This window comes from Stegostoma tigrinum, chromosome 30, assembly GCF_030684315.1.
Source record: "Stegostoma tigrinum isolate sSteTig4 chromosome 30, sSteTig4.hap1, whole genome shotgun sequence".
Lineage (NCBI taxonomy): Eukaryota > Metazoa > Chordata > Chondrichthyes > Orectolobiformes > Stegostomatidae > Stegostoma > Stegostoma tigrinum.
Genome location: NC_081383.1, coordinates 36,844,485 through 36,899,342, shown reverse-complemented (window position 1 = coordinate 36,899,342; position 54,858 = coordinate 36,844,485). Strand labels below are relative to the sequence as shown.

The 54,858-nt window shown below is 41.8% G+C and overlaps 2 protein-coding genes across 2 annotated transcripts; both read left to right on the top strand.

Annotated features, from left to right (window-relative positions):
• Window positions 1-2,289: 2,289 nt before the first annotated feature.
• LOC125465739 (procathepsin L-like) lies at window positions 2,290-19,440 on the top strand. Its single transcript, XM_048559517.2, has 7 exons — window positions 2,290-2,385; window positions 4,120-4,242; window positions 8,272-8,424; window positions 12,958-13,179; window positions 16,955-17,120; window positions 17,843-17,948; window positions 19,341-19,440. The coding sequence occupies exons 1-7, from the start codon at window positions 2,317-2,319 to the stop codon at window positions 19,438-19,440; spliced, it is 939 nt and encodes a 312-aa protein (XP_048415474.2). The 5' UTR covers window positions 2,290-2,316.
• A 10,517-nt stretch (window positions 19,441-29,957) lies between these two features.
• On the top strand, window positions 29,958-51,337 carry LOC125465835 (procathepsin L-like). The gene is made up of 7 exons (XM_048559731.1): window positions 29,958-30,047; window positions 35,644-35,766; window positions 41,511-41,663; window positions 42,293-42,514; window positions 42,717-42,882; window positions 46,679-46,784; window positions 51,238-51,337. Exons 2-7 carry the CDS (start codon window positions 35,683-35,685, stop codon window positions 51,335-51,337), a joined length of 831 nt encoding a protein of 276 aa, XP_048415688.1. The 5' UTR covers window positions 29,958-30,047; window positions 35,644-35,682.
• The last annotated feature ends 3,521 nt before the right edge of the window (window positions 51,338-54,858 follow it).

Sequence of the window (54,858 nt, the reverse complement as noted above, 5' to 3'; positions counted from 1 at the left end):
GTAGGAATGTTAAAAAGATCACAAATGGCAACATTTCCAAAAGAACAAGCACTGAGATCTTCACCATATGTTCAGGGATGTGATTTGTTTTATATTATTTCGAAGGTTCACTTTGGCAATGGCAGACTGAGCATCATAAACAAGGAAAGCCAAGTGTTAGATCTGTACCTCATTAGAAAAGTACTTTCGCTACATGGCATGGGATGCTCAGAGAGTGGCTAAAGCCAAGAGAAGGAGGGTTCCTATGAATAGTTAATGTTTTGAAAACAGCTTCTGCGAAGTTTGGCTTCCTGCTCGATATCAATCAGTTCTTTTCATGTCAATAACTCTTAGCTAAAGCCTATACTGCCATGGTATGGTACTTATTGGCATTTGCCACATAACCCACTAGCTGGATAGGTGCTCCAAATATCCGTGTCCTTTCTCAGGCCAATATTGCCAGCATCGAGAAACTGGTTACAGTCAATCAGCTGCAAAGGCTTGGTCACATCGCCTACCTGCCTGTGCTATCGAAATAAACTTCATCGCAGCTGAAAGGCAGCGGAAATGATTTATGAGCATCCTCAAAGCCTACCTGAAAAAAAACGTAATGCCCCTACCAGCTCACGGGTATCTCTTGCCCATGATTGTCTAAGCTGGAGAAGAAATATCTACGAAGGTGCCAATATTTCCAGTGACCCCAGCAGGTGGAAGTCAAGTACAAATAGTGGAAGGAGCTTTTGTAAAGTTGAACGTCCCACCCATGCACACATCCCATCAAAAATCCTCTCTGTCTATCCCCCACAAAATGGACTGATTTGCTTCCTCAGGACCCACAAAGTCAGGATGGAGGAAACCTCGACAAATCTTGCAGCATTTACAATGGGAGTAAGCTGGAAGTGTTGTTGTTAGTCATTGATCAGTAGGTTTTATAGATGAGATTCTGTGCTTCTGACACCTTTTGACCATGATTGAATTTCAGCATGTGGGATGAAAGAATATCCTTTTGTTTCCTTTTCAACTGGTTTGCAGCGCTGAGGTTGAGAGAGAAGGACAATGTCTTTACCTGTAACACAGGGTTAACCAGGGGATGTTTCACCAAATGTGACCATCACAGCACACCAATGTTGAAGCCCGGGCTGGCACATGTGACAGCCTACAGTGTCACCAGTCTACTCCAGTAGAGTTGAAATTGGATTTTAAGCCCTGTTCCTATGTATTCTTCACAAGGAAAATCACAACGTGAGCAATCTGCAGTTTGGAGCATGATCTTTATGTTGGAAAGAGTTTGTCGATAATTACAAGAGACCACACAGCAGCATGTTTGGACCTGCCTTTTCTCTCCATTTGAAAGGCTGTTGCTTGTAAATTTTATTTGCATTGTAGATGTGAAATCAACTTAATTTAAAGCCATAGTCACTTTTGACTGTACCAGCCATCCTTTTAAAAAAATCAAACTTTGGAAGTAGATGTTAAAAATGTCCAAGGTACTTTGCAGTTTTAACCTATGGTCATAATAATTAATGAACCTAACCTAGACAATTGTTATTTTTGGAAGCAAGAGTTTTAAAAACATTCAATACCAGCAAGTAGGGAGCACGGGGAGAGGAATTTCACCCAAAGGGTAACAAATGTATGTAATAAGTCATGACGGGATTTAAAAGACAAGTGCATGGCTTCCAAAGTGAAAGGATATCGTGCACATGCAGGAAACTGGCACTCATCTCAATTCAAAATGGGTCAAACAATCTTTTCTTGGTTTGCCTAATTTTCTGTGATTCTCAAATGTGACCCGAAGCAGCAAAATTACTTAAACAAGAACAGAAATTGGTGGAAAAACTCAACGGGTCTGGAAGCATTTGTGAAGAGAAATCAGAATTAATGTTTTGGGTCCAGTGACCCTTCTTCAGAATCAATAACAAGTGCAGTTACAGGTACGTCCGAGACATCTATGAGAAAATGGAACAGGAGGAATAATAGAATAATTAAATAGAAATAGTAGATAATTATAATAGAATGTACACAAGGATTAAGAAGGATTTCTTTGATTTGTAAGTATCAAACCATTGGAAACGAAGTAGGGAGAGTTTATCTGTCACATCATTCCAGCAAAACCTAAGACACATTGTGATCGAAGGTCATTATTCCCCAATGGTGAATAAATATTTTGGTGAATTAAGGTAACATTTATTTCAACATTATTCCATTGTAATCTGTGAGTTGTGTTTCCTGTGCAAATTAGACCATTAACTTTGTTCTAACAGACTGTCCATCATGGAGTTCCCTTTGTTTGTGGGCTGTGGTATAATCTCCATTGCAGCACTAGCCACAAGCTTCATGATTGACCCAACACTGGATGAAGCTTGGCTGAGCTGGAAATCATTTCACAGGAAGCAGTACAATGAGGTAAGGGTAAATGCTGGCCTCTCGCTTACTGAGGAGTCTTTGTCATAACCTATTGAACTTCACTTCATGGGAGGGTGCAATAAATGAATCGCAAGATGAAAAATGTGTGGATGATGGTTTTGGCAGTAGAGGGGTTGAGGAAGGCTGGAGTTGCTGGGGTTTGGAGCTGGACAATCATTGGAATCAGAAATCTGCTTTACAGAGGCAGAAACCAACACAATGAAGGACTTAGCAAAAGCCACTTCCATGTACAAGGTCTGACAATTGATTAATTCAGTGCTAGTTTGGGGGGCACTAAATTGTGCAAGAGACTCAATGGTAGGAATTAGGGATGGGAAACAAATATTGGCTTTCCCAGCAATGGCCACACCTTATTAATGAATACAACAATTGGTGGCTAATCTCGGATGTTCTTCCCAGCTGGGTCATCATTGAACCTGTCAGGCCCTGAACTGAAAATGGTCCTAAGGCCTGAAAATGCCATCAGTGCCGTGCAACCTAGTGATGCTGTGTAATTTCAGCAGCATTGGTGTAAGTGACAAGAAAATTATATTTAGAGCATTGTTTGAGCGATCATTGTTGACCAGGACACTAACTGGACTCTCCAGCTCCTCATTGAAAAGATGTAATGAGAACTTTTTATACCAATGGGAGAGGGAAGACTATTCAGCTTAACATATTATTCTAAGGATGGGCCCTCCCACAGTGATAGATGCAGCTATATTTGTAACATTTAAGAGACATTTGGACAATTACATGAATAAGAAATGTTTAGAAGGACATGAGCCAGGTGCAGGCAGATGGAATTAATTTAATTTGGGAAAATTGTTTGGCACAGGGTGAGTTGGATCGAAGGGTCTACTTTTGTGCTGTATGACCGTTTGATGTTTTGATTCTAAAAGATCTATTTGAATTCAACTCATGTCTGTTCTTGGGCAATATTTTGAGAAAGGTTATTTTACTACTCATTGATGCAAGTCTGGAAATAAAGCTGTGGTTTAAATAAACTATTTTAATTTCAGCCTAAAGTACAGGAACGAGTCATTTGGTCTAATTAGGTCAGAGTCAGTATTTATGATGCAAACAAATCTACATTCTTCTTCCTTTAACTCCTGAGCACACCCTTCTATTCGTTTCTCTCTCACATGCTTATGTAGATGCCTCTGAAATGCATCTGTGCTACTAACCTCACCATTCACTGTTAGAGTAAACACGTTCTTATCACTCTTTAAGAGAGAATATTTCTCCAATGATGAGTAGGAGCGAATCACATAACAAAGTGTGAGGCTGGATGAACACAGCAGGCCAAGCAGCATCTCAGGAGCACAAAAGCTGATGTTTCAGGCCAAGACCCTTCATCAGAGAGGGGGATGGGGAGAGGATTCTGAAATAAGTAGGGAGAGAGAGGGAGGTGGACTGAAGATGGATAGAGGAGAAGATAGGTGGAGAGGAGAGTATAGGTGGGGAGGGTATAGGTCAGTCCAGGGAGGACAGACAGGTCAAGGAGGCGGGATGAGGTTAGTAGGTAGGAAATGGAGGTGCGGCTTGAGGTGGGAGGAGGGGATAGGTCAGAGGGAGAACAGGTTAGGGAGGCGGGGACGAGCTGGGCTGGTTTTGGGATGCAGTGGGGGAGGGGGAGAATTTTTTAAAATATCTGGGGCCTATTTTTAAAATATTTTCAATGTTTCTGATGTGAAAATGATTTGAATTTGACTTTGTTGTATGATTTTTCAGAGGAATGCAAATTACAGAAGAATGGTCTGGGAGGACAACATGAAATACATTGCAAACCATAACCTGGAGCACTCATTGGGAAAGCACACCTTTACTGTTGGGATGAATCAGTTTGGAGATCTGGTAGGTACAGAATTGTTTTGGGGAGGAGATGGTCTGATGGTGTTAGCACTAGACTGTTAATCCAGAGACCTAGGTCATGTTCTGTGCACCTAGATACGAATCCTGCGATGGTTGGATTTGAATTCAATAAAAACCTGGAACTGAGAGTCTATTGATAAACATGAAACTGTTGTCAATTATTGGGAAAATACCCATCTGGTTCACTAATGTCCTTTAGGGAAGGAAACTGCCATCCTTACCTAGTCTGGCCTACATGTGACTCCAGACCCACAACAATGCGGCCAACTCTTTATGGCACTTGGCAATTAGGGATGGGGGCAATAAATGCTGTCCAGCCTTGAACAAATAAAAACAAAAGTTATATTAAGTAATATTACATAGAATTGACAGCTCAGAATCCAGTCAGCCTAATTTACGCTTCACATGAGTCTCCTCCCATCCTGCTTCATCTAACCTTAGCAATTTCTCTGTCAATTTCTTTCTTTATCATGTATAAATCTAGCTCTCACTTCAAGGCACCTAAACAATTTGCCTCAGCTACTCCATAGGATAATGATTTCACATTGCAAGCAGCTATTGATGAATTTATTCTATTCAGGACCCCTTTGTTTTGAGTACCTTACAAGTCAAAATATTCTCTTTGTGTCATAATTGTAGGTCATTCCTAAACTTTTTTTCTTTCTAAAGAAAGGAACCACAGCCTATTCAGAGATGGTAAGAACTGCCGGTGCTGAAGTTAGAGATAACACAGTGTGGAGCTGGAGGAACACAGCAGGCCTGGCACCATCGCAGGAGCAGGAATGTTGACGTTTCGGGTTGGGACCCTTCTTCAGAAATTTTCTGAAGAAGGGTCGCAACCTGAAACACCATCTTTCCTGTTCCCTTGATGCTGCCTGGTCTGCTGTGTTGCTCCAGCCCCGCGCTGTGTTATCTCAGCCTATTCAGTCTTTCTTAATAGCTATACGCTTTCAGGTTCTGGTCTGAAAGGTGTCATAGAGCCACAGAGTAATACTACATGGAAGCAGGCCCTTCGGCCCAACCCGGTCCATGCTGACCATGGAGCCCGCTCAGCTAGTTCCAATTACCCACATTTGGTCCCTATCCCTCTAAACACTTCTCATCCATGTACCTACTTAAATGTCTTTTAAATGTTGTTAATGTCCCTGCCTTAACCACTTTCTCTGGCAGCCCATTCCATATGGCAATAAGAATGATGGCTTTTGAAAGTCCTTTCAACAAATCAGGTGTAAACATGTATTATGAAACTAGTCTGGAGCACTCCGACAAAGAGCAGTTAGTCTGTGATTGCATGTGTGTTTCCCTGTAAGAGTCAATCATTTCCCCTCTGTTTAAATTCCTGTGATTAGTCTAACCAATATCCTACACCAGGAGTATGGAAACAGGTTAGTTCCATCAGTTAGTGCCCTGTGTGGCTTTGCCACTGCAACATCCTCCCTGACTGGCAGCAATGCCAACATCATTTCAAAGATCCAACATATTATGGAAGTGAATGATATTGTGAAAGTAAAGTCATCACAGTCCTACCAGGCCATAGCTTTTTTGTTAGAGAGAAAAGATTGACAGTGATTTAACCTGAGGCTCGCCATGTCTCAGGTGAGGGTCAAGGCTGAGAAAGAGAGTCCTTCATGGTAACCTCGGGCAGTGCAGGAATTGAACCCACTGTGTTGCTGTTCACCTCTGCATTGGAGGCAACCATCCAGCTAAATGAGCCCCATGCAGTGACACTGTACCTTCCTCTGGGCCAGAAAGTCTGGTTTTGAATTCAACCTGCGACAGAGGTGAGAAGTAGCATTTCAGAACAGGTTAACATAAAGGCAATGTATTTTGAATGTTCCCTATAAGCGCATATTGCAAAGCATTGAGCAATTGTTGATGCCCAGATTATAATTTTTCTTAAACATTTATCGACCCAAGCTATGAAGTTTAAAACACACCTCCTTTCCTTCATAACAAGGTGTGGAGCTGGATGAACACAGCAGGCCAAGCAGCATCAGAGGAGAAGGAAGGCTGACGTTTCAGGCCTAGACCCTTTGGTTTATTCACAGGATCCAGCCTTATGCCCTCTGCTCTCTCTTATTTTTAAGTAAGCTATTTGGACATATTTTGTCATATCTCCAGGGCAGGCGGTGTTTGAACCTGGTCCTTCAATTTTAAACGTCAGGTCACTGCCACTGCAACACAATTTGTCTTCTCCTTGATTCTTTTATACGTGACCTCCAATCTTTTATCAAATAATGCCCATCATGCTAACAACATTAACAATAAGAGCTTGGTATCTTTATCTCTGTCCTCTTCAACAGAGCTAGAAGTTGAGTTGATCTTCTCGCTAGCTCTCCCTTGGTCTCCCGTGCCACCTTCACCGCATTGTGCTCACTCGTGCTGGGTAATTCCCCCAATCTTTAGAACTCATTACCAAAGCACGCTGGTCATGCTTTCTGTGCCGAAATGTTGCATCCTTATCAAGGCTTTTGTCTTGAATATGGTCCCAAGATTCCGACAGACCGGGAAAGAGTTGAGTGGGATAAGGGGTGAGGAAGTCAAATTTTGATGGCAAGCAGTTTCCACGTCGTAAGCATCAAAATACCATGCCAAGCCAGGCTATGTTAAGGAGAGGATCAAATATTGAAAGTTAGATTTAAAAGAGATGTTGAGAAGGTGTCAAAGAACTCTTTGATAATCAAGCCTTCAATGTTGCTGTCCTTGATGCTGAGCACTCTGTCTTCTCCCATTACAGTGTAGGGACCAGGAATGATAGAACATATGCTGGTTGCCATGGCGAGGTTACTAGCTGCATGTTGACTCTCGCAGACAGAGAAGCTAGTTAGTTTCAGCCAAATGCCATAAGACAACTTTACTGGTACCATTCAAACAGGAATTGTCGGGACATATCAGCGCGAGTGAAAAAATATGTTGGTGGAGCAATTTAAGGCAATGTCAATGCATCATTCAGGCATTTCTACAGGGAAGCTGCAAATCTCAGCTGGAAAATTTTCAATATATTAATGTGCTGAAACAAAACTAAATTCACAAGATACTTCGAAACATCATCCTGATACCACCAAATGTCAGGCGTATAATTGCCTCATGAATGCCAAGGAAGAGCTGTGCTCAGTATTAATTGGCCATTTAATGAGCTGGGAAAATCTTTGGCATTGCATGCACTGGCCTGCAGTCACACCCAGGTCACCTGTCCTGAAGTCAGAACCAGTGCCCCTCTGGGTTTGGTAGAGTGCTATAAGTCTGACCTCTGCTCCCCACATTAAATGGAAAGGGGAATTGATAATGATGACTGTTGTGAAAAAGTGACTCCTGTCACTTTAACATCAGGCCATCCGGAATATATGAGCAGTAAATCAGTGAGGCACTGCTGAATATGTAATACTACAAGCAAGCTCCACTAGCCTTTAGAAATTTGACACTTGGAAAATTCAAATCTCATGATAGATTTTGGTCCCTGGCTGGAACCAGTAGAGGAAAACCAAATTTTGTGAGTCACTAACACTAGCATTCCTGATGTTATTCAGTGCTAATAATTGTTATTCGGTTAATTAGCATTAACAATTAGTGATTAGCTAAAATCCCAATTGTCCCCAAGAAAACATGTTTTAGAGTGCATCATGATACCCACCTGATGCAACTCACTGATTCACCTGGCTTCCTGAAAATACTCAATCATATTTTGAAAATGAAACCAGGATTTATTGAAATGCAGAGACAGTAAGAAATGCCGATGTTGGAGCCGGAGATAATACAGTGCGGAGTTGGAGGAACATGGCAGGCCAGGCAGCATCAGAGGGGTAGGAAAGTTGACACTTCGGTTCGGGACCTTTCTTCAGGTCCCAACCCAAAACATCAACTTTCCTGCTCCTCTGATGCTGCCTGGCCTGCCGTGTTCCTCCAACTCACACTGCATTATTTCTTTATTGAAATGCATATAGATTACCGTGTATTGCATTGAACCCCATTAAACATCATGATAAATAAATCTCTGGTTTCTTGATTTTGCAGACTGCTGAAGAATTTAAGCAGTATTTGAATAAATTCAGCAAAAAGGAATCTGGGAACTTTACATCCAAACTGTTTACAGCACAGCAGAACATCCAGCTGCCTCTGGCTGTTGACTGGCGTCCCAAAGGTTATGTTACTCCAGTGAAGGACCAGGTAAAGATTACTGCTGCCAGGGATTCCTAATGTATGAAATTTTGGGGAACTGTCTGATCTTTCGGTGCTTAGTACTTGGTTCTTAGAGGCTTATCGAGCAGTAGGATATTCATGTCCCATTACATTAGCTTTTACAGAGTGCCCTTGACAGAGTAAAAGATCCCAAGGAGCTTCAACTGGTGTGATATCATACATAATTTGACACTGAATCACAGAAGGAGATTTAAGGTCAACTGACTAAAAATGTAATCAAAGCAGTCGGGTTTTTTTAAAGATCAACATAAAGATAGAGAGGGAAGTAAAGAGATTAATACATATATATGAATGTCTGAATCAGAAGCTAGAGGAGGTCATTCAGCTCTATGGGCTGGTACCATCTTTGAGTAAGATCATAGTTGCCCAGATTGAAACCTTAAATCCATAGCCTCACTTACCACTATTAACTTTCCAACTGTTTGCCTAATAAGAATCTGCCTTAAAATTATTCAATGACTCACCACCTTTCTGGGCCAGAGCTCCGAAGATTCATGACCCTTCGATAGAAGAAATTTCACCTTGTCTCTGTAATAAATGGGCAACCGCTGAATTTAAACAGTAATCCCTTGTTCTAGATTGTTCCACAAGAGGAAACATCCTTTCCACACCTACCCTGTTAAGCCCAATCCGGATGTCATATGTTTCATTTACCCCTGCCCTACTCTTTGAAGCTCCAGCAGATACAAGCTGAGTCCCTCACACATTTCATAAGAACATAAAAGCAGGAGAAGGCCATTCAGCCCACAAGCCTACCCAGCTATTCTATAAGATCATGGCTGATCTGCTCTAGGGCTCAACTCCTCTTTCAAGCCAGCTACTCATAGCTCTCAACTCCTCAATATTTAAAAAATTCGACCTACTTACTCCTTCAATGATTTATTCAGGCCTCCATATTTCTCAGGGATAGAGAATTCCAGACAATTACTACCCTGTGGGGGAAGAAATTTCTTTACACCTCAGTTTTAAGACTTTTTAATAGCCTTTTTATGTTTCTTACCAAAATAGACAATTTCAATTTTCCTAAATTATACATCATGTGCCAGTAAAGTGCTCAATCAGTTAACCCATCTATATCTTTTTGTAATTTCCTTGTGCTATTTTCACAACTTACACACAAACAAGAAACAGAGTGGGCTGTTCGGCCCTTTGAGCCTGATCTGCTATCTCTCACAGCCGATCCGATTTTAACTGCAACGCTATGTCACTGCCTATCCCCAATAATTTTTCAGCTGAATTAGCTTTCTATTTATCTTTGTGTTATCAGCAAATTTGGCAATTATATCCTCTGGCCCATCAACAAAGTCATCATATAATTTGTAAACACGCAAAGGCCTAGTATTAATCCCTGTGGTACACCACTCATTACGTCTTTCCAGCATGAAAAAGACCCATTTTCATCAACTTTCTACCGCCTGTTATCCACATAATTTACTATCCATGCCACCCTCCAGCATAAACTTTTATTTTTAGCAATAACCTTTAATGGGGCATCTTATCAAATGTCTTCTGGGGATCTAAGTATAGTCTATCTATTAGTTCCCCTTTATCCACAGCCAGTGTTACCTCCTCCAATAGATTGGTCAAACATGGTTTCCCTTTCACAAAACCATGTTGACTCTCCCTAATTACCTTGAATTTATTCAAGTGTCTTGTTTATTTTTAATAGTGAATTCTAACATTTTCTTATGACAAGATGTCAAGCTGCTGTTTCCTGCCTTTTTGAATTCATTATCATCCAATCTAAAGGGAGTATCCCTGAATCGAGGGATGGTTGGAAAATTAAAATCAGCACATCAACATCTCACTAACTACTTCCTTAAGACCTCAGGATAAAATTCATCAGATCCTGGGCACTTGTCATGCTCCAATAATTTACTCAGTATCACTTCAGTACTCCTGCAACTTCTCTGAGTTCCCCACCCATTCCACGTCCTATGTTGCATTCTTTCTGGGATGCTTCTACAGTAAAGATTGATACAATGTATCTTATGAGAACCAATGTAAAATGTAAATTAATTCTTTGTTTCATAGAAAACATATTGTGCAGATACAATCCATTTAACCCATCAAGTCCAAACCAACCCTCTGAAGAGCATCCCACGCAATCCCCATAACTCATCATTTCATATGGCCAATCCACCTAGCCTGCACACCTTTGGATTGTGGAAGGAAACTGGAACACCCAGAGGAAACACACATAGATGCGGGGAGAATGTGCAAACTCGACACAAAAGTTGCTTGAGGTTGGAATTGAACCTGGGTCCCTGGTGCTGTGATGCAGCAGTGCTAATCACTGAGTTACCATGCCATCTTCCTTTAAATATTATAGAAACTCTTACAATCTATCTCTATATCTTTAGCAGCTTTCTCTCATGCTCTTTTTTCCTTCTTTGTTAGGTTAGCCATTCGTTGTTTTTGAAAAATTCTGTTGAAATCTCTTACGAGTCATTGCCCAACTATATGATTGCTTCTCAAGTTAGATACTATCTTTACAATTTGTACCTTTGTTAGATGGTGGGTTTGTCCTTTGGAATTTTTCTTCCTTGTTGGAATGTATCTCTTCGGTAGCTTGTGAAATAGCCCCTTAAATGACTGCCACTACACTCTATTGAATTACCCTCTAGCCTAATTTGCCAATTCACTTTAGCCAGTTCTGCTTTCACGCCTTTATAATTGCTCATATTTATTATTTTTTAAAAAGTCTCAGATCAAATCATCTCTCCTTGAAACCGAATATAAATGCAATCATGTTGTTGTTTCTACTATCTAGGGGCACCTTCACTATGAGTTAATTAACTAATCTTAGCTCAATGCAGAATACTAGATCTTCTATAACCCATTCTTTGGATGTTTCCAGGATACACTTCTGAGAAACTGTCCTGGACACATTTTATAGATTCCTCATCTAGGCAACCTTTACCCATCCAACTTCTCCAGTCAATATGTAGATTAAAATCTCTTATGTGTATCATTGTGGCTTTCTGTCATGGTCTTGTTGTTTTTTCCTTTATGCCGTACCTTACTATTCATTATTTTTAGGCCTTAACACCATTCCAACAAATGACTTCTTCCCCTATTCTTTTCTTGTTAAATTCCTATATCAATTTCCTGAACTTAGGCTATCTCACTCTATTGTGCTGATACTGAAATTAATTATCCTCCAACTTTGCATACTTTTCTGTCATTCCTATACTCTTCAAGATTGTGGTTCCAATCCATATCATCCAGCAGCCATGTCTCTGGCCTCCAGATCATACTGAGAGCAGTAATCCCAAAGATATGGGCTTGGAAGCTAAAGGCACAGCCACTAAGTATCAGCAATAAAATTGGAGCTCTTTTAGGCAGCAGAACTGTTGGCATCATAGTGATGTTGTTGGGGCAGCAATCCTGGTTAATAATCTTAGGGATTTACCGGGATGTTGCCAGGTATGGAAGGTTTGCGTTATAAAGAAAGGCTGGATAGGCAGGGACTTTTTTTTACCGGAGCATAGGAGGCTGAGAGATGATCTTATAGAGGTTAATAAAATCATGAGGGATATAGATAGGGTTAATGGTAAGCGTTTGTTCCTTAGGGCAGGGGATTTCAAGACTGGGGAAGCATTTTTAAGGTGAGAGGAGAGAGATTTGAAAACGACAGGAGCGGCAATTTTTTAACACAGAGGGTGGTTCACACGTGGAATGAACTTCCGGACGAAGTGGTGGATTTGTGTACAATTACAATGTTTAAAAGGCATTTGGATAAGTACATGAATAGGAAAGGTTCGGAGGGATAAGGGCCAGGAACAGGCAGGCGGGACTAGTTCAGTTTGGGATTACATTTGACATGAACTGGTTGGACCGAAGGGTCTGTTTCTGTGCTGTATGATTCTATAACTGTGACAATGACAGGTAGTGGATTTAAATCTAATTAATGAATCTGAAATTTAAAATATATTCTTTGTAATGGTAGCCATGACCATCATCTCTTGTAAGAATCCATCTGGTTGAATAATATTCTTTAGGGAAGGAAATCTATTGTCCTGACCAAGCATGGCTTACATGTGATTCCAGACCTCTTGTAACACTTAATCGCCCTCTAAAATGGACAAGCAAACTGTTCACGTTAGGGAAGGATAACACATGCTGGCTTTGATACCCACATCTGAAAGAATAAAAATAAACAGGTAGGAGGGCTGAGGATCTGGCGGAGCTTATAGAGCGGAGAAAGGAAGGGGTCCTTGAAGGAAAAGGAAAGCATATTTTAAAATTGATGTAGCTCAGTGAGTGCAGGGGTGAGGCACGAAAGAATTTCCACCAAGCATTCAAGTTTTAAAGTTCAGAAGCCTCAGCCTAAATGTATGTGAGGTAGACAATCATTATGAATGAAAGAAAAAATGGATAACTGACAGCTGACCTGACTTTAGACGAAGTGAAAATATGGCTATTGACTTTTAAGTGAGTTTTCTCAGTGCAATAAACTATCACAAATGCTGCTCCCTGTGATTCTTTTTATGTTAGGGGCAGTGTGGGTCGTGCTGGGCTTTCAGTACCACTGGAGTACTTGAAGGGCAAGTTTTCAATAAAACAGGAAAGCTCATTTCCCTGAGTGAGCAGTACCTGATGGATTGTACCCGAACTGTGGGAAACAGAGGATGCAATGGTGGATATAAAGTGCAGGCCCTCCTATTTATTAAAGAAAATGGTATTAATTCAGAAGAATCTTACCCCTACACAGCAAAGGTAACTTCCTTTTTTTTGTTTAATGCTTTTGGAAGTTTTGTATTTGTTAAATGAGAAAGTATTTATATCCATTTTTGGGTCTGTTTATTTAAATTCTTCTCTGATAGATTGGCTAGTTCCTGGTAGAGGTGCACTATAGATCTAGCACAAAGGAATATGACTGCAATTGTTAGAAATCTCAGGCCCAGAGTACCAATGCAAGAGCTCCTTATGATCTCCTAGGCCCAAACATCATCAACTGCTTCATTGCTGACCGACTGTCTATCATCATAAGTCGGGATGTTCACTGATTGCAAAATAATGAGCAACATTTGTGACTCCTTCAATACTGAAGCAGTCCATGTCCAAATGTAGCAAGATATGGACAACATTCAGACAGGGCTGAGAAATGGCAAACACCATTTGCTCCACACAACACAACAAGCAATGACCATACACAAAAGAGAGGCTAACCATTGTCCCCTGGTATTCAACGACATTGCCATCACTGAATCCCCCACGACCAACATCCTGGGAATTACCATTGAGCAGAAACTGAGCAGGACCACCTGTATACATGTTGTGTCTACAAGAACACATCAGATGTACAAATTCTGTGCCCAAAAATTCACCTTGTCCTCCCACAAATCCTGTCCACCATCTACCAGGTTCAATTAAGTCAACAGTGTGATGGGAAATTTGCCTGGATGGGTTCGGCTCCAACAACACTCAAGAAATTTGACACCATCCAGGACAAAGTGATCTGTTTGATTGGCAATCTATTAACCACATTTAACCTTTGACCCTGATACACAGTGCAGCAATATGTATGACAGATGGCAGTAACTCAACAAAACTCACTCAGGCACCTTCCCAAACTGTGAACTCTATAATTTAGAAGGAAAGTGACATGGGATCACCCAGCTTGTCGCCAACTCACATACCATCCAGACTTGGAAATTTATCACTATTTCTTCACTGTCACTCCGTAAAACTCTGGAACTCTCCCTAACAGCACTCGGGTGTTCCTATACCCACGGAGTTACAGCGGTTCATGAAGGCAGCTCACCATCACCTTTTCCAGGGCAGTTGGGGATAGATAATAAATGTTGGTCTGGCCAGTGATACCCACATCCCATTAAAGATTAAAAGAATCATTGCAGAGTTTTAAGCCCACCTCCTTGCACACTGAGATCATGTAAGTGCAGAGAAAAGTGGTCTCCTCCAATAGTGTGATTCCCTCTGTTAACGAGCATTCTATCCAATGGTGCTGCTGTGGTGGACAGAACTCGATAGATTGAATTTCCAACTTGGAGCTGGGATTTGGGAGTTGAGCCATTTTCTGTTGTCATGATCCTACCTCCTGCCTGACGCCACACTATTTTCATGCTGGGGCAACAGCGAAAGGCTCACTTTGAGGGAACTGCATCCACTCCAGTACTTAGTGGAGACGGAGGCAGATGGATGCTGAAGCATCCAGGTTAAACAAAAATCTCTGGGACAGCTGGCCAGTTCCCAAAAGGAATGTGAGACCTCCTTAAGTCTCATCCTCTGTCCCCATTACCCACCCATGAACCTTGACTTTTCTTACCACTCATACCCCTTTGTTGCTCCTACATAATTCCTCACCCTCTTACTCCCTCAACCACTATCCAATAGGTACAGAACCTCAGAGCCTTTTTATCACTTTGGAAAGTTGCTCATGTCTGTCATAAAGAAGAGATTATTTCGAAGTCTGTCTGATGAGAGTTCCCAGTTTTTATGCTGAGGTACAGCAACCAATGGCAGTCTTCCTCCCTGAGGAGTTGGTACAATGTCATCTATCATTACAGGATTTTCACAGGCCCGCAGCAGGAAGCAAAGAGCAGCAGAAGAAAAACATACAAGCATTTTTACATAGAACCAATAAAATACCGAGGCGCATACATGGGGTAAAGATTTAAAAAGGCAAAAAGATTTAACTTTTTATAAAATTTGCTAATTCATCATTGAACAACAATTCATGAATAGAAAATTACTTTTTCAGTCCAGTCCTGATAGTTATCATGTTTTATTTGTCATTTGGATTCAGTTGCACTAATTTGGACAAGATGTAGCGTTAGAGATAGTAGGAACTGCAGACGCTGGAGAATCCGAGATAACAAGGTGTAGAGCTGGATGATCGCAGCAAGCCAAGCAGCTTCTTAAAAGCAGGAAAGCTGATGTTTCAGACCTAGACCCTTCTTCAGAAAGCTTTAAATGGGTTTCTAACAATAAAAAGAAGTCCTTGCTGATTTGAACAATTCTGACTCTGGGAAGTGTTGTAAAAACTATATTCTGTGTTGGAGTCCTGAGTGACAGGCCATGGTTCAGGATTTCCAATTCTTTGCAAGTCTGACATGCTGTGTCAGCGGTCCGTTTCCGATGGGTAATGGCAGTGAATGGTGGTAATTCATCATTAACCCCACCCCAACAAAATTCAAGAATTTATTTCAACTTGCTCCATCTTGGAACCTCACGTGGCTCCCTTGATGAGTTTGGTCAGGTTAGATAGAGTGCTGGTACAGTGATGGGTGGGGAAGATGCGAAAGCAAAACAACAGCTTTACACAAACGGTAGATAAGGTCTACAGTGTAGGTGAGCAGGGTTTATTTGAATTAATCAACTGCAAGAAAACATGAAGAAAGTTAAGAGCATAGAATCTTTCCTTAGAGAATTGTCGGAGCATATTGAAAGGGTATAAAGGCACTGGGCAGGGTGCAGAGAACATTTATAATGCTGATAGAAGGAATGCATGATTACTCATGATGGCCTTCTTTCTTTTCAAACAGACGGCTGAGATCGAGATCTTTATAGTGATGAAAGGTATTGCTAAGATATGGTAGACAAGAGAAAGTTTCCTGTGCAGAAAAAAATCATTTCTAAAGACCAGCAGATTGGAGCAGTCACTAAGAAACTTAATAGAGAAATTCAGAAGAAAATTCTTTCTCCAAAGAGCGCTGAGAATGCAGAACTCACCAGCGCATAGAGCTGTTAAAACTAATAGTGTAGATGTGTTTCAGAGGAGGATTGACAAAGCACCTGAGGGATAAAGGAACAGAGAGATTCAGATGAGGGAAAATAAAAGGAGGCATGAAGGGAGCATGGACTTAATAGACAACAGACAATAGGTGCAGGAGTAGGCCATTCGGCCCTTTGAGCCAGCACCACCATTCATTATGATCATGGCTGACTTGTTGGGCCAAATGGCGTGTACCTGTGTCAAATGTGTTTGAAGGAAATTGACCGTAAAAATGTGCTCACTGTGGGGAAAGTAAATATGAGGAACACAAACTAACATTTGTAGTTTGTAATTTGTAGGAAGGAAAAACAATTGATGTTTTTACATTAATAGAAAGGTTTGGGAACTATGTTTCAATTGAAAACCATTGAAATATGTTCACCAAGCGAATAAAAATAGTCATGAAAAGTACATGCACTAAAAGAGTCTAAAGGTATGCAGATTAGTTAGATTGGTTGTGCTAAATTGCCCGTAGTGTTTGGGGGTTTTCAGGCTAGGTGAGCCATCCATGGTAAATACATGATTACAGGGACAGGGGATAGAGTAGGTTAGTGGGGTGGGTCTGGGTGAGGTGCTGTTCGGAGGGTTGGTGAGGACTCGATGGGCCAGATGGCCTGCTTCCACACTGTAGGGATTCTATGATTTAACACTGAGGGACACAGTCGATTTTCAGGTTTTTCTTGATTTTGTAACAGTTCTATCGGTTTTGTATTGTGTAAACCCTTGTCTCTGCTTTCTCCAATCTCTTGGCTTCAGGATGGGGATTGTAAATCCAACAGAGATGATATTGTTGCCACTTGCAAAGGTGTCACAATTATTCCAAAAAATTCTGAAGCAGATTTAGCTGCAGCAGTGGCCACAGTTGGACCAATATCTGTTTCTATAGATGCTGAACATAGATCCTTCATGTTGTATAAGTCAGGTAAGAGCTAGGTTTATAATTAATGCACGCAATGTAACAAAACCATTATTGGTTGAAACAATTTTTGAGTGAACTTTAAAGAACTCAGACATGATGAAATTGACAATTAACTGTAATTAACTTGTTTAATATTTTAATATTCATTGACTATTGTCTTGTAACACATTAAGAAGGAAGATTGAGCATTGTGCTTTGAATATTTAGCAAGTGGAGAATAATAGGTTATTGGGGAGTGGTGCAAATAGTATTTGTCACCAGAGAACACCTGAGCTGTGAAGAAAATTTCAGCGCCAACCATTTTTTTTTGGGATTTATGGCTGTTTAAAGTTGTTCTTAGTTGCCATGATATTTAAATTGTATTGAAGATTCTCTGAAACTGTGCTACTGAAAGGGTCAGATATTTAATGTGGTTTGTGAAAGGGACAAAAATAGTGTGAGAAGAAGATTTTTTATACAGTGAGTAGTTTGCGTATGGAATGTTCTGGAAGTGTAGTGGAGGTAAGTTCAATTGACTCCTTGAAGAATGCAAGAGGTAAATTTTTGGACAGAACTAGTTCACAAGGAAATGAGGTAAAAAGTAGCAATTTGGCAGATGGTGATAAGGCTTGTTTGAAGAACTGGTTCAGAGATGACGGGCTCCTTCTGTGCTTAATATTTTTGGTGATTCTGGGATTTTTGCATTTCAATTCCAAACTACAGGTACAATGCTTCTTTCATTCCAGGTATATTTTATGAGCCCCGTTGCAGCTCTGTCAATCTTGATCATGAAGTGCTGGCAGTTGGGTATGGGACTGAAAATCGGAAGTCATATTGGATTGTTAAAAACAGGTATGTGTCTCAGAAAACCTACAGATTCAATGTCTTTCAATTCAATCTCCAAGTTTAAATCAAAATACCAAAGTACATTACTATAGGTTTTCAATTAACTGTAACAAAACCTAGCAAAATACACTTAGAGTACCAATCACCCCTTCCATTTATGGCACTCTTGTGTATTTCACCTTAACCATTTGGAATGTTTACTCTGTTTTTAATTTTTCCCTGACGATGGAAGGGATGTTGAAATGCTGGGAGCAGTTATTCTACAGATAACTGAGGTGGATCTTCACATAAAACCTATAGTTTAGCCCATCAAGCCTGTTCTGATCCCCTGAAGAGTATCCCATCCAGACCCATCCCTGCATTTCCCATGGCTAATCCTCCTGGACTGCACATCCCTGAACACGACTGAGAAACTTAGCATGGCTAACACACCTAACCTGCACAGCCTTGTGACTATGGAACGAAGCCAGAGCACCTGGCAAAAGCCCACAGAGACACAGGGAGAATGTGCAAACTCTACTCAGACAGTCACCCAAGGTCAGGATTGAACCTGGGTCCCTGGTGCAGCAGTGCTAAAAGCTGAGACACCACATAACCCCTTGTATGAGAGCAGAAATTCTACCCACCCTCCTGCCCATATGCTTGAGCAGACAGTTCACAGGTGTCAGGGCCATTCTAATTTTCTAATCTCAGTGCCATTTACAGCACTGACTGGGAGTCAGTTTTGGGGAGTGAAACATCTGTGGGTTTTTGTAAAAGTGCAAAAGAGACAATTGTCTTAATTCAACATACTTCCTTGCTGCCATCAATTGCTCTGTAAGAGGGAACTTAAAATCCTCACCCTCAAGGCTTTGATTAACCTTGGACAGAAGTTTTGGACATGTGGCTCTTGTAGTCAGTGCTGTTAACATGAAATTAATAAGAAAAATGTCATAACCATCTTATTACATTTTCCTCTACTGCAAATTCTGATTGAGGTTCAACTATTTGGTCCTTCCTGGTGGAAAATATAGGACTCGCTATTGGGAGAAGGATTTATCTGTGAAACAGTTTCTGAATTCACAGCAGAACCTTCAGCCTGGTTCAGTTTTATTTTGAGAAGTTGGTTCCATTTCTACAGAGGCTATTTTTTAATTGCCTATTAGTGTTCGGTCTCTTGTGTTTGTAATCAACAGCAAAACTTCCTATTTCACAGAATATCCCCTCCCAGCAGCCCAGCAGATGCCCCTATATCTCAAGGACTGCAGGAAGGCAGCTCCCCATTACCTCTTCCAGGGCAGTTAGGGACTGGCTATAAATGCTGGCCCAGTCTTTGAAGTCCATGTCCCACAAATTAATAAAAAGAAAGACTGATGTGTTTTACCTGGACTTGATACAACGTTGTTTTTAAAATTTTAGCTGGGGAGCAAACTGGGGCAATGAAGGATATGTTCACATGGCTAAGGATATGGATAACAACTGTGGAATTGCTACAAGTGCTGTTTATCCTGAAGTGTGATTTACCAGCTGAGGCTGGCCAAAACTTCAACAACAAGAATCAAAATGATGTCTGACTGAAGCTGCAGAATTTAAAGATTAGCGTTGATGCTATTTGCCTCCAATAATCTTTGTTATTGCCATTTCTGGAGGATTAATTACAAATATTAAATTAAATATAGATAAACATTTCTCTGTTTTTGGTGAAAACAAGAATTTGTTGTTTGGGATCCGTATAATGTGAAAACTGCATGCACTTCAATACTGCACTTCCATTTGAGCATTTTATGGATAATAACATTGTAGTAGAGTCCTTTAAAGGGGTTTTTCTTACATTGAAGTCTGCCATATAAATGTAAACTGTTGTTGCAATGCATTAAAGGTCATTACTCATCAGTCTGTGAAGCTTGGTCATTTAAATAAAATTATCGTTTAAGTGGGGTCCAATTGGTTTCCAAATCTGGTTGATTGTAATCATGGAGAATTGCAACACATGACTTACTGCCCTGACTCCTCATTCTCTGTCCTGGTCAAGGGGCTCTCTCTTATCTCTGATATTCTATAACTGACAATATTTTATAAATGATCCCTACAATTTTTGCTGGAAGTTCACAAACTAGACTGCATGGTGAAGGTGCCTGTTTTGATGGTTGATGCCAGATAGGTCTTCTACTTGAAAGGCTGAATGGGGACGGACCCACACTTAGCCGGAGGGTTTAATCATGGATTATTTTACCATGCTAAAGAGAAAAGCCAATGTGGTACAGTAGAATAATGATTTGGGAATATTCAGCAGATTGTACCAGGACGGAGCAGAGTCCAATAGCTTTAATAGGATGCTGGTAACTAAGATGCTGCATGGAATCTCCCTGACTGACCTGGAGCTGAGGGAAGGCTGGATGCATGGCCCAGAAGATGGGAAATTGAATTAGGGCAGATACAGTTCTGTAGTTTCTTGTCTGTGGGTTACAGTTTTGGTATAAAGTTATCAGAACCATTCGGCTTTCCCGCTCCCGATCATTGGGAAACTCTTTTCCTGTCATTAGCATCCGTGAATATTCATTAACACTCTAGCCTGCTGGAATTCCATTCATGGCTGTAATCTTGACAGGGAAAAATGAGAAACATGTGGATTTCCCAGATCAATCTGCATCTCAGAGCTCTCCAACTCTCACTATTTAAATACCAACCTTCTGGTTTATTCTAACTTTATTCACATTTCCCCCCACATCATTGTACATGTACTTCACCTGTGTGTGTATAATTTATACATATATACATATATCATTTAATCGTCTCATAACTTATGTTTGCTCCTATTTTGTGTCATCGGGAAGCTAAACAACCATATCTTCTGTCACTTCATACAATGGAATAAATTTTACTTTTACTTTTCGCAAACTGCAAAATTCGAAATGCAGTTGATCCTTGAGGCATTCCATCCATCACATCCTGCCAACCTAACAAAGACCCATTGAAGCCTGCTTTCTGCTTCCTGTTAGCTACTCTATTTTCCTACTCCACGTGGTGCAGTGTGGGAATATTCAACAGGCTGCTTTACCATGTAGAGACTGCTATAGGCCAACCTTCATCTAACTATTAGCAGCCTAATTGGTAAGGACTGGGTCAAGATCCCAAATAGAAAGCAAACCTCTCATTCCTAGCCTTTCCTCTCAGCTCAGGTACACTGAAGCAGACTGAAGTTGACCAATGTAACTTCACTCAGAGAGTGGTAAGGGCATGGAAAGCCCTGCCTGCCAATGTAGATAACGCAGCCACATTAGGGGCATTTAAACAGTCCTTGGATAAGCATATGGATAATGATGGGATAGTGTAGGGGGTTGGGCTTAGATTACTTCACAGGTCGGCGCAACATCCAGGGCCGAAGGGCCTGTTCTGCGCTGTAGTGTTCTATGTTCTATATTCTATATAACCCCAGCAGCCAGACCGGCATTGCTCAGGTCAGGAAGGATGGGGACGAAGAACAAGGTTTGCCCAGTGACAATAAAACCGGTGACAGGAGGCTCAAGGAGCTGAAGCCGTGTAGGAGAAAGCAATACCTGAGAGGAGAGTCCACGCTGTTGAACAGTGTACCACAATGAGCATGCACTTAAGGCGTTGCAGCTCCCTGAAGATGAGTGAAAGGCAGTGCTGGAGAAATCTTTAGATGAGTGGAGAAGCCATTACCTACATCTGCTACCTCATCTAAGCCATCTTTAGCCATGTGGATTGGGAGGCAGCACTTTGTAATCAGTTTCCTAATAACCAGCTTCTTTCTAACCTCAGTTAGATATGTGTGTGGCACCTCCCAACCAGTGACCTGGGAGTACAAAGGTGATTTCAAAACTGCCCTTTACAGGGAAACAATACAATTTGTCCAGTTCACTCAGCAACGAGATTTGCACCATTGCTGGAAGTGGGACAGACTGGAATTCTCCTCAGTATAAACAGTCACTCCTCTCTCACCCCCATCCCCGGCCCCAAGATGACTTTCCACATCAAGCAGATGTTCACCTGCACATCCGCCAATGTGGTATACTGCATCTGCTGCACCCGGCATGGCTTCCTCTACATTGGGGAAACGAAGCGGAGGCTTGGGGATGGCTTTGCAGAACACCTACGCTTGGTACAGCTGCACCTCCCAGTCGCAAACCATTTCACCTCCCCTTCCCATTCTTTAGATGACATGTCCATCCTGAGCCTCCTGCAGTGCCATAATGATGCCACCCGAAGGTTGCAGGAACAGCAACTCATATTCCGCTTGGGAACCCTGCAGCCCAATGGTATCAATGTGGACTTCACCAGCTTCAAAATCTCCCCTCCCTGCACTGCATCCCAAAACCAGCCCAGCTCGTCCCCGCCTGCCTAACCTATTCTTCCTCTCACCTATCCACTCCTCCCACCTCAAGCCGCACCTCCATTTCCTACCTAGTAACCTCATCCCACCCCCTTGACCTGTCTGTCCTCCCCGGACTGACCCATCCCCTCCCTACCTCCCCACCCATACTCTCCTCTCCACCTATCTTCTCCTCTGTTCTTTTTTCGCTTCCCCCTCTCTCCCTATTTATTTCAGAATCTTCTCCCCATCCCCCTTTTCTGATGAACTGTCTAGGTCTGGAACATCAGCTTTTGTGCTCCTAAGATGCTGCTTGACCTGCTGTGTTCATCCAGCTCCACACTTTGTTATCATTGACTGAATGCATGTGGTGCTCACAACTCCCTGGCATCATCCAGCCAGATTCCTGAACTGGAAGGTGCTTTGCTCCCTCATTACCCAGCCTTGTAACCACTGGCAACCATTTCCACACCCGGGAGCTGTCATGTCACTCACATTCTGAACTGGCTCTCAGATTCCTTGATCATTCATTTCGTCACAGCATCTCCAGAGGCGGCTTATGGGTGACAAGGGTTACCCACAGATGGCATGGCTAAATGACTGCAGTGTACAGCCCTCCGGTCAATGCTTACACAATGCTACAATGCTGCCCTTATACCCACATGGACCATCAGTGAACAAACAATGGTCTTCTGAAGATACACTTAGAACCATAGAAATAGAACCGTAGAAATGATACAGCGCGAAAGGTGGTCATTTGGTCCATCTTGTCCATGCCAACCCAGACCCTTTCTCACCTTATCTTCCTGTGCACAGCCCATAGCCCTTTAGCTTGTAGCTCATGAGGTTCAGATTCAGGAACTTTCTGAAGGGGTTTAGGGTCTCTGCCTCCACCACTGACTCAGGCAGAGAATTCCAGACACCCATCACCCTCTGTGTAAAAAATATGTTTCTTCACATCCCTCTAATTGTTCTGCTGCTTAGCTTGAATCCATGACCCCTGGTTTTTGAAGGCCCTGCCAAGGGAAGTAGGTTCCTCCTGTCTGTTCTGTCCCTAACTCCGACAATTTTGAATAGCTCAATCATGTCACCCCTCAGCCTTTCCTATTCTAAGGAAAACAACCCCAACCTCTCTAATCTCTCCTCATGGCTCCAATTCAACAGCCCTGGAAACATTCTGGTAAATCTTCTCTGCACCCTGTTTCAAGTAATTATGTACCTCCTGTACTGGGACCAGAACTGCATACAATACTCCAGTTTTGGCCTCACCACTACCTCTGCAGTCTGGACTGCTCAAAGCATGATCTAGTGTTCTCTGAAAAGAGACTCGAGAATGGAAATTGTGTGCTGCACCCTGAGCAACTGAGCTCCATGTTTGGATTGGTTCTTAGAAGAATGGGACACAGACAAGTCACCTGGATGTGAAAGGAAAGGAGTTGGTCACTAGTGATGAAAGAGCCATCCTGATGATGACAATGTGGAAGAAGTTGGGGCAGGGCTGAGTTGAGACAGGCAGGCCTGAGAGGAGCTGGATTTGAGGGTGAAGGATAAATGTGGACAATTAGGACATTGAGCAAATTACTTCACAGTGGCATTCCTACCCTCAAAGGGATGATTTCTCTATAAGACCATAAGGTATGGGAGCAGAATTAGGCCATTCAGTCCACTGAGTCTGCTCCATCATTCAGCCATGGATGAAATGATTCTCAACTCCATTCTCCTGCCTTCTCCCTGTGACCCTTGCTTCCCCAATTAATCAAGAACTTATCTATTTCCTCTATAAGACTCCTGATGACTTGGCTTCCACAGCCCTTTGCAGCATTGAGTTCCACAGATCCTTTGGCTGATGAAATTCTTCCTTATCTCATTTTGAGGCTGTACCCTCTGGTCTAGACTCTCCTGTTGGTGGGAATATTTTCTCCATATCCACTTTATCCAAGCCTCTCTGTATTCTGTATGTTCCAATCAGATCCTTCCTTATCCTTCTAAACCCCATCGAGTCCTCAAAAGCCCCTCATATCACAAGCCCTTCATTCCCAGGATTATTGTTGTAAATCTTCTCTGGACCCCTTCAAGGTTAACACACCTTTCCTTAGATATTGGGCTCAATGTCAACAATGTTCCAAATTTGGGAAGGTGGCCGAGTGGTATTCTCACTGGACAGTTAATCCAGAGATCCCTGTAACATTCTGGGGGCCCAGATTCAAATGGCATCATGTCAGATGACAGAATATGAAATCAATAAATCTCTGGAATTAAGAATTTAATCATGGCCATGAATCCATAGTTGATTGTTGGAAAATTCCATCTGGCTCATTAATGCCCTTTAGGGAAAGAAACCGCCATCCTTACCTGGCCTGGTCTGCATGTGACTTCAGTCCCACAGCAATGTGGTGGACATTTTACTGCCTTCTGGGTAATTAGGGATGGACAATAAATGCTGGACTAGTCAGCGATGTCCACATCCTGCAAATGAATTTAAAAAATGCCGTCTGTCCAGATCCCCATTAAGATTCAGCATTACCCTTCTGCTCTTGTATTCTAGCCCCTTTGAAATGAATGCTCGCATTGTAAATGCCTTCCTAGCTGCCAATTGAATCTGCATGTTAACTGTAAGAAAATCCTGAAATAGGACTCAGAGGTCTCTTTGTGCTTAAGATTTTGGAATCCTTTCTACATTTAAAAATTAATCTAGCCCTCTATTCTTCCTGACAGAATGCATAACCTCACACTTTCCCACATTGAATTCCATCTGCCACTTCTTTGCACACTATCCTAGTCCTTGCTTTATCAGCACTACTTATCCGTCCACCTATCTTTGTGTTGTCCACAAACTTAGAAACAATGCCCTCGGTTCCTTTTTCCACATCATTAATGTTTAATGTGAAACTTGCGATCCCAACATAGACCCCTGTGAAACTCCAATCGTCACCAGCTGCCATCCTGAAAAAGACCCCTTTATCCCCACTCTCTGCCTTCTGGCAGGCAGCTAACCCTTTATCCATGCCTGTATCTTGCCCTCAATACAATGGACTTATCTTATTTAGCAGTGTCCTCTGGCTCCGGGTACAGGCCTTCTGGAAATCCAAGCAGATCACATCCACTGGCTGCCTATTGTCTAACTTGCTTGTCAATTCCCCAAGGAATTGTAACAGATGTGTCAGGCCAGACCTCCCCTAAATGAAGCCATGCCTACTCAATCCTGTCTTTTGTCATACACTTCCAAATACTCCACAATCTCATCCTTAACAACGGACTGTAAAACCTTACCAACAACTGAGGTCAGCCTAACCAGCCTATAGTTTCCTGTCTTCTGTCTCTCCCCGTTCTCAGACATTTGCCATTTTCCAGCAGATACTGATTATGATTGCTGGATGATACTCAGTGCTAGACCCACCCAATCTATGGAAGCAGTAAAGATCATTGAGAACACAGTGCAGCAGAACTCCGTGTCAGAGCCATGGGATCAGGCAGAATATGAGCTGAAACCCCTCCCCCACCCCCACCTCACTGCCCTTTGCTCCAGCCTGTGGACAATCTCTGACACCTCTCCCTGCCTAAACATCTCCTTTAGCTCATTAATAGCCAAGTCTACAGTCTCGGCATCAGCAGGATCCTGAGTCTTGGAGACCTTGGCCATTCATTTATTTTTCTAGCAGCAGAGAGCTGTTGGATCAGAGTGTGCCCTGATCCTTGTCTTCACAGACCACGCAGTGAGGTGAATGATTCTGTGTTGGTGGAGTGTTGGGAGCCAGGTCTTGACATTGCATCTTCTGGGCTTGGTAACTGTTCTTCCCCAGAGAGGTGTAGAGGCCAAGGGGGCTGGGCAGAGAAATCGAGGTCCTTTAGGAGCTGGATCAAGACGGTGCATATAAAAGCATAAAGGTTTGTTAGTGGAATGAGCCGACACCTTTCTCCAAGGTTTCATTAAGATGTTGTTGTGCAGCTGGGAGTAGCAGTTCGGAGGGTGCCTAACCAGGTGGCTGGCAATATCTGATCACCCATTGGCACTGCCATCTTCCTCTCACCCTCTTCCAAGCTTGACCACCTGCTTGTCGAAGTGGCTCAGGAACATCGTGTTATGCTTCTTCCCCATTCTCCTCCTCCACACTTTCAACCCACCATCTCAGCACATTCACAATTATTGTGTACATCCTTCACTTGTAGAAAGAGAGAATGGAATCAACGGGCAATGATGAGTAAACTCTCTGCTGGATGGAGTCACACCTGACAAACAGGAAGATGGTTGTATTTGTTGGAATTCAGTAATTTCAGCTCCAGAACACCTTTGCTGGAGTTCCTTGGAGTAGTGTCCTAGGCCCAATCACCTTTAGCTGCTTCATCAATGACCTTCCCTCCATCATAAAGTCAGTAGTGGAGATATTCACTGCTGATTATATAATGTTCAGCACTGTTTGCAACTCTTCAAATACTGAAGCAATCCTTGTTCAAATACATCAAGATCTGGGCAATATCCAGGTTTGGGCTGACAAGTGGTAAGTAGCGTAGACACAACACCAAAGTCGGACAATGGCCATCTCAACAAGTAAACATTTAGACATCACCCCTTGAAATTCAATAGTATTATCATCACTGAATCTTCCACTATCAATATCCCAGGGGTTATCACTGACTAGAAACTGAACTGCACTTGTCTTTATAAGTGCTATGGCTATAACAGCAAGTCAGAGGCTAGGAATACTGTAATGAGCCACCTCCCAACTACTCAAAATGTGTGCACCACTTACCATGCACAAGTCAGGGGTACAATGGAATACTAGATAACAAAGTGGGAAGTCGGACGAACACAGCAGGCCAAGCAGCATCTTAGAAGCACAAAAGCTGACATTTCGGGCCTAGACCCTTCATCAGAGAGCTGGAATACACCCCACTTTCCTGGACAACTGCAGCTTCAACAACACTTCTGAAGTTTGACTCCGCCCAGGGCAAAGCAGGCCATTTGATGGGTCCCCAAGAATCCACTCCCTCCACCCCTGATGCTCAGTAGCAGCAGTGTGTACTGTCTACAAGATGCACTGCAGAAATCCACCAAAGATCCTCAGACAGCACCTTCCACACCTACACCCACTTCCATCCAGGAGGACGAGGGCAGCAGATAGACAGAAACACTACCACCTCCAAGCCACTCACCATCCTGGCTTGGGAATATATCACAGCTCCTTCAGCAGGTCTTAAAATGTGAAAGCCTATCCTCCAATTTTCAATTTGGTCACTCAGTTGAAAACCATATTTTGCTTTAAAAGATATTGGTCTGTACAACGTTTGTAACAACGTCCACCATTGTCTAGGTTTACAGATGAAGTATGGTGATCTGTGTGAGGTAGCAAAGTCTAGAACTGTACTATAGTCTGAGCTTGCACCTCCAGTAGAGAGGGAAGGAAAAGGAAAGATTATTTTTGAAGAATATTGAAAGCTTGGAAAGAAAAGCTATCGCTTATTGAATGACATTTGATAAATATATTCTGAGCCGAAAGATATTATCTGCAATTACTTGTCAGGATAGTAACTGCTTCACTTGTCAATCAGGCAGCACCTTGTGATGGAAAGGACGCTAAGTGTGTTGTATAAAACTTCTCACTCGCACACACTCCCTGGTGGTGTCCCCTGTAGACAGCAAAAACATTGGAAGGTAAGGCGGCTGATGTAATTTATGCTTTTTAGTTGCTTTAGGCATAAATTAATGTTTGGATATCAAATGTCAGGATCTCTTTTTGTCCTTTCAAGTTGTTTTAACATTTCAGAGAAGGAACATATCTTCTATGTGGGCTCAATAATGTAAGCCAAGGACACTGAATTCTGCACCATCATCAAAGATTGTACGGATGGATCAATGGGAGAAAATAACCTTATTATTGTCTATGATTTGACTTCTCAATAGGTACAGCTTCTTGTATTCAGTCCTTATAAAGATTGAGCCAGGCACTGGCTGTACAGCGAACATGAACATCAATAATAAACTCTTTTCCTGCTCATTTGTGATCCCAACATCTCCTACAGAGTCTAGAAAGGCTTCCAAAGCATTTGTATTAAGATTGTTTGTGACTTGCATTGTAATGGCCATGTGGTGTCAGACTGACCAGGCAGCTTCTAGATAACCTTCCTCCTGATCTCCATTCTGGATACAGTCTCTTCATGCCCACTGAGCTGACTGAGATCTAGCTGGTCCACTGCCTCAGATGGTTTGCTCTTTAAGTCACAGAGCTTCCATTGAAATATCTGACAATTACTGCTGTACTTATGTTGTTGGAATAACTTGCATGATATGATCGAGCTACCTTATTGAACTGATAAACATTCTTTGAAATTGAATTTGGAACTGGTTCATATACTTCTTTCCAATCTTCTCTGCACAAGTTATCTTTAAATTGGCCGACATTGTGTCCCAGCATTTAAATGGAAGTCAATTGTTATGCTCTGATCTTCACTCAATGCTTAGCCAGTTGGCTGGATGGTTGACTTGTAGCGTAGAATGAGGTTACTACAAAGGACTCTCCTTCTCACCCTTTCCCTTTGCCTGATGCATGGTGATGCTCAGATTAAAACTGTACCAGTTGTATCTCTCTCAAATCAGAGTGCAGGACTATGGAAACTTCATTCTTTTCAACAGTTAATAATCATGAAAATACGACCATTATTCATTTTCAGGTTCTGAATATCTCAGGAAATTTAATTTCAGTTTAATTTTTCATTGATTCGCCTTGAGAAGATGGAGGGTGGTAGCGATTTGACATGGTTTTCTGGGAAAATTCAAAAGGGCCAGTCACATTAACCTGGGATTGGAGTCACATGTGGTGCAGGCCAGATAAGGAAGGCAGGTTTCCAATCTGGAAAGGCATGAGTGAATTACTGATAACTCTGTATGGAGCTGGATGAACGCAGCAGGCCAGGCAACATCAGAGGAGCAGGAAAGCTGATGTTTCGTGTTGGGACCCTTCTTCCGGTAAATAAATGAATCAGCGGTCTGTTTAGGACATTCTAAAAACTTCAATAACACAGCCCTTAAAACAAGCTTTTTATTTCCCGGCTTGCAAAGTAAACTGGGCTATAAGTTGCAAAATTACGTTTCAGCACAGCCCATATCCCTGCAAACCTTCCCTATTCATGTAATTATCCAATAGTCTTTTAAATGTTATAATTGTACCCATACACACCACAAACTCAGGAAGTTCATTCCACACGTAAACTACCCTCTGTGTAAAAATAATACCCCTCATGCCATTTTTAAATCTCTCTACTCTCACCTTAAAAATGTGCCCCTTAGTCTTGAAATGCCCCATCCTGGCAAAAGGACACCTACCATTTACTCTATCTGTACCCCTCATTATTTTATAAACTTCTATAAGATCTCCTCTTAACCTCCTGTGCTTCAGTGAAAAAAATCCCAGCCTATCCGGCCTTACTCTGTTACACAAACCTTCCATACCCGGCAATATCCTGGCAAATCTCTTCTGAACCCTCTCCAGCTTTACAATAAGCTTCCTAAAACTTGGTAACCACCTTTGTTGAAGATTGATCAGAATATCTGGATAACCCTATCTCTGTATGGACTAACATCAATAACAATTTGGTCCAGAGTAATCTTGAACTATATTTACCATAAAGATTAATATCATAGGTTTTGTCTCATTAGGCTGTCTGTCATGATGCTCGCTTTAATAATTGGATGTGTGGAGGTCTGCATTCTGGCATTAGCCTCTGGATCCCCATTTGATCCAACATTGGATGTAGACTGGAACAATTGGAAATCATTTCATAATAAACAGTACAAAGAGGTAAGAAATCAAGTGCTGAACATATTCCAAGACTTGCATTAGAAACACTTCACTTAACCTGTTTCCGGGATAAAGGATTACCTCTGACGAAAGGTTCAGCCTGTATCTGTTGGCATTTAGAAGAATGAGAGGTGATATTATTGAAAAATGTAAGATTTTTTGAGAACTTGTTAAGGTGGATGTTGAAAGAATGTTTCCCTTGCTGAGTGTGACTAGACCCAGGGCACAACAGTTTAAAAATGATGGGTTTCCTATTTAAGACAGAGATGAAAAGACATCTTATTCTTTTTCTCTGAGGGTCATTAGTTTTTGAAGTTCCCTTCTTCAGAGAACAGCGAAGTTAAGGCATTGAATCTTTTAAAGCCAGAGTTAAATGGGGTCAAAGGTTATAGGAGGTAAAGAACGAATTGAATTGAGGCCACAGTCAAAACAAACTCAGTCTTATCAAATGGTGAAAGAGTTCACGGGACTGAATGGCCTATTCCTGTCCCTAATTCCTAACTATGTAAAGATTTGTGTTGATAAACTTTGCAGCAACTTCACACATTTTGAATTTGATTGAAAAAAAATCTGCATTAATATAGCACCCTGTAAAATAAGTATAATACACTGAAGAACTTTGCAGGAGCTATTTCAAAGAAAATCTGTCACACTCCAGCCTTAAACAGCCTTTAATGAAAATCTTAAGGAAGGAAAGTGAGGTTAAGATGTGCTGAGATTTATGGAGAGAAATCTAGAGAAAATCGGGGATGAGCAAGTGCTATGAAATGTATAAATCTGAGGCCACGGGGGTTTGTCGGGCTGGAAGAGGTTGCAGACATAGGCAATGGGCATGAATTGATATCAAAGCATAGTGAAAACATCTGAGTTGAGGCTTCACTGGACATACGACAATGTAACTGGGACAGAACAAGAGTGATGGGTCAGAAGAATTAAGTGAGTATTAAGATACATATACAACAGCTTTGCATGGGATCAAGTCTATCATCACTGTAGGTGGGAAGTAAACGGGACAGCATCGGAATGCAATAGAGTTTGCTGGAAAATTTCAGCAGTTATGGAGATAAATCAGAGTTAACATTATGGGCTGAGTGAGCCTCCATCAGAACTCAGTATTGGAATGATTCACTCCAGTACGAACACCTTAGTTAGGCATAATTCCTTATTGGGTTTAGAACATAGAACATAGAACATAGAAAGTAGAACATAGAACAGCATAGTACAAGCCCTTTGGCCCACAATGTTGTGCTGAACTTTTACCCTAAACCTAAGATCTATCTAACCTCTACCCCTACCTTATAGAACATAGAACAGCACAGTTTTTATCTGCTTATTCTCCGAATTAAAGATTCAATGCGTCTTAATGAATTTTTAGTTTGCACAACCTTTCTGAGTCTGTAAGTTTACTATTTGTGTTCCTTTATGTAAGTTTTGGTTTGGTTGAGGAATGCTTCAGCAATGCGATTCAATATTTAATGAACAGTAAGTTAAAGAAGGAATCTGATGCCAATAAGTTACAAAATGATGAGATTCCAAATTGTCCTGTACTGGGCGGTTACTAGCCTCCAGTCAGAGCTAAAGAATATGCAAACTTCTCGTTTGCTACAATCCAATGGTGAGGTTTTATCTTGAAGTTGCGCCCTCTGTAAAAGTTCAAAACAATCTGAATAAGTCCATGAACTTTTTCCAGATGATTGGAAAATTGCTGTTGTAACCCCCCCGCTTAAGAAAGGATCAAGGCAAAAGATGGAAAATTATAGGCCGATTAGCCTAACCTCAGTAGTTGGTAAAATTCTAGAATCCATTGTCAAGGATGAGAGTTCTAAATTCCTGGAAGTAGAGGGTCAGATTAGAACAAGTCAGCATGGATTTAGTAAGGAGAGGTCGTGCCTGACAAACCTGTTAGAATTATTTGAAGAGGTAACAAGCATGTTAGACCATGGAAACCCAGTAGATGTTATCTATCTAGACTTCCAAAAGGCCTTTGATAGGGTGCCTCACGGGAGGCTGCTGAGCAAGGTGAGGGCCCATGGTGTTTGAGGTGAGCTACTGGCTTGGATTGAGGATTGGCTGTCTGACAGAAGGCAGAGAGTTGGGATAAAAAGCTCTTTTTCGGAATGGCAACTGGTGACGAGTTGTGTCCCGCAGGGTTCAGTGTTGGGGCCGCAACCATTCACCTCATATATTAATGATCTGGATGAAGGGACCGGGGGCATTCTGGCGAAGTTTGCCGATGATACGAAGATAGATGGACAGGCAGGTAGTGCTGAGGAAGTGGGGAAGCTGCAGAAAGATTTAGACAGTTTAGGAGAGTGGTCCAGGAAATGGCTGATGAAATTCAACGTGAGTAAATGTGAGGTTTTGCACTTTGGAAAAAAGAATACAGGCATGGGCTATTTTCTAAACGGTGATAAAATTCGCAAAGCAGAAGTACAAAGGGATCTGGGAGTGTTGGCCCAGGATTCTCTGAAGGTTAACTTGCAGGTAGAGCCCATGATTAAGAAAGTGAATGTAATGTTGTCATTTATCTCAAGAGGGTTGGAATATAAAAGCAGCGATGTGCTTCTGAGGTTTTATAAAGCTCTAGTTAGGCCCCAATTAGAATACTGTGTCCAATTTTGGGCCCCACACCTCAGGAAGGACATACTGGTGCTGGAGCGTGTCCAGCGGAGATTCACACGGATGATCCCTGGAATGGTAGGTTTAACGTATGATGAACGGCTAAGGATGCTGGGATTGTACTCATTAGAGTTTAGAAGGTTGAGGGGAGATCTAATAGAAACTTACACGATAAAGTATGGGTTAGAAAGGGTGGACGCTGGGAAGTTGTTTCCATTAGGCGGGAAGACTAGGACCCGTGGGAACAGCCTTAAAATTAGAGGGGGTAAATTTAAAATGGAAATGAGGAGACATTTCTTCAGCCAGAGAATGGTGGGCCTGTGGAATTCATTGCCACGGAGCGCAGCGGAGGCCGGGACATTAAATGTCTTCAAGGCAGAGATCGACAAATTCTTGATCTCACAAGGAATCAAGGGCTATGGGGAAAGTGCAGGGAAGTGGAGTTGACATGCCCATCAGTCATGATTTAAATGGCGGAGTGGATTGATGGGCCGAATGGCCTTACTTCCACTCCTATGTCTTATGGTCTTATGGTCTAACTTTAGCTGATCATTTACCACAGCCAATTGATTCACCTCTTAAAATGGACACCGTCCGATCATAACAGATGCCAATTATCAAAATAACACAGATTGGTTGAAAAATGAAAACAACTTTAAATATAATTGTCCCAAAAATTGTACTGCAAAATATACATTTATCTCTTGCTGATTTATTTTGCGGATCTCAGTTGTGTCAGGAAATAACTGAAGCTTTGTTCACTGCCCGCTCTCAGTTTCCACTTAAGCTCTGCCTCATAGTAACAGCAGATCTGAAAGCAAAGGGCCATTGGATTAGAAGTATACCCTTTACTTCCTTGAGCCTGTTCTGCCATTCAATGAGATCATGTGCTTAATTTTACAAGGGCTGGGCCTAGAAACATTGGTCACAAACTGACTGATCTTAACAAAAAAGCTTCCCTGGAGTGAAACCACATTGCAGTTGGCCTTAAGAAGCAGATTCGGACTTCCAGCTGTCAGTGGGAGTCCGGTCTCTGAGAACCGTCAGCAGTCCCAGTAGAAGCTGCACCCAACAAGAAACACTGGAATTGCAAAGAACACTGATGATGACTGGCCTCAGCCCTATGCCCCAGGCCCTCTGAAATGGGTGGAGGGGCAGCCACAGAGACTCTAAGTGAGGGAGAGTTGGATAATCTTTGATGATGGGAGAGCATCCATAGTCAAAGGGTCATTAGCCACTACATTTACCATCTCCAATGGGATGCCACAATCAGATGCATGTTTCTGTCCCCTCCCTTGTCAGCCTTCCACAGGGACCGTTCCCCTGGGACATCCTGGATCACCCCTTCTCCACTCCCAACACTCCCATGGCACCTTCCCCTACAATTGCAGAAGGTGCAACACCTTCCATTCACTTCCTCCCTCCTCACTTTCCAAGGGCTCAGACATACCTTCCAGGTGAAGATTTACCTGTGCTTCACTTAATCCAGTCTACTGTGTTCACTGCTACAAAGTGGTCTCCTCTACACTGGGGAGACAAAATGCAGACTGGGTGATCACTTTGCACAGCACTTATATTCTGTCCACAAAAATGAACCCAAGCTTCTAGTTGCTGGCCACTTTAACACTCCATCTCGTTTCCTGGCCAACATCGCTGCCTCATGCTTGCCATAGTACTCCAGCAAAGCTCAGCACAAATGGGAAGAACAGCACCTCATTTTCCAGTTGGGAAAACTTGTAGCCTTCAGTGCTCAATATTAAGTTCGATAATTTCAGGGCCTGAGCACCTTCCCCCATGACCTTACCCCAGCTCCCACACACCAGGCCTTGTCATCACATGGGCTGCTACCAAAGGGAACCCATTAATAACCGATGACAACCAATGCTCTCTTGAATATCTCAACTATACCTCCTCCTCTCCATTTTCAAAACATAACAACTCACTGTGTGAAACAGTCCATATATCACAGATCTTCTCATTCACTTAGTCTCCTGATCTCTCCTCTATACATCTTCCAAAGCTGATTATCTAGGATTGGTGGCATTCCATTCCACCACCCAAGTTGTTCAGAAATGCATTGTGTAGGTGTTTGGGGTAGGTGATGGTGGGAACTAAACGGTGCTAATTGGCGATGACAATCTAAGAGGCTCAGTGGTTAGCACTGTTGCCTCACAGCATCATGGACCTGGGCTGGATTCCAGCCTCGGGTGACTGTCCATGCGGAGTTTGCATGTTTTCCCATGTCTCCATGGGTTTGCTCTGGGTGCTCTGAATTCCTCCCACAGTTCAAAGATGTGTGGGGAAGATAGATTGGCCATGGTCCATAGCGTCCAGAAATGTGCAGGCTACGTGGATTAGCCATAGGAAATGCAGGGTAGTGGAATTGGCTGGGGGTGTTGGTCTGGGTGGGGTACTCTCCAGATGGTCAGGGTGGACTTTAAGGGCTGACAGGCCTGTTTCCCCACCGTGAGGATTCTATGATTCTATAACAGTCAGCAATGTGATATTGCAGTTAACCCGGGCTCTTTGAACAGAGAGAAGATTAACAGAAAAAAGGAATTAGAGATTGCATCAGGTGGAATATTTATGTGTAACAGTGTCACTAAGGTCCCCATGAGCAGCCCTTAAAACAAAGACCACATTTCAGCGACAGTCTCCCTCCAGTTTAATGGTCGATTATCAGTGCAGAATGGAAATTTCATGAATGAGACTGGACAAGGGCTCAGTGGATGAAGATTCAGATTCAGAACAACTTCCAGCAGTGACCCTGCTGTTGCAGAAACAGGTCTGTTGTTACTGAGTTACACTGTCTACCACAACACTGAAGATCAGAACCTGACAAGAATAGAGGAATGGGCATGTTAATATGACGTGTAAAATCTTTCATCTTTAAGTGTGCAATGGAAGTGATTAAAAAACCCGAATTTACAACAGTAAAAGAGATCAAGATTTAACTTTGGTTTAATGTTGCTTTTAGCATGAGAAGAACGATAGAAGACTGGTTTGGGAAGACAATATGAGATACATTGAGCAACATAACCTGGAGCACTCGATGGGGAAACACACCTTTACTGTGGGAATGAACCAGTTTGGAGATCTGGTATGTACTAAGTGGAGCTGAGAGATATCATCTTTTGAATGAAAATTCAATGAATCAAAAATGATCATGCTGAATAGATTGAATGAGAAACAAGGAAACTAAGACATTGTAAGTTTACGATGAAATCATTTGACAGTAGATGCTAAACATCTGAAATTAAAACAAAAAAAACTTCTAAACACTCAACAGGCCTGACAGCATCTGTGAAAATGGAAATGCTTTGTTATACCAGTGATACACAAAAGTGTGCTTAAAAATCCCTGAGCCAAACTACTGGCAAATTCTCACAACCACCTCTTGTGTACCTAAATGGAACTTAATTTTGCTTCTGTTGGGATATATGGGGAGATATTGGCCTAATGATATGGTCGCTAGACTATTAATCCAGAAACTCAACCAATGTATGGGGGATCTGAGTTCAAAATCCACCATGGCACTGGAATTTAGAATCTATTGATGGTTGTGATTCAATTGTCAGCAAAACCCATTTGTTTTCACTAGTGCCCTTCAGGGAAGGAAATCTGCCATCACCTGGCCTACATGTGGCTCCAGACCTACGGCAATATGGTTGTCTCTCAACTGGCCTCTGAAATGGCCCAGGAAGCCATTCAGTTTGAAGGAAACTAGGGACAAGCCATAAATGCTGGCCAGCTAGCAATGCCCGTGTCCCACGAGCAAATAAAAAATATTCTACCTACTTGCTCAGCAATTTAGAAGCGGGTTGGAAAGTTGCAATTCCTTCTTACTGGAGTTTAACAGCTAAGCAGTAACTTGCATATAGAACGTAAGTTTATCACATTGAAAAGCATCTTAAAGTGCTTCACAGAGGAGTAATAAGACTAAACTAATAACAAAATATAGGAGACATTAACAAAATATTGGAGCTTAGTTATAGATGTGAGGTATCTGTGCTGACCTAGTGAGCCACATAATTAAGGAAGTATTGAGACTTTTAAGCCAAACATTAAGGGTGAGAAATCAAATTTGGCACGATATGCTAAGCCAAAGAGAAGAGACAAAGCACAAGACAGTGAGGCATTACAAAGATCATTAAATGACAAAACTGAAGGCTGTTTCTGAATGTATCTAGCAATGAAAATAAATGGATGAGCTAATCGCACAAATATAAACAAAATAACACAATCTGGCAACGATCACAGAGACATGGCTGCAGGATGGGACCTGAAAATTGAAATGTACAGGACACTTAGAAAGGGCAGGAAGCTAAATGGAGGGATCATTCTGTTAATTAATGATGGCGTTAGCACAACAGAGTGATGACCTAAATTCAGGGAAAGTAGTTTGGGTAGAGATGAGAAATGATAGAACATAGAACATAGAACAATACAGCGCAGAACTGGCCCTTTGGCCCTTGATGTTGCCCCGACCTGTGAACTAATCTAAGACCCTCCCCCTACACTATCCCATCATCATCCGTATGCTTACCCAAGGACAGTTTAAATGCCCCTAATGTGGCTGAGTTAACTACATTGGCAGGCAGGGCATTCCATGCCCTTACCACTCTCTGAGTAAAGAACCTGCCTGTGACATCTGTCTTAAATCTATCACTCCTCAATTTGTAGCGATGCCCCCTTATACAAGCTGAAGTCATCATCCTCGGAAAAAGACTCTCACTGTCCACCCTATCTGATCCTCTGATCATCTTGTATGTCTCTATTAAATCCCCTCTTAGCCTCCTTCTCTCCAATGAGAACAGACCCAAGTCCCTCATCCTTTCTTCATAAGGCCTGCACTCCAGACCAGGCAATATCCTGGTAAATCTCCACTGCAACTTTTCCAATGCTTCCACATCCTTCCTGTAATGGGGCGACCAGAACTGCACGCAATATTCCAAATAAATGATAAATGCAAGTTTCCTTGTGGGAGTTGTGTAGGGACCCTGACTGGGTGGGATGGAGTATAAAGGAAGAAATAATGGAAACAATTCAGAAAGGGTGATATTCATGGGGGTTGTGGATTGGAAAAATCAGAGGGTCAAAGACAGCCTAGATGATCAGCTTATAGAACCTTTCAGGACAGCTTCTTAGAACCACACTTCCTGGAGCTGACCAGAGAGCAGGCTATACTAGTGCTGGTATTGTGCAACATGATAGGATTAATGAATGACCAGCACGATGGCTCAGTGGTCAGCACTGCTGCCTCATTACACCAGGGACCCGGATTTGATTCCAGCTTTGGAAAACTGCCTTTATGTCGTTTGCACAGTCTCCCTGTGTCTGCGTGGGTTTCCTCCCACAGTCCAAAGATGTGCACGTTAGGGTGATTGGCCATGCTACATTGCCCACAGTGTCTAGGGTGGGAAGAACAGCAATAGGGTAGGGGTTTGGGCCCGGGTGAAATGCTCTTTGGAGGGTCAATGAGGACTCAATGGGCCAAATGGCCTGCTTCCACACCGTAAGGGTTCAAAGTGAAGGCATCTCTAGGCATCAGTGATCATCATTGGTTGAATACATATATGACAAAGTAGAGAAGTGAAAGGCTAATACATCAACATTGTCAGGACAATTATGAGTACATGATGGTGAACTGGAAAATTAGGTTAAGTGATAAGTGAACAGAAATACAGTGGCACATCTTTAGGGGCACATCTTTACAGAATAGGTCCGTTGCAATGAGCGTGATAAATTTCAAGGGAAGACCTGTCATCCTTTGTTAACTAAAAATGTTAAGGATAAATTCGGACTGTGCATAAGTGCATTTAACTGCACAAAGGTATGCAGCAGGTCAGAAGATAAGTCAAAATATTAAAGAAAGCAAAGAATGACATAAATATTAACATGGAGGGGAGGTATAAGAGAAAGTTAGCTAGCAATATAAATACAAATAATAAGGGTTTCCATTGTACTTAAAAAGGAATTTACCAAGTGAAGCCAGTCCTGTAGAAAGCACATCCGGGGAATTACAAATGGGAAATAAGAAAATGGCAAATGAACTGAATTTTTTTTTGCATTAGTTAGTCTATAAAGCTTATTGTAAAGATTGTAACTAGGTCAGCCTGGTGGACCTTGTAGAGTATGAGTTGGCTGGTTGGGGCTGTTAACTTGGTCGAAGTTAAGGGGCCCCTGGCTGACAGGTATAAATAGATCCTGGCCTCTGTGGAGTTATTTCAGATACAGATAGAGCTGTAGGAAATGGAAGGCGATGGAATTCAAGAAATTACAACCACCAGGGAAGTAATAGTGAGTAAATTGTCGGAACTGTGGGCCCACAAATCTACTAGGGCCTGATGTACTTCATTCTCAGGTCTGAAAAGAAGTGCTGATGAGAAAGCTGATGCACTGATTTAAATTTTCCAAAATTCCTTAGATTTGGAGAAAGTCGGTTAAATTGGAAAATAGAGAATGTAACTTCTTTATTTGAAAAAGGATACGAAAAACAAAAAAAAGCATCAGTCAGATGACCACTGTTAGAACCTGTTATTAAATGAACTATGGCCAACACTTGGAGAAGTCCCAGGATTTCAAGGAGTCAACATGCCTTTTCAAGGAAAATCATACATAACCAACTCATTAGAGTTCTTTGAAGAGGTAACATGTGCTGCAGATAGTGGGAAATGTGAATGTATAGAACTTGGAGTCCATAAAGTATTTCATAAGGTTACTTTGGAGGATAAGCGTTTATGAAGTAGGGGTTGACATGTTGGTACGGAAATTCCAACAGTAAACAGAAGATAGGTTTAAATGGGCCACTTTCTGTTTGGTGAGATGTAGCAAGTGGTGTGCTACGGGGATACATGCTGGGGCCTCAACATTTGACAATTCACTTAAATAACTTCAGTAAAGGGACTGAATGTGTGGTCGATAAATTTACTGATGTTACAAGATCAGTAGGAAAATAAGTTGGAAAGAGAACATAATCAATCCCTTTGTACCCTCCTTAGTTGAAGGGCGAAGATTCAGCTGACAGTATGAAGTGAGAAAATATGAAATTCTCCATTTTGGTAGGTAGAATATTAAGAGGCATATTATTTAAATAGTGAGTGGTTGCAGAGTTCTGGCTCTCTCAGGCATCTGGGTGCCCACATGCATGAATCACAGATTGCTCATATACAAGACAAACAAGTAATCAGGAAAGCTAATAGAATAACTTTGTTAATTTGGAGGGAATTGCATACAAATATAGGGAAGCTATCCTTCAGTTGTATAAGGCATCCTGAGATTACTTCTAGATTAGTGTGTATCACATTAGTCTCCTTATTTAAGAAATGCTTTCAATACTTTGGAGGCAGTTCAAAGGAGGCTTTCTGAACTAATATCTGTAGTGGTTGGAATTTCTAAAAAGGCTGGTCAAATGAAATTTGTATCCACTGAAATTTAAGGAGGTAATTTGATTGAAGTATATAAGATCCTGATGGTTTCGACAAGTATGAAATGGATATCAATCCACGATGGTTGGGGGCTTCCCCTTTTGATTTTAGTTACACACACACTCACTCACACTCTCTCACACTCTCACATTCTCTCACACTCTCTTACACGCATACACACCCAAACATGTACATACCCACATACACACACTCACTCAATGCATACACACCCAACACACACACACACATTCACTCACATGCATATACACACACACACACTCATTCACATACACACTAATACATACACACACACACTCTCACACTCACTCACATGCACACACACCCAAACAGGGCACACATACACTCACATGCACACACACTAACACGCACACACACTCTCACACTCACTCACATACTGAAACTACAAACACACACACAGACACACACACACAAATACATATACACACTCTCTCACACTCACTCACACGCATACACACCCAAACATGTACATACCCACGTACACACACTCACTCACATGCATACACACCCAACACACACACACAACACATACATACACACTCAAAAACACTCGCAAAGACACACACATACACACATACATACAAACACATAAATATACACATATACACATGCACATATCCACGCACATACAAACACACACACAAATATATACATACACACAAACAAATACACACATACACTCATGTACATATACACACAGAGTTTAAAATCCAGCAACAATTACTTGTGGCTGCAATCCCATCATGAAATGTTCTGCACCTTGAGTATGAATGAGTTCATGTTTCCGTACTGAGCTTTCTGATAACATCTTCCAACAACTTCCACACCAAGTCTCAACACTTCTTTTGGTGGCTACTTGGCGGACAATTTTCTTCCATGTAGTAACATCAGCTCTTGTGATATATCCAATTCATCTATCTTTGAGCAATGAGCACCTTATTCCAGTTTCTGACCCCCTGCCATATTAACTGCTAATGTACTCTCAGCATACTTTCTGAGCTGTACAAAATTGTTTCATCAATTTTTTAGTCAGCTCACCAACCTGTTTACGAATGCTCCCCACAAATGTCACTTGAAATGTAAAGTGTTCTTCTGGTGATTTTTTTTTCCTTTTTCATTTTGGAACATCTTATTTACTGAACTACACCTACAATGTGAAAATATCTAGGCTATGAATATTTGAAGCTTTACAAACGCAACTCTTGGCTGCATGCTACTAATAGAGTCCATTCCAATGACTGGTTCTTGGGAATCCTAAATGATTGTTTCTTGCACCCAGATGATGAAAGTTATGCAAATTCACTGTGAAATTGTAAACAAAATAGAATGAGTCTTTAAATCCGTATAAGTCACAATTTCAGATGTTTTGATTTTCTAGACCTTTGGTGAATTTAGGCAGCTTTTGTCTGCATCCAGCATAAACAAAGCCGAGAAGTCAAATTCCAAACTGTTTACAGCACAGCAGAACATCCAGCTTCCTCTGGCTGTTGACTGGCGTCCCAAAGGTTATGTTACTCCAGTGAAGGACCAGGTAAAGATGTGGGGAAATGGTTCTGGCGCTTATTAAAGCGAGATAGTTTGAAGAACTGTTGATGCCACACAATATTAAAATTATGTTATTTAACTTCTATAACAGGTAAAATAAGCAATACGATCAGTTTGCTGTGATGATCCAAAGTCTGTATGATTATGTGATGAACTGCATGTGACAATACATCAAGGCAGAAATATTGACAATTTGTTTTGTGCATTAGACACAATCAAATAGAATCTTAGTCTTGGGCAATAAACCATGACATTTATTTTCTCCGTTTTCAAAAAATCACTATTATTGTTTTTTTGGATTTCTTCTCTTCTAATTTCCACCTTACTCTGCCTTCCTCCTATACACCTTCCCAATGTGGGGGGAACCTAATACTGCACTTACCCATTCTTTCCTTTTCTGCTTTCCATTTCCTGTGCTTCAACTTGTTTACTCTTTAAAAAACTATTTTAGTATCACCTCACCAATAAATCTTTAAAGTTACTGCTTCTCTCTCAACTTTTTATTCTTGATTGTGTTCCAAACAATGAGTTTTTTCATGAATTCTTCAAAGTCTAAAATTAGAGAAATGTCCTAAACCATTCCCCCTCTCACTGAGACTTTTATTTCTTTGCTAGGGGCAATGTGGATCATGCTGGGCTTTCAGTACTACAGGCGTACTTGAAGGGCAAGTCTTTAATAAAACAGGAAAGCTCATTTCCCTGAGTGAGCAGTACCTGATGGATTGTAGCAGAGCTGTGGGAAATGCAGGTTGTAATGGTGGATCTGTCCTGGCAGGTTTCCTATTCATAAAAGAAAAGGGCATCACTTCTGAGCAGTCCTATCCATACACTGCCAAGGTAACTCTTCCGAAACTTTATTGTTTGGCAGTTGTCAGATAGTTGATTTGTTTTGTTTGCTATGAATAGAAAGAACGCTGCCTCAAATTTCTCCAGAAATCTACATTTTCAACCAGTTATGGTAACAGCTGCCAAGATATTCCTGGGGAACATTTGGGATCCTATGCTTACTCAGTTTTATTGGACTTGCTTTTGGTTTCAGGATGGCAATTGTATGTTCAACCAGAGCTGTATTGTTGCTACTTGCAAAGGCGTGAAGCGGATTCCATCAGGCTCGGAAGTGGATTTAGCTGCAGCGGTGGCCACAGTTGGACCGATATCTGTTGGTATAGATGCCGAGCATAGATCTTTCATGTTGTACAAATCAGGTACGAAGCAAATTTTCCCAGCGTGTTAAACTGGCTCATGCTTGTCATCGAGAATAATTCAGCAGGGAAACATGTTTCATGTGTCAAGAAATGTCAGATCCAAGCACCATCCAATGTGTCCCAGGTCTTATCCTAAAAATTCCAGAATTTTCCAGCATCTGCCCATTTCCAACAATCTCTATGAAGCAACACAGTAGAATTCTTGGCAGAAAATGACGAAGAAAGATCTGACAGTACAGTTTACCAGTATGAAGCAGCTCAGTGGTATATGTCAGTGCGGGTACGCAACAGTCAGTTCAACTTGTTATAGATAGACCAGACCCCCTCAAAATATTTAAGAAGTTAGACTAGATCTTAATTTTTTCTTATTTTACAGGCCAATGTGATGTGCCAAATTCCAGATGCAATGCAACTGGTCAAACTACTTGACATGAAGGAAAACATAGTTTATTTCATAGTTAAAATACAAACAAATGGAAGAAGAGTTTAGAATATATTAACTCTGTTGGAAAACTTACAAGAATAATGGATACAATCACTACAATTATTTAACTGTCCCAATGTAGTAACATGCCATAAACACATGCCTTGGCAAAAAGGTAACTTCACACAGATTCTCACATGCTGTTCTCCAATCCTGGGGGGAAAGAAACAAGAGAAAATTCAGAGAGAGTGTCAGCCACAAGAAGTTCACTGAAGCTTCCAAATCTATTGAGATTCCAACAGCTTCTAACGCCATTGAAAAACCAACAGCCAGAAACCTGAAACCCAGAAGCCTGATCTATGAGAGCTAGGCACACACCTTCAAGCAGTTAAAAAGAGCCCATACCTCCAAGGCTGTTTACTCAAGTGGCCTTAACCAGCCAGTTTGTCAGCTCTTATTCACCCCTTGACTTAAAAGAAACCAGGACAAGATAACCTCTTAAAGCCACATCATCATCGCAAGCTTTGCATTTTATTGCTAACTCAAAACCGTTATATCCTGCTTTAAGTTCAGCTTGGTCATTGCTAGGTGTGGCAAATCATGTCCGGAATAAGGCTCCCCTGGGGTACCAATATTTCTCCATTGTTCTTCTACCTTCCTCCTCAAAAAATAAATGTTTTTGCAAGTGGGATTCATATTGGGGCCCCTGTTGTTCCACCACAATAAGAAGCACTCAGTATAAACCTGCTGAGCAACTCAGTGGAAGTGGAGGAAGAAGAAACAATGACCGTCTCAAATAAGAGATGATTTAACAATCTTCCCTCGACATTCAACGGCATTGCCATTACTGAACCCTCTACTATCAAAGTACTAGAGGTTACCACTGGCCAGAAACTGAATGAGACTATCCATATAAGAAAAGGGAAAGGCCCCACTCTTTCATTAGAGAGAGAGAGAACCGATGGTGGTTTAAACCAAGGGTCACCGTTTCTCAGGTGAGGGGCAAGGTTGAGAAAGGAGTGCCCTTCATGGTAGCCTCAGCTGGTATGGGATTTAAACCCAATCTACTGGCAGCATTCCATCTGCCAAACCAGATGCCCGGCTAACAGAGCTCCCAATCCCCGTACAATCACATAAATTCAGTGGCTATAGCTGCAAATCGGAGGTTAGATAACTCACTACCTGGTTCTCCAAAGAATTTTCACCATCTACAAGGGATAAGTCAGGAGTGTGATGGAATATTCCCCACTTGCCTGGATTGGTGCAGCTCTAACAACACTCAAGACACTATACAGGACAAATCAGTCCGCTTGATTGGCACCATACCCACAAACATTTGCTCCCTTCACCATTGACAATAGCAGCAGTGTGTACCATCTACAAGATGTACTGTAGAAATTCATCAAGTCTCCTTAGCAACTTCCAAACACATAGATACAACCTCCAAGTTCATTTCCCTCCTCACACCCTCAAGCCATTCTGACATGGATGCCATTGTTCAGTGTCACCGAGTCAAAATCCTAGAATTCCCACTCTAATCGCATTGTGGATCAATCTACACCAGATGGGCTGTAGCTGTTCAAGAAGGCAGCTTACCATTATCTTCAATCAAAGATAACCCAGGTTGGGTGATAAATGCCAACCCAGCCAGAGAAGCCCAGAATATTTCAATAAAAAGGCAAAAGCTCAGATATAATCTTCAAATTTTGTTAGACATATTTCTATTGTGTCCCTTTAAATACCTATGCACTGTCAGTACAATCAGTGAACTTGTTTTATTGGGGATTTAGATAATAGGGAGTCATGCTGTCATAAATGCTGGCAAATTGTGTTGCTGTTTCTCTGATATGATTGGATATGATTGGAGCATAACTTTAGTGACAATGTAGGCATAGAGAGATTGGTGCTCCCTTGTGGGAGAGTCTGTGGCCAGAGGGCTTACCTCAGGATAAGGGGGCACACATTTTAGTCAAGAGATAAGGAGGAACTCCTTCTTTCAGAAGGTGGTGAATATGTGCAATTCTTTACTGCAAAGGGCTGGATCATTAAGTACATTCAATGCTGAGATGGACAGAGTTTTAATCAGTAACGAGAATGAAGGGTTATGGGGGAAAGGCAGGGAAGTAGAGTTGAGAATTATTAGATCAACCATGAGCTCATTGAACGGCCAAGCAGACTCGATGAGCTGAATGGTCTACTTCTGTTTTTACCTCTTATGGTCATGTTTGAAAACTGGCAGACTCCTCATCAACTAAAACCATACATCTGAAATCTGCTTTGACAGAACTCCAGATGTCTAAGCTGCACAATTTGTCTGATTGTGTGGTCTTTCAAGAGCAAAGACTAAAACTTGCATTGACACATAGAATGAAGTAGAAATATGTTAGGGTGAAACAAAACAGCAATCTGTCACATCTACTGACGGCCTACCCACAATCCTATGGGGCCACTTTCAACATGCCACATGGCAGCACATGGACACTAAGCTGCTGAGCAAAATGGTATCCGAGTAATAGCCTGCTTTTCTGAAAGGAGACATTTGACATCCAAATGGGGCTGAAGACAAAATAGAAGAATGTAAGTTTCAATATTGAAGTATCAATTGATGTAGAAATTAGGACCATGCCTTTTTTTCAGTTATACCTTTTGATGTTGGATTGGTTGCACCTGTCATGGGTTGAAATGGACAACTTTTCTGGTGGTACCCATGAACGAACTTAAGCTGGAGGTAGCTATAATAGGGAGTAGGTTTAATGAATTCATTACTTCCACAGTTTTTCCTCCCAATCAACACATCCTAAGGAAGGTGGGAGTGGCTGAAACCTGGGCTTTTAATGATTATGGGGGAGCCAATGGCCTAGTATTATTATCACTGGATGTTAATCCAGATAATATTCTGGGGACCTGGATCAAAATCTCACCATGGAAGATGGTGGAATTTGAATTCGATAATAATTTGTAAGTGAGTCTCATGATGACCATGAAACCATTACTGATTGTCAGGAAAATCCCATGTGATTCACTAATGCCTGTTAGGGAAGGAAATCTGCCATCCTCACCTGGTCTGGCCAACATGTGATACCAGACCCACAATTATGTAGTTAACTCTTAACTGCCTTCTGGGCAATTAGGAATGGGTAATAGGTATTGATCTAGACAGTGATGCTCACATCCTATGAATGAATAATTTTAAAAAATTGTTCTAGGTAATCTCTGAACAGGGATCAATATGGGAAATTAGTTTAATCCTGATTCTGTCAGAATTTTCATGGGTTTAAGATATTTCACACACAAAATTCCAACTTTTATTGGAGACTTGTGCAACGTTGAGAAATTCTGCAATAACAACTATGAACATTTATTTTCTGGCAGGAATATTTTATGAACCTCACTGCAGTACAGACAATTTGGATCATGGGATCTTGGTCGTTGGATATGGAGTTGAAAATCAGAAACCATTTTGGATTGTTAAAAACAGGTACATTACAGAGTGGAGATAATGGGAACGACAGATGCTGGAGAATCCAAGATAACAAAACGTGGGGCTGGATGAACACAGCAGGCCAAGCAGCATCCTAGGAGCACAAAAGCTTCCACTAGGGAACGCTGCAGCCCAAAGGCATCAATGTGGATTTCACCAGCTTCAAAATCTCCCCTCCCTCCACTGCATCCCAAAACCAGCCCAGCTCGTCCCCGCCTCCCTAACCTGTTCGTCCTCTCACCTAACCCCTCCTCCCACCTCAAGCCGCACCTCCATTTCCTACCTACCAACCTCATCCGGCCCCCTTGACCTGCCCATCCTCCCCGGACTGACCAACCCCCTCCCTACCTCCCCACCAATACTCTCCTCTCCACCTATCTTCTCCTCTCTCCATCTTTGGTCCACCTCCCCCCTCTCCTTATTTGCTTCAGAACCCTCTCCCCATCCCCCTTTTCTGATGAAGGGTCTAGGCCTGAAACATCAGCTTTTGTGCTCCTGAGATGCTGCTTGGCCTGCTGTGTTCATGCAGCTCTACACTTTGTTATCTTACATTACAGACTTGATGTTGGAGCAAGATATTAAAAACATCTTAGAGCTGCCTCAAAGATTATTTTTATTTATAATTCAGCTACCAAGTCAAAACTTGCCATCATACTGGTCATAGGCGTAACTCTCTTTGTCCAAACAATTGCAATTTGTTGTCCAGATATTAAGGTTCACGGAAGTTAGGCTATAATTAGTAACAAGTGCAAAATACTGAGCAGGTCTGGCAGCATCTGTGAAGAGGGAAGCAAAGTTAATGTTCTGGAACTTTCTACTGAGTTGAAAGAAATTAGAAGTGCCAAAGGTTTTAAGCAGATCAAAAAGGGGATGGTGAGTAAAAGAAAAGATCTGAGATAAAATGGAAACAGACTATTTCCCATATCTGAAGAAAGATCGTTAGTCTGAATCATTTGGATGGATTTTGTGGGATACGTACTGTCCTCCTGTCGTAGCTAAAACTCGGTCAGCACTGACCTAAGTTTAAAACTGATTGTTCCATAATGATGCGAATCCAAGGCAGCATTAATTACTCAGGAGTGGAACTTTCACCCTTCAGGGGCAGGATGTCCTGCCCTTGAGATTGCTGGCCAATTGGATTGACCGTCCCCTCTGTTTTCAAAGCCGCACCAGGAGAACATAGTAGTGGCTACTGGGACTACAAGCAGTCCCAGTGAGGAGAATGCTGTCTCCCAAACTCACAGCTAAGACTGTGCAAAGACTGAGTGAGTATCTGAGAAAATGGTTCTAAGTGGAAATTCAACTGGTAAATTATTTTCAAGTTAGTTTGAGAGCAGAAGTGAGATTCAGACCTAAAATGGACAGGATTTAAGTTAAAATAGCCTAATTAAAAAAGACATATTCCTGATTGTAGCACTTATCTGTTCATCACCTAAAATCTCTTGCCTGAAGTAAGGGAGACATCAAAGCTCTCTACAAGAAAAGGTAGTAAGAACTGCTGATGCTGGAGTCAGAGATAACACAGTGTGGAGCTGGAGGAACACAAGCAGACCAGGTAGCATCAGAGGAGCAGGAAAGCTGATGTTTCAGGTCAAAACCCTTTTTCAGAAAAAGAATATTTCTGAAGGAGGGACCTGACCCAAAACATCAGCTTTCCAGCTCCTCTGATGCTGCCTGACCTATTGCGTTCATCTAGCTCCACACTGTGTTATCTCTACAAGAAAGGGTGGTTCTTAAAGCACAGAGTCAGTGTGAAGCAACCTTTACCTGAGTAAGTCAGAGACAGGGAGAGTATATCTATGAATTGGATGCATGGGGAAAGGAGATGCTTTAAGTACAGTGAAATGCATGAAGTAAAATCTTCAGAGCAGGAAGTGAATGGGAGGGAGTTACAAAACATGGATTGAAGGCTGATTTACAGTGATCCCAGAGGCAGAGTGGTGCCATGATCAACAACATGACCCAAGAACGAGGATGGCAACTGACTGGTGAGTAGGATTACAGCATGAGAAATCGGAGCAACAGTGGGCCATCTGGCCTGTTGATCCTGCTCCACCATTCAGTAAAAGAATTAGTGACTATTTCTTTGAAGTAAAAGTAAAGTCTTTAGTTTGTCTTATTAAAAATAGCTGAAGTAAAAGATTTAAAGAGTTGTAAGTTTGAATCATGAAATGACAAATTAAATAACATAAAATAGTATTGGCCTAATGGATGATGTGTTGTTGCTGCGGCATGAGGGAGCTGCTGGACAGCAAGGTGATCTTGGACAAACACATCCGTAGTAATTGTTTACAGCTCAAGGAATTTTGGATCTGAGTTGAGGAACTGGAATCCTAACGTGCGCCACATCTAGGAAAGAGGAACTTTACTCGGAGACGCTACTATAGGAAGTAGCGTCACCCCTCAGATTAATTCATTCAGATTTGATCCACGATCAGGGACAAGAGGCTATAACTGCAGGCGAGAATGGTGACGGGACGTAGGAACAGTGTTCAAGGACACTCAGCCACTCCAACAAATATGAGATTCTTGCAAGCTATGTGGAATGTGAGTGGGGATTCTAGGAAGAATGAATTCTGAAGAAGAGTCATATCGGACGCAACATGTTAACTCTGTTTCTCTATTCACAGATACTGCCAGACGCATTGAGTTTCTCCAGCAGGTAGAATAGATTCAGTTGTACCATTTAAGAGTAGGGGAGATCTCCCAGCTGTCCTGGTTGATCTATCAACCAAATATTCTACAACAGATCACTGGGTCATGATTTCATTACTTTCATGGGGACTGAGGTCATAGTAAAAATTATAAAAGTGGTAATTCTTGACTCCATTAATGGGTTTACAATATTGTACACCAAGAAGAGATAAAACAAAATGCAGCAATTTACAATACACGTGAGCTAGAACACCTTAGGCTGTTGAGGGGAGGCAATAGCCTGGTGGTGTTATCACCAGGCTGTTAATGTGGAGACCCAGATAATGTTCTGGGGGACACTGGTTTGAATCCTGCCCTGGCAGATGGTGGAATTTGAATTCAATAAATCTCTGGAATTAATAATGTAATGATGATCATGAATCCATTGTCGATTGTTGGGAAAACCCATCTGGTTCACTAATGCCTTTTAGGGAAGGAAACTGCCATCTTTAGCTGGTCTGGCCTATTTGTGACTCCAGACCCACAGCAATTTGGTTGACACTTAACTGCCCTTGGGGCAATTAGGGATTGCCAATAAATGCTGTCTGGTCAGTGATGTACTCATCGCTGGAATGAATAAAGACAAAAAATAATGGAAGAAGATGAAAGAATGTAGGCATAGGGTCGACACCAGGAGGGATGGAGTGTGCAGTATATCTTTCCTAATGGGTGGGGTCCAGATCTACTCACGGTACTCTGAGTGCAGCCCGACTGGCTACAATGAATGGAGAATCCAAACAACATTGGCAGTAGGAAGAAAATTTGTTAGCGATGCACTGGAATACTGGTCAATTGCCAGTAATAGCAGTTTATGACTACCCCCCCCCCCCCCCCCCCCCCCCCCCCCCCCCCCCCGCCACCACCCCCATTGCCAAACTGCTGCTGGTCTAATAAATGTGAAGTGCCTGAGGCATCCCATTAGCTTTAGTATGATTGAAAGGGCAGCGCACTGCTGCACAAGTTTTGTGCAAGACCTATGAATCAAAAGCCTGAAACAAATTGTGAGGGCAGGGGCCAAAATCTTGATTCGTATCCCCTGCAGTTCAACTATTTGAGGGATGCCCCAGTTAAAGTGCTTTTAATGACCATGTATTTTATACATTATATTCAGACAGATGTTCTTTTTATAGGAAACCCAGATAAGGCAGAATTGTAAGAATAAAACTGAGCCATTCAGGAGTAAAATTAGGTAATACATTTTCACGTAGCAATACCGAACACTTTTGCTCAATGCTCTGATGCTGGATATTGAAATTTTTCAGACTGAGATTAGCAGGTTATTTTCAGATAAGGCTATCAAGGGATACAGCACAGGTCAATGGGTTATTGTGAAAGTCAGCCATGATGTAATGAAAAAATGCATCCGTCTCAGAGATAAATGGCCCTTTCTTTATCCTATAAGCCATTCAAGAGATGGCTATCTCTCAACCTCCAAAAATATAAGTCCAAAGTCACATGACACCAGGTTATAGTCTGACAGATTTATTTGAAATCACAAGCTTCTGCAGCACTGTTCCTTTGTCACGTGGCTTCACCTGGAGAAGGAGCAATGCTCCGAAACCTTGTGATTTCAAATAAACCTGTCGGCCTATAACCTGGTGTTGTGTGACTTCTGACTGCCACCCAAGTCTAACACCAGCACCTCCACATCCTAAAACGCAATTAAAATATTGCCTTGAATTCTTAATTTTATCATTTGATTTCTAATGACATGACTCACCAGGACTGTAATACAAATTTATTTTATATGCTTCAGTTGGGGAGCAAGTTGGGGCAACAGAGGATACGTTCACATGGCTAAGGACATGAATAACAACTGTGGAATTGCTTCTAATGCAGTTTACCCCGAGGTTTGAAGGTTCAAGTATCAGTTATAACTGGATAAAACTCCAACAGCAATAATCAAACTATATCTGCTTGGAGCTGCTGATTTTATGGATCATTGCGAACCATATACATCACCATTCATCTTTGTCATTCTATTTATGCATAGTTAGTTACAGAATGTTAAAAACAACACTATTATTATGAAAAATGAAAACCTAATTTCTGGCTTCAATGAAATGATAACCACATCTGCTTCAATAGCAACATAAAGGCTCAAATTATTGTTAATCTGTTGTTTGTTTGTAATTCTATGATGTCTTAAACTATTGTGTTGCGTAACATGTGCAGACAAGTGTCTGTACTTACAAGCAGCAGTAAAATTTGCCAGCAGTGATTCTGTATTTATTATGCTTACAGCCTTACTGTATTTCCAACTGCAGTATGTATTGTAATGTATTAGAGAATCTCATTCAATGGTTTACCCACACACCGTGTCCTGTAACTTCTCTCAAGGTTCGAGCTTTATGCTTGATAGCACCATTCCAAAAACACGACTTCACCACCTCCCTATCACACCATCAAATCTTACAACTCCTCCACTGCCCCTGCACTACCAGACTGCTTGTCCAATTTTTGATTCTAGATGAGACGCAATTCAGAAGATTGAAACTTATTGTCTTTAGTGGGTTCCCTCTCAATTAAACCTTGCCCTCCTCTGACCACTGTCTTGAGCTGAAGCTGGCCACTTGCAACCTCCACATTCCTCATGTCCTTTGGGTGACTTTACTGTCTTTAGCCCAATATTGTTTCTATTACCAAGAACATTGAAATGATTTCACATAACATTGTGTCCATTACATTGATTTCTGCTGCTGAAACACTCTTCCAGGCTTCTAGTATTTCCAGAATGAACTCTTTCAGTGCACTTCTGATTGACCTCCCAAGTTACAACCTTCATAAACCTGACCTCATCTAAAACTCTGCAGTCCCCTTCCCAGCTTGGATCAAATTTCATTACTTATCGCTCGATGACTTACTTTGGCTCAGAGTTCACTTAATTTGAACTTTATTTTTCTTTTGCACAAACAAATCCCTCTTTGGCCTCTTTTCTCTTCCTCTGATTAGATTACCTCTGCAACTTTTTAAAACACGACAACTGATCAGCAGCTATGCTTTCCTTCAACTCCAGATCATCCTTCATCCCTAATTATTGTTTCTCCATTATTGGTGCTGTGTCTTCATCTGAACGGACTTGGAACTCCCTCTGCAAATCTGTTATTTCTCCTTAGTCAGCTTCTTTGAAACCTACATCTTTGACCAAGCTATTTGTTACACATCTGAAACATCTCTTTCTGTGGATGGCTGTCTTATTTTTCTGATTATGTTCCTTTGAAGACTCCTAGTGTATTGCACTATCCTAAAAGCCATAGCATCATATAACACTGAAGCAGACACATTGGCCTAACTCGTCCATTGCAGACCTGGTTTCCCAAACTAAATAGTCCCGTTTGCCTGCATTTGGCCTACACCCCTCTAAACCTTTCCTATTCATGTACCAGTCAAAATGTTTTTTAAATGTCTACCACTTCCTCTGGCAGTTCATACCACATACAGCCATCCCCTGTTAGGAAATGTTGCTCCTCAAGCCCTTTTTAAATCTTTCCCCTCTCACCTTAAAAATATGACCCCGAGTTTTGAACTCTCCTTCCCTAGGGAAAAGGCCTCTGCCATTCATGATAACTATATGTTATTGGCATGTAATCGTGTGTGCATCCTGAGGTGAGCGCTGGTGGTGGTTAATTTACAAAGTGCTTAACCTTTACTGAAAAATACAAATCTGATAACTCTCAAAGCTTAATTTTGTCCTACAAATGCAGGACCCCTGCTTTAAAGAGGGTATTTGCTCCAGCATAAGGACTAGATTTGAACATATTACTTCAATAAAAGCTGCTGAACATCCTGTTCTGGTTTCTGGCTGTTGTTCACATAGATTAGACAAAGTGGAAAGAATCCTGGTAGGAGTTTGTAGACTCACTGTGGTACATCATCACCTGACCGTAGTCAGAATATTGAACTTTTTGTTAAAATCCACTCCTGGGTTGTGGGCTCTGTTGGCTAGTTAGCACACGGTAATAATTGCCTTTGAACTGAAAGACTTGCTAGGCCATCTCAGCAGGCTGTTGAGCATCAACCACACTGCTGTGCATCTGGTATTACATGTGGGTCAGACCAGGCAAAGATGGCAGATTTCTTCCCTGAAGGACAGCAGTGAACCTGATGGGCTTTTCCCCTGACAATGGATTCATGGTCATCAGTAGATTCTTAATTCCATATTACTATTGAATTCAAGTTCAACCATGGCAGGATTTGAACCTTGGTCCCCTGAACATTAACTGAGTTTCCTAGATTAATGACTTACTGATAATACCACTAGGCCATCACGTCTCCTACTGAGCTTTGGATTTGCAACCACATAGACTAGTTGATGTGAACAGCATAAATACATTGAAGAGAAAAATAGACACGCTGGAAGCCAACAAACTCAAAGAACTGAATCTACTGAATGAAGCCAAGAAAAACAATGGACAATATTTCACTTTTTAAAAGTTGTAGTTTAATAAACAGACAGAAGTCAACATAAATTGAGGTTACACGGTGTGAAGCTGGATGAACACAGAGGAGCAGGAAAGCTTGACATTTCGGGTCGGGACCCTTCTTCAGAAATCCAAAAATTCAGAAATAAATTGAGGTTGTTGACTTGCTGGTTTGTTTCTGTTCAGACGTTTCATCACCATCTCTGATGAAGCGATATTATTCTATTCTGCTGTCGGGTCCATCATGGGGGAAAGTGTAATTTCCAGTTTGATCTGTATGGGTTTATGTACCGTACATCAAAGGCTCCACCTGATGATGACACTTAGCATGGTGACGAAATATCTGGACAAAAACAAGCCAGGTCGGCGAGCAAGAACAACCTCATCCACAACCCAAGCCACAGATCCAAAACTTTAATCAACATAAATTAAACATAAAGTAACAGTCAAATTTTGGTCAACAAACTATGAAATATTATTTAAAGCATAGAATTCACTGGCTTAGAAAACACATATGATTTCCATTCCAACTGCATAGTCTTTAAAAACTCTGGAGGCCAAGGGCCTGTTGGCTCACCCCCCGCGAGTTCCAAGAGGAGAACTTTCCCTGAAAGGCACATTTTCCCTGCTTCTACCCCCTCCCCGACTCTGTTTGCAGACCCAAACTGAGCTTTTTCCAGCTGTAGCCATACATTGTCCCACTCCAACATGACCTTGCATCACATTTCTGAGGAAGGGTCTCGACCCGAAACGTCAAATTTTCCTGCTCCTCTGATGCTGCTTGGCCTGCTGTGTTCATCCAGCTTCACACCGTGTTATCTCAGATTCCTCAGCATTGGCAGTTCCTACTATGTCTTGCATCTCATGGGCTCATTTCCCACCCTTTCTGAGCTGAACCAATCAAGTCTTTGCATTCTATCTCCACATGTCTGGGACAGGCCCTGGTCAGCCTGGAA

Bases quoted from the DNA above. Each gene is read 5' to 3' on its own strand.
- LOC125465739 (XM_048559517.2), top strand. From the start codon at position 2,317: ATGATTGACCCAACACTGGATGAAGCTTGGCTGAGCTGGAAATCATTT. The intron at 4,243-8,271 runs GTAGGTACAGAA...TTGATTTTGCAG, and splicing joins TGAATCAGTTTGGAGATCTG to ACTGCTGAAGAATTTAAGCA. The intron at 17,949-19,340 runs GTATGTGTCTCA...TTAAAATTTTAG, and splicing joins TATTGGATTGTTAAAAACAG to CTGGGGAGCAAACTGGGGCA.
- LOC125465835 (XM_048559731.1), top strand. From the start codon at position 35,683: ATGAGATACATTGAGCAACATAACCTGGAGCACTCGATGGGGAAACAC. The intron at 41,664-42,292 runs GTAAAGATGTGG...TTTCTTTGCTAG, and splicing joins TTACTCCAGTGAAGGACCAG to GGGCAATGTGGATCATGCTG. The intron at 42,883-46,678 runs GTACGAAGCAAA...ATTTTCTGGCAG, and splicing joins TTTCATGTTGTACAAATCAG to GAATATTTTATGAACCTCAC.